This window comes from Carassius carassius, chromosome 5, assembly GCF_963082965.1.
Source record: "Carassius carassius chromosome 5, fCarCar2.1, whole genome shotgun sequence".
NCBI classification, from domain to species: Eukaryota; Metazoa; Chordata; class Actinopteri; order Cypriniformes; family Cyprinidae; genus Carassius; species Carassius carassius.
Window position 1 is genome coordinate 10750883 of NC_081759.1, and position 72089 is coordinate 10822971.

General features: G+C 39.7%; 1 protein-coding gene across 3 annotated transcripts; it reads right to left on the bottom strand.

Moving 5' to 3' along the window:
• Positions 1-35928: 35928 nt before the first annotated feature.
• Positions 35929-59273, bottom strand: ebf2 (EBF transcription factor 2). 3 transcript variants are annotated; one of them, XM_059549749.1, is made up of 17 exons: positions 59202-59254; positions 58674-59077; positions 56958-57114; positions 56229-56292; positions 55871-55926; positions 55699-55772; positions 54155-54223; positions 46079-46160; positions 44040-44181; positions 43696-43826; positions 43426-43552; positions 41487-41575; positions 40135-40200; positions 39359-39536; positions 37374-37559; positions 37069-37236; positions 35929-36268 (listed from the first exon to the last, which is right to left on the bottom strand). In XM_059549749.1, exons 2-17 carry the CDS (start codon positions 58805-58807, stop codon positions 36237-36239), a joined length of 1755 nt encoding a protein of 584 aa, XP_059405732.1. In that variant the 5' UTR covers positions 58808-59077; positions 59202-59254; the 3' UTR covers positions 35929-36236. The 3 variants fall into 3 exon arrangements, with proteins under 3 accessions (XP_059405732.1, XP_059405733.1, XP_059405731.1); XM_059549750.1 differs by having other exon boundaries at positions 56229-56286; positions 58674-59273; XM_059549748.1 differs by having other exon boundaries at positions 58674-59273.
• Positions 59274-72089: the final 12816 nt, after the last annotated feature.

The window sequence follows — 72089 nt, forward strand, 5'->3', positions numbered from 1 at the left end:
AAGACATAACGGAATCCAAATGAGGGTGAGGGAGAGAGAGAGAGAGAGAGAGAGAGAGAGAGAGAGAGAGAATGAGTGAGAGAGGATGAATGAGAGAATAGGCGTGATCACAGAATCACGCGCTCAGTTATGCAAACTCACAGACAGTAACCCTTGAAAGACGAATCAAACGAATCAAATCACCTTGAAAAGGTAATAGACAAACTTTAAGCAGCATTTAAATCTCCATAGAGAATGATACTTGCATGTGGTCTCTTTGTGATTGGGCTTGTTCTCTCATGTCTTCCGGGCTGATGTGTCTCTTTGTCAACCGCCAGACCAGCGTGCGTGTGAGCAGCGTGAGCGTGGTCCTGTAGCTAGGCGTGTCTTCCGGGGCTGCTGCGGAATCGCACGGTATATTTGAAAGGTTCAACAAAGCAATGTTTCAGAAACACGACATTATATTCATATGCAGAATTACACACATTTAAAGATTAACACACAATAAAATTGTAGATACTCCAATTTCTAATTATGGAAAACATCTAATGCACCAAAAAGCAATATTTAATACATTTAGAATACATTGAGAAAAGGTACCAGTGAGCTGGCTTTTTCCTGTCCTGTTTGTTAGGTCATAAAGTATTACGAGCTGCTAAGGGGGTAGGGTTACAACTCATGATTTTATTTGAGAACATTAAAATTAGGAGAAACATTTCCAATTTATAAGTTAGCAAATTATACTCCTCACATAACAAGGATTAACCATTTTATGCAAAGCACAAACCTAATAAAAATACATATTATTAAGGGTTTACATAAAGAGCGTAAAGAAAAGTTTGTGTTTGTGTGTGTGTGTGTTTAGGAATGTGGTCGTTTCTCCTTTGAGGCTGCTCACGTGACTTTGGAATGTCTCGTCCAGTGTCGTAAATAATTTAAATCCAGCCAGGCTGGCGCCAGGCCAGGCGTTTAGCTTATAAAGAGTTGGGTTTATATTCCTGGATTCAAAATCTACAAACTTTGGGTTTGCATTGTTTTAGATTCAACGAACCGTGATTCATTAGCTCAGAACCCATGAACCGATGACCTGCATATCCATTACATCCCCCCTTTCCGTCGGATGAAGTCCCTGTGTGGACATCATCGGACGGCAATCATCAGGATGGGCAGATGACAGGTGAATCATGATGGTCATGTAGCAGGTGGATCATGATGGCAGGTGGTTCCTGGAGCTGAGGATTCAGCTTGATGAGGTTCGCTTTTGTCTTTGACTTGGCACCCCCTTTCCGGGGATTCCATCGGAGACCTCCAGCCACGGCTGTCGTGAGTTTGGTTGTAGAGGTTTGCGTCTTGTTGAGTCTCCTGTATAGGATGAAGGTCACGCCAAGGGTCAGGGTGTGACCAATGACAGTGGAGATGCACCGTGCAGTGTCGACAGCAGTCCAGGCTCGGACCGCAGATGACGGGTTCAGAACGGGCTGTCAAGACAGTGCTTGGAGGGCTGTGTCGACGGGAGTAATGTCAATGTGTTGGGTGACACCTTTCGGTACTTGAATCCACATGCTCTGGTCAAGCAGGTTGACACGGGTGGCAGTGTCATGCTGGTCGTAGGTCAGTGTAGCTGTGCGCACAGGAGTGTTGACGAGCCATCTGTCACCTACAATCTCTGCTTGTGTTTCTGTGACTTGTGTACGAGGCTTGGCTTCGGCAGGGCAGCGTGTGTCGCTGACCAGGGGTTGCAACCCGCAGATTCCTTCAGTGTTATGTCTGAGGAAGGGTTTGCTAAGGCAGAGATAATGAATGTCTTTGGTCAAAGTACACATGTGCAGGTTTGGGGCCAGGTACAGCTGTGTGTCGCTGTCGTGGTAGGCCACCATATCTGGAATGTGTGTCTTGGTGTGGGTGTTGCTTTTCCACAACCTGACACTGACAATGTCTTTAAGTCTGTAGACTTGGCTTGACTCGCTGATGGGTTGATTCAGGAGCACATTCACTTCTCTCTGTTTGGGGTTGACGTGCAGTAGGATGGCGCTATTCAGAGAGTTGGCCAGGTTTATTTTTTAGCAGGTCAGCTGGCGTGGTGATGGCGTAAACCAGCACAGTTAGCACAAGGCTTAAGGGTATCATGTATGGTGGGGTTCTACCCGTGGTTAGGCTGTCATTGGAGGAGCTAACCTCCCACAGCATGTCTGTCGTTAACGCTGTGACCAGCTGAGTCTGGGTAAAGTCATTCTGTAAGACAGTAAACAGCTGTTTCATGGAGTTTACGGTCTGGTTCGCTGCATTGACACTGGACATACCAATGTTAAACGTTCTGGTGGCAGCAGCGGCTCTGAGCAAAGCTCCCGGGAACTGTTTGGAGTGGTGGTGGTGTCCGCCTAACTCCATTTGTGTAACAGTCACTTTCTCATGTTGGCTGAACATGTGTTTGACATCAGCCTCAGTGTGAGTGAGGGAGTCCTCTCTCCGTCGTCGGTGATCAGGAGTCTCAGTGGTTCTCTCGGTGGCAGCTGTCCTCTTTTTGGCTGACAGCACAGCACGGCAAACCACAGCAGCATCCTGGTACAGATAACAGGGAGAGAGAGAGAGAAAGGGGAGGAAGAAACAAGCGAGGACTGTCTTTGGTTGGACAGGGCAGTCTCTTTGCTTCGTGGGCGGCGACTGGGTTTAGCTCGCCCTGGCCCATGTTTTGCCACATCTTGCTGCTGGCATGATGCCTGCTTCAATGTCTTGTCAGTGGCTCTGGTGCTGCATGGTGCAGCACATGATGCGTCATGGAAATATATTGGCATTTTCCCCCTTTTGCTCCGTGGCATTACAAGCCCTGGCATTGTGATGTCAGATGGTGCACAACCCACAATGTTTTTCTGTGCACGCAGCATGTCCTTTGTATCATGCAGTGGTCTGGGGCATTGGTTGTCAGTGACTGTAGACTGGGTGCCAGGGTGGATGGAGGGGTCTGAGAGGTGGTAAAGCAAAGTCATTATGGAGGTTTCAGAACCCCGCATGTCCGCTATGTTGGTCTGTGTAGACAACGGAGGCAGCGTAAGCGTTTCTGAGGTAGGCAGTTTAGCTAGTAAAGTTCTTATGCTGTGTGTAATCACTTTAACCCTGAATGTGGGTGGTTGGGTTGGGAGTGACCACAGCCTGTTGTTTAGTGCGCCAGTTTTGGCAAGGGTGTCAGTTTGATCTTTTAAGTCCTTGTCTAGACCTGGTAGCTTCGAGTTTCCTTTTACCTTCTTCCAGTGCACAGTCAAATTGTGTGTTTTTGTGATGTTATCACATTGTTGGAACAGGTGTTGGTGTTTGACTGGCTTGTTGTTTGCAGTTTTGAAACCATTCTGTTTACAGCACGGAAGATGGCACACGAAACTGAGTCTAGCATAGTTAGAGTCTGTACAGGCTTTGTTCAAACAGATGTTGAATTCAGCTGGTGAGTCGGCATAGTCGAACAGACACCTGTTGAAGGTGAACTGTCGGTTGCCCATTATGAATGCCAGTTTGTGTTGGTTTTCCGGGTGCACCGGAATGGTCCAGAATCCAAAGGCCACATCAAGTGAAGGGAGGATTGTAGCTCCTCTGATTCGGGGCATTTCTTGTTCCAGCTGGGTCTTGTGCCATCGTGACAGCGGCACCTGTTGATTCAGTTTCCTGTAGTCAATGGTGGGTCGCCCCTCGCAGTTAGTTTTGAGGGCGGGCCAGATGAGGGCTGAGTAGGTGCTGTTGCATGGATGGATGACACCTTTCTCCAGCATAGATTCGATGATCTCCTGCACTGGTTTGTGTGAGGCGATGGGAATCTTGTACTGTTTGACAGAAGTGGGAGGAGCATCAGGGTGCGTAGGTATGTGCACCGTGTGTAGGTTGGTAAGACCAGTCTAAAAAGTATTTGGCACAGGATTCTTTGAGCTTATAAAGAACTTGTCTGAGTCTTTGGTGATCTGTATCGCTCTGAAGTGCATGAGCGTCTTGTAGAATTTGCTGCACTTGAGATTGAAAACCTGTGTAAGGCTCCTCCGTCGGTGTGTCATCCGTCAGTTTGGTATTGAGAATTGTAACAGCTTCATCAGTCTCACTGACGTTCTGGTGGGAGACTGTGTACACTGCGAGGTGTTGGTCATCTGTCAGATCCATTCTGCACACCTGGTCTTTGCTCACCGACATGACAGATGTGATGGCAATGAATTTGAAGGGTGCAGTGAACAATGTGTTGTTTGTACTCCCTTCGGGTATCAGTGCAGGTGGAATGGGCTCAATGACAGGTAGTACAAGTTCAAAGTCATTAAAGTCATGGCTCACTAGCCATCCCAGCCGGTAGGCCTTGGGAATGTTGATGTCAGTTGCCGTGCAGTTGTTGCACAGGATGTAGACTATACAAGATGACACTTCAGTGGGGGGTGTGGCTTCAAGTGTGTGTCCGAGTTCCACACAATCAGGTGAGGATTGGAAGAAACCCAGCGTGTGGTTTAAGGTTTGACCACATTGCAGGTTGAGCCGAACAGCGACCCCTTTGGTGTAAGCTGGTACCACCGTACCCTGTTCGTTGACTAACCCCCAATTTCCACCAGATGCGTAACGGCTGCGTTACGGCTCCGTCACGGCGGCGGAGTCAATAGGTTTCCATTAAAGTCAATGAGTGTATTTCCACTGAATGCGTTACAGCTGCGTTCCGACTCCGGCGATCCGCAGCCCTCCGGACCAGATACGCAGAGCTTCTATTTTTGCCGGATGCCGGAGCGCTCCGCAGCACTACAGGGCAGAGTACGCAGGACAGGAAGTCGAGTGACAAAACAGAACAGCCAGAAACAAAATAAAAGATCCGTTTAATTTTCAAAATAAAATACACCGCGCTCCTATTTCCCTACACTACACCTTGAAAACGTCATAATGGGCGGAGACAGGCTTGTTGAAGTTTTAACCCCGTTGACACGATGGATGAAGAAATGAAAAGAGAAAAGAAAAGAGTTCTATCCTATACTCCTTCGGATGGAAAACTGTTCCTGGTTTGGTAGTTATGTTTATAGAAACTACATATCGCGCGATCACACCAGAATTTGGAGATTACATGGGGCATCGTGACGTCAGCTGTCAGTCATGACCGCAGCCGTTACGCAACAAATACGGACCTGGTGGGTATTGACGGACGACGGAACACGGAACTGTCACGCAGCGGAGCCGTAACGCATCTGGTGGAAATTGAGGGTAAGGGGCAGAGGCTTGACCTTGAGCTTGAGCTTTGGTCTGTCGTTAGGGTGGTGTACCCATGGCTGGCTGCTGGGGTTCCCGTGACCTCTGTGACCTGCCTGTCTGGCTCTGACAACCTGTGTGGCTGGAGGGAAAAAGGTTTTTCGCACTTGAGCAAAGTCTTTTAGCTGTTTGAAGTTCAGTAAAGGGTCAAAGGGGTCTAGCAGGTCTTTGCCGATGAGAAATGCATGAGTGTTCATTGGTGAGACATAAATAGGATGTACTAGACTCATTGGACCGGTTGTCAGGTAAATATAAGCAACCTGTTCAAACCGGATGTCATTCTGGCTGTACAACTGTACATTCAGTTCACAAGTTTGAGGTGTAAGAGTTTGATCTTGTCTCTTAGCTTCAAATTGGAGTCTTTTGAAAAGGTGAGATGAGATCACCGTAAGGTTTAATCCTGTGTCGATCAGGTCTTCCATGCTCACTCCTTTTCGGCCCACCCCCTTTTCGACAAGGCTGCCCAGGAATGTTGGCATCAGGGCAGGTGTGACGATCGATGGGTGGTTAGGACCTGTCTTGTGTAGCTCGCTGCGAAAGCAGGTAGTCAAAGCAGCATTTTCTGGTACCTTGTGTTTGTGGTACCTGGTGTGAGGACCTGTGCTGTCTCGTTCAGGGTGTGCAGCTGTCAGCTGTGGAGCTTGGGTGATGCTGTCACCTTGTGATGTGACAGTTAGCTCTGTGGTCTGTGGATGACGAGCAGTGTTCTGGGTGCTTGGCTAATACAGATGGCAGTTAGACAGGGTGTTGATTTCAGTTCTTATGCTTAGACATAAGATGTCTGGTTCATCTTCCTTGTCTTCCTTGCGAGTTTTCATGTAAAGAAGCTCTTTCAGCACCCTCAGGATCTCTGCTGTATCAGACGTGGCTGCCCTGTGTTTTTCTGACGTGGGCTCGGGATTGAGCTTACCAGTGTCATGTCGAGAGTGGTTCCAATGTCGGCTGTCGGGGCTTTGTGTCCTGGACGGTGGGGATCGGCTCTTTTTGGGTCGCCGGTCCCAGAATCTTTCAGAGCGCTCATTCTGGTGCTTTGGCCGAGCACCACCACGATTGTGTTGCCCTCAGCTGGCTTGGAACGGTATTGACTCTCTGTAAAAAGGTCTGTGACTGTGGTGTTGTGGGGCGCCCTCTAGGGTTAACTCCAAGCAGTGCTCAGAGACAGAGATTTTGGGGTTTTTCAAAGTCTTTTCATAACGAGTATTTTGCTTGGTGCAAGTTTGTGGGCTAAGTTCCATAACTCTTGTGTAGTCATGTTACGCGGACACGCCGGGACCCTGAGACGAAAACTCCAACTGGCATGTAGGTTTCGGAGGAACAGAGTTTTTAAGTCGAGATCCTGTTCCATACCTGGTTCGTTGCATGCTCCGAAGTAGGCTTTTCTTAGCTGACTATAGAAAGTCTGTGGGTTTTCAAGTTGGCCCTGTTTGAGGTCCATAGCAATAAGGAGCCCATGGTCTGAGTCTGGATCAGAGAATTTAAGAATCAAAGTTTGTAGCAGTTGCTGGTAGTCCGCTTTGACAGTCTCTGGTTGACTATCCAGAAAACTATGCACATCACGGCTGGACGTGATTTTTAACAGGTACAATGTGTTCACAGCTGTCACGTTGGTGACAGTTTGCAAGTGAAAGTCAATGTCTTGTAAGTAAGCGTGAACGTCATGTCCTCCTGCAGGATCTGGATTGAACGTAGGGATGTTTCTGGCTAGCTTGTCAAGTTCTTGGTGAGCCTTGCAGGGTTTAGCGGCATGCGTTCTCCGGAAGGGTTTTCCCCCCTCCGTTGTTGACAGGTGTTCTTGTAAGCTGGCTGGTGATTTCTTGAGCCGTGATTTCTTGGCTGAAAGGGTTGGAGTGGCGGGTCGGGAGAAACTCTGTGGTGTGCGTTTCTCCGATCCAGCCACTCTGTAATCTGTGACATTGTTTCAGTTCTGTGTGAACAGTGTCAAGTTCATCTTGGAGCTCGTCTCTCTGCAGAGTAAGCTCATTGATTTTAGCTCGGGCCGCTTGCAAGTGTGTTTTGCAGGCCCAGGTTTTATAGTCTCTTTCTTTCAGTTCAGTCTCTGCTCTTTTTAGGAGAGCGTTATCTTGCTGGAGTTTTTAGGGCTTTTCTCTCCAGCTGTTCTCTTTGATCTGTGTCGAGGCGAAGATCTTGCAGGGCATTGTGAAGTCTTTCTACTTCTTTCTGTAGCTCTGGATCTGTGTCGTCCTCTTTCTCGCGCTGGTTTTGGGTCTCGAGGAGGAGCTGATCAAGGCGACTCTTTTTTAGGGAAGTCGTGGCCTAATGGTTAGAGAGTCGGACTCCCAATCGAAAGGTTGTGAGTTCGAGTCCCGGGCCGGCAGGAATTGTGGGTGGGGGGAGTGCTCTCTCCACCTTCAATACCACGACTTAGGTGCCCTTGAGCAAGGCATCGAACCCCCAACTGCTCCCCGGGCGCCGCAGCATAAATGGCTGCCCACTGCTCCGGGTGTGTGCTCACAGTGTGTGTGTGTGTTCACTGCTCTGTGTGTGTGCATTTCGGATGGGTTAAATGCAGAGCACAAATTCTGAGTATGGGTCACCATACTTGGCTGAATGTCACTTCACTTTCACTTTCACTCTGGGTTCGGGCCTGGTCCTTCCAGGCCTCCTCAGCTTGAAACTTAAGCGTTGCTGCTTGCTGTTCAAGGTCGATGTTCCTCCGTTCGCTGAGCCGTGCCTGGGCGACGAGAATGTGAACTAGGCTTCCGAGGATCCTGGCGAGTTCTTTGTAGTAGCCGCTTTGGGTTGGATCGTGTGCCATCAGTTCATCTAGCTCGGTGTCTAGTTGCTCTGGGTGCTGCAGGTTACTGGCATCCTTGGGCAGGAACGAGGTCGTCACTGCTTTCAACCATGTCGAGAGGTGGCCCCCGTGGACTGCTGGACTGGATGATTGGAATATCCTGACTCACTGTCGGTGAGAGAAGCACAGCACACACACAAAAAGACCAATGCAAGTTCGTTCTACGGTTAACGAGCTATATTCATACGGGCTGTGCCGTTTATGAGAATTTTGGGGCTAACTGATGCAAACAGTCAGACAGTTCAGTAGCCAGTTTACTTGGGTCAACAAAGGACCTGAAATGGAGATTTGACTGGCAGTAGCCTAGCGGGTCGTGTGATGACACGGGCTGCTGGTTGTCGCTCTACTATTTAGCTTCTTTGGTGGCTCTCACAGGTTACTGTCTCTATGTGAAATGAAAGAAACAAATCCCAACAAAACAGAGGATAGAAAAAGATCAAAGTGAAACAAAACACTTGAAATTAGATAAAAACAATAGTGACACGATGTGTTAGTGAGAATAAGCAGGCCTAAGCCTACTGCTAGGTTTTAAGATAGGGCCAACAGGTGAGTGTGGCTTTCTGAGTAGGAAACCTAGAAAGATGGTGTGGCTTGAAGAAGCAATGGCTCAAACACTTAAAATATATCCAGGGGAATATCTAATATTCTGTGGCTTATAATAAGTGGATGGGTTTTATCACATTTGGTTCACCTGGGTGAATTGAAGCCATTCAGGTGGAAACCGTTGGCTTGGTCAACCTCTCCGGTGCTTCCCAAACACTCAACCGCAGTGTCCCTAGCCCTCCGTTACTCTGGCCTTGCGCTCTCTCAGACAGCTTGTGACTTTTAACACAACCTGGCAACACCAAGATGTCAACCGCCAGACAGCACTGCAAAATTGGGCTGTTCCCTAGAACCCTTTCTTAAAACAGAGTGGTCCCCGTTTTAGGCCTCGGATTAGGTACTGGTCCCAGAGATTGTGTTGTGTGTGTCGGCTGGACTGATTTACTACCGTTGAAGTGCCAAATTGCTTATGTCTCCACTGCGTGCCGCAATGGACTGAGATAAGAGGAACCGATTTCACTCACAGCCAGTGTCGGTAACGCTGGTCTGCTCCCTTGCTCACTGGAAACCTGAGATGACTGTCCAATCACCAAGGGAGTTCTACAATCAAATACACAAAGGATGAACAAAGGAAACTTAAAGTTAATTAAGGTTTGGTTTGTTTAACATCAATTGAGTAAATATATATGTAGAAATGAGAGGTAACAGCTTTACCTAATAATGATATAAAACAACAAACAAAACATTATGATAATGATGGTAATTATCAAAATAACCTAAGCCAAAAAAAGAAGAAGAAAAAGAAGAAAAATCGAAATAACAAAAGACAGGAATGAAACACTGGAGAAGAAGTCGCTGGTTGTCACCACAAGGGGGCGTACTTCCTCTCTGTGCTTAACCTAGTGAGCAGAAAACTTAATTCAAATTAAAAATTCAAAACTGGTTTAAATCAAAATTTAAAATAAGCATGTAAGAAGAATTAAAAGGAAAATCTGAATACTATCTTATAATAACCAATGATAACAGTAAGGTATCAGTAATAATTATGAAATTAATCAAAAAGGGTAAAAGTAGACATATGCAATTCAAAACAGAATTGAAAAGAGAGCTGAGAGCTGTGAGTCGATTTAACAGGAGACTGCCACTAGATGGCTTACTTCCTTCTAAGTGGGTCAATCAGTGGTTGACCTGAAACATCTAGATTTACACTATTAAACAATTAAATTTTAATTCAAATCATGTTTGAACCAAACTCAAAGTAATTGTAAACAGTCAAATTGTCTAACCTGAAATAATATTCGCACATTATATATACGCAAAGCTGTAAGTGCAAATAATTATTGAGAATTTAGACATCTAATTCAATTCATCACAAGGAAATAGAGATTTAGCAGTGAGCGCATTATTTGAAACGGCCACGAGACGGCGTAATTGCACTCATGCAGGCTGACATCAGAAGGCAGGGCGTAACTTGAAACTTCTAAACAAAAGACCCCCTCTGGTGTTTAGTAAGCGGAATTACAGCCAATTTCAATATGACTTAGAATCTGATCGTTTGTCAGGCTGATTTTCTGCATCTAAATCACAACTAACAAACAGAAAAAGGTCTTATGACCTTTGTGGTGCTATATAAAAAGAGTGGCAGGATTCTTTTCACTGCCAAACACACAACAGGAACAACAGAAATTTTTCATCTGTTGACTCCCATAAACATTTATCAAAATAGCACTTATGATTTAAATGTTTTAGGTTTACAATCGGGTAGCTAAGCCATTTTTAGACCAGGAGTTTTTATTGTTTATTTTTGAATATCACTGTGGTTCACCACGAATTCAATAACGATATTTAATAAACAGGGCCTTTTTAACTTAATCAGAGGAACATCGCTCATGTTCAGATTTACATATTGCAACTAATAAAAGATTTCTTCATCTTTTAATTATTCATATTAAAATGTTCTCACTTCAGAGAGATCTTGGTCTTTCTTAACAGGAGACTTTTAACATTATACTCTAGTTTACTTTCATTAAAATAACAGTGACTATACTGTTAAGTTTCTATAAATACCTAAAACATTAGAAAACATTATCCTATCATTATGAAATTTAGGTTACTAAAAAGTAAAGAGCTTGTAGCTAAAGATCAGACATTTCATTGACTTGTAATGTGAGGCTTAGACAGAGGCAATCATGAATATATATTGGTTTTTAATAATTGAACTAATAAAACATCAAACTACAAATCACACAGGGTAAATATGCGTACAACAATATAGACAGTAAACTTTGTACAAGACATAACGGAATCCAAATGAGGGATGGAGAGAGAGAGAGAGAGAGAGAGAGAGAATGAGTGAGAGAGGATGAATGAGAGAATAGGCGTGATCACAGAATCACGCGCTCAGTTATGCAAACTCAGACAGTAACCCTTGAAAGACAGCAACGAATCAAATCACCTTGAAAAGACAAACAGACAAACTTTAAGCAGCATTTAAATCTCCATAGAGAATGATACTTGCATGTGGTCTCTTTGTGATTGGGCATGTTCTCTCGTGTCTTCCGGGCTGATGTGTCTCTTTGTCAACCGCCAGACCAGCGTGCGTGTGAGCAGCGTGAGCGTGGTCCTGTAGCTAGGCGTGTCTTCCGGGGCTGCTGCGGAATCGCGCTGTATATTTGAAAGGTTCAACAAAGCAATGTTTCAGAATTCGTCTTCCTCGTGTGGAGAGGCGAATAGGTGAATAAACTTAGTAATGAAAAGAAACGAAAACACGGAGATGAAAGCTCCCGAAGGAGCCATGAGAGTAAGAGATCGTAAGAGTCAGAGTAAGAGTCAAGAGAGGGAGGAACTTCCTGGGTCAGTCCTTATAGCTCGACTGGTTCACGCCTCTGTTCGCGTGAACAACCAATGAACGTCCGCGATCTGAAGCGGGAAAAAGTTTCTTTGTCTCTGGGGAAACACCCACTCTAATAAGTTCTGGCTTATAAGATTTCAGCAGTGATATTCTAGCAAGTTCGTAATTCCAGATTAATACATTTTACACACCTTTCATATAGGTGGATAGTTAGGTCACAACATGACAATTCCAAAGATACCAAAAATTACATATATAACTGATAGAAACACGATGTTATATTCATATGCAGAATTACACACATTTAAAGATTAACACACGATAAAATTGTAGATACTCCAATTTTTGATTGTGGAAAACATCTAATGCACCAAAAAGCAATACTTAATACATTTAGAATACATTGAGAAAAGGTACCAGTGAGCTGGCTTTTTCCTGTCCTGTTTGTTAGGTCATAAAGTTTTACAAGCTGCTAAGGGGGTAGGGTTACAACTCATGATTCTATTTGAGAACATTAAAATTAGGAGAAACATTTCCAATTTAGAAGTTAGCAACTTATACTCCTCACATAACGAGGATTAACCATTTTATGCAAAGCACAAACCTAATAAAAATACATATCATTAAGGGCTTACATAAAGAGCGTAAAGAAAAGTTTGTGTGTGTGTGTGTGTGTGTTTAGGAATGTGGTCATTTCTCCTTTGAGGCTGCTCACGTGACTTTGAATGTCTCATCCAGTGTTTAAATTTAAATCCAGCCAGGCTGGCGCCAGGCCAGGCATTTTTTTTTTATTAGTTTATTTATCAGGGACAATGCAGCGCACATTGTTACATACATAATTATCATAGACAAAGCCATAACAAAATGTGTAAATGTGTTGCATAAAAGGTTTCTAGCCAATAGGCTAATTTGCAACCCCAGTCCCTGGTCAGGCCTTTCTAAAAACATATACCAAATATAAACTACGTAGTGTAAACTACACAATCATGCAACAAATACCTTATAAACACTAACATTAACATTTTACACAATCCCGACCACATTACACAACACAACACATCACATCCAGCACAGACAATACATTGCAACAAAAATGAGTCAATGTCCACATATTTGATTTTCTTTCAGCCAGTGTTTCACCTTTCTATTAAATGTTTTCAGGTTGGTTTCTGTTTTTATTTCCGTTGGTAAATCATTCCAAAAATGGGTCCCTATCACTGAAAAACTTGAGTGGCCAAAAGTGGTTTTGCGCCCCTCTGCTATGCAGTTGCCACCCGCTGCTCTCCTTGTGTTTATTTTTGTCACAAAAGGACAGAGTACGGCTGGAGCTTGATTATTTATACATTTAAAAATCAGCTTAAGAAAAGAGAACTTAATAAAACTGTCAAAATTTAAAAGCTTGTATTTCTGTACAATCAAACAGTGATGCCACATAATTGGTTTCTGATCCATTATTTTCAGTGCTTGTTTGTATAATGACATGATGGGTTTGACTGTTGTCTGGGAGGCTTGGCCCCATACAGTAACACAATAAGATAAATGAGAAAGTATCATAGCATGAAAAAACAGCAAAGCTGCTTTGACAGGTGTATGATGCCTAATCATTCTAAAACAGTTTAGGTTTGTCCGGACAGTCTTACAGAGTTTGTTAATGTGTGTATTGAATTTGAGTTGGGGATCCAGAATAATACCTAAAAATTTTAATTCCTCAACTTCCTCTATGGCTTCTTGATCTATTTTAATAGTACATTTAGTTTTTCCTCTAATTGAGAAGCACATAGATACTGTCTTTTTGACGTTAAGCGTCAAATTATTTTCTTTAAGCCACTGGGATATACCCTCCATTTCCTTAGTCAGGGTCTCTGCTACTATAGTTGGTGTCCTAGCTGAAGCATAAATTACTGTATCGTCAGCATACATTTGGCAGTTGGATGACTGACAGCATGTAGGTAAGTCGTTTATATATAGACTAAAGAGCAGAGGCCCCAAAATTGAGCCCTGTGGAATACCCATTGTGGATTGTAATGATGTTGAGAGTTCGGTGTTTATTAAATATGATGCAAACCAGGCGATAGCATGTTCAGAGAAGTTGAAGGAGGTAAGTTTATTCAATAGTATGTTGTGGTTCACGGTGTCAAAGGCCTTTTTTAGGTCTATAAACACAGCTCCCACAACATTACCCTAGTCCAATTTACTCTTAATGTTCTCGGTAAGGTAGCAATTAGCCATTTCTGTAGAATACCCTGCTCTGAATCCAAACTGTTTAGAATTGATAAGTTTGTTACCTTCAAGATGTTCTACTAACTGTTCTGATAATTTTCTCTAAAATTTTGGAGAAAGCCGGCAGTATTGAGATTGGCCTGTAGTTGCTTGCTTGATTCTTTGCGCCAGCCTTGAAAATCGGTGTAATAATGGCTTGTTTCCAACTTTGTGGGAATTTGCCCACTCTGATTGAAAGGTTTACAAGGTGGGTTACAGGTTTAATCAAAGCAGAGCAGTGAGTTGTAATAAAGGCAGTGTCCAACCCAAATACATCCTTTGCCTTAGATTTATTTAATTTATTAATAATTTTATGTACTTTTTCCTGACTAACCTCTTTAATTTGAAAAAGATCTGATTGGTCAGACTTTGTAGTCTGTGATAGGGTTGCTGGTTCAAAAGTCTCAGCAAGCTCCTCAACAGACTGAATAAAGAATTTATTAAGTTCATTTGCAATAGCTGAATTGTTAGTGCTGATAACTCCATTCACTTCCAACTCAGCTATTGTTTTTTGTTGACTAGGCTTAAGTTTAGTAAGGCTATTGAGGTGCTTCCAAAGGGATGCACTATTTCCTTCCGAATCCTCAATTAATTGCATAAAATAGGCTGTCTTTGCTTTACGCAGTTCTCTAACTACTGCATTTCTCAATCCTTTAAAGATGAGAAAATTGGTATTTGTTTTGGAGAGCAGTGCTTTTTTCAATGCATAGTCTCTCTTTTTCATTAGCTGACGAGTGTCATTGTTCAGCCATGGTAAGGAGGCTTTTCGTTGCGTGCCTTTGAATGTCTTACTATATTTCCCTAACAGATTTGTGAGGTTTTTGATCAGAGAGTTACAACAATTTTCTAAACATTCGATTGTGAAACATTATTCCAATCTAAATGTTCTAAATCATTTTTAACTTGTGTCAACTTATTTTTGGGGATACCCAGGTTCCCTTGTTACTTTCGTTCGTAAATTTGGGTAAACGCTGTTTATTGAGTTTCCGTACAACCATGGTCATATTGTGATCAGAGAGCCCTGTTAGTAAATTATAAGTTCTAATGATTCTCTGTGGTCTATTAGTAACTATCAGATCGATCATAGTTTTACTCGCTCGTGTGATCCTTGTTGGACCTTTAATCTTCTGATGAAGACTGTGCTTTGACAACAGTCTCTTAAATTTTTTTCTACTGCTTTTATCTAGCCAGTTAATATTAAAATCACCAAGAAAAACAGATTCGGTGCGAGTATTTACATATTTAAAAATTTTGTCTAAATTCTCATAAAAAGAAACATCATATGATGGTGGGTTATACAGCACTATAATGTTAAAATTCATCTTAGGGGATAATACAACATTTAAAGCCAAACATTCTAATGGTGTATCCAGTTTGATTTCATTACATTTCAGAGTGTCTCTAACATAGAATAGTACTCCCCCCCCCCCCCACCTTTTTTAGATGTTCTATGCTTTCTATGACAAATGTAACCAGGGACATCAATCATACTGGTCTGGATATTACTGTTCAGCCACGTTTCACTCAACGCTAAAAAATCTAAATTAGATTCAGTTAACAGATGTTGGATCTGATCCCGTTTAGGCAATATACTCTGAATATTCAAATGTCCACCTAGAATACCCTTAGGTTATGACATAGGCTCCTATATTACCCGTGCGTGATTTACAGTCTGAAAAAATCAAAATTCTCGTTGCTTCCTTACTGATTGGATACTGTCACCGTATGTAGTTCCTGTTACCTCGGGGAAGACGTCCGTCCGTCCGGAGGTCAGCCGCTGCACGCGCAATCCACCCGCCGGTGCGTCCTCCGGGGAAAGGCCAACAGCAAATGGGCCTGGATTCAATTGTACGTCCCCAGACAGCAAAATCAAAGTCAAGAGAACACCGAAATCACGCCAATTGCATCCTCTCTGGTAATCCCGCTTTCTCAGCGTGCCACGATGGGTGAGTTCAATTTGTTTGATGTTCGAGCAAATGGCAATGTTTTGTTTACTCGGCGAACCGCGACGGGGGTGATCAGATTGTTTGGTGATCGAGTAGATGACAAAGTATCAAAGTAAAGAAGTTTAATCTCGGTAATCCATTCGTATTTACTGACTGATGGTTGTCAGCCTGGGACAACTGTTTGTTTGCGCTTAGGTGTTGTCCAAGTGGCAACAACAGAAGCCAACAGCAAAGCAGAAATACGGAAACATTTCCTTCATCTCTATAATTATTATTTAACCGGTTTCTTTGTTTTGTTCTTAAACCAGTAAATATTGAAAAAAATGAGTTAGTAGAAAGAATTGGAGTGGAGCCTGACAAACCACCCAACACATCTGCCGCCACTTTTTCCTTATTAACATAATGTTAATTTAATTTAAAGAGTTGTTTTTTTTTTATAATTAAGCTTATAAAGAGTTGGGTTTATATGCCTGGATTTAAAATCTACAAACTGTGGGTTTGCATTGTTTTAGATTCAACTAACCGTGATTCATTAGTTCAGAACCAATGAATCGATGACCTGCATATCCATTACAAAAGTTTCTCAAGTGGATTGAGAAACAATGTGACAAAACTAATCAGTATGTGAGAACTCTCCTGCTGGAGGACTCTACTTCTAGTTCCTCTGCCAGAGAAAGTAAGGTGCAAGGAGCAGCTGCATGTTCACAAACATTCTCAGTCCAGACATCCTTTCAGCACCAGATCGTACCAAAACCAGAAATCATTGCAGTACACACACACTTTCTACTGTGATCCATGCTTCTGGTCAACAGGTTGATGAGTTCAATATCAACCGCACTTCTGTTCAACGAGCTTGTCAGCAGTACCATAAGGATCACACTGCAATCCATGAAGCAGTGAAAGATTGGGGTTTGGAAAACTGGATTCAGTCTATTTCAGTCTATTTGCTTCGACACAACTTGAAGCAATTCAGGCAGGGAGAATGGAGCTTGCTTGTTGTTTCAGCGGATGCTGGGATAAGATCTGCTGCACTTGTCTTGCCACTACCACCATATTCACAAGATAACATCAAGATAACTACAAGACCAGATTTGATGACAATGTTGTTGCCAGTGTTTTGCAGAATGTGGCAGACAACAACCTTCAATTGTGCTTCTAGCAAAAGAATGAAGGAGTTCTGTGTCTTTGGGGTAAAGCACTATGTAAAGTCTTAGTTCCGCTCCCTCCTTCCAATTGCTGCACCCAAAAAATGATCTGGACCTCCTTAAGTCGATGGCTGCCACAGATGACAGAGCGGCAAAGGATGCCCTGAAAAAGCCGGTGAACCACCTCTGATATCTCAGTGAGAAATTGGTTGCTCCTGTTTGATCCAGATTTCACGGTGGAGGTAAAAAAGGCAATGGTTGCTGCAATGGAGACTGAAGTGGACAAGGAGAGAAGAGAGTGTATATAGACCTAAGTATTCCAAAAAAAGATTTGAGCAACTTCATCACAAAAAACACTGACAAATTTTATTAACTATTCTTGATCTCCCTCAAGACTTCCTAAATGAAGATCCTGGTACCTGGGCAAACAATGCAACTTATATCACAGCTGAGGAGACTAACAAGAGCATGATGGTGACCAATTAATAAAGTCAAAAAGAGGCGTTGTGCTAATCCAAGAGTACAACAGAGTACTCTCAAAGACTGAAGAACAAACACAGTTCATTAAACAGATTAGCACTTAAGTCAGTTTCCAGATGCCGGCAAGAGTACTATGGTTGAAGGATTTGTTGGATCATCATAAATATCTGGATCAGATCTCAATTTTGTTTTAAGTTCACTTTCTTCACCAGTACAGTAATTTCACATTTTAACATTCTGCTTTTACATCTGCATGACCTTTGTGGCTGAAGAGACATGTCAGACTGTCATCATGATCTAGATCAGATCACAATTTTTCTAAGATCAGTTCTGATCATCAGCATTGTAATTCAACATTTTAAGACTAAATAAGAGTGTTCTTATTTTTAACCTAAATCACTGTTTACTAATGGTTTTGTACAATTATTAATTATGTGCTGCTATGGTCATTAAGACCATATTTTTTATTGAGCAAACCCCAAACGCAGTCCAATCTAAGCGAAATTTGGTTAGTTTCCATTTCCTTATTCCACCCAGAGTACACGGTGATGTTAGGCCCAGTGTGGACTGCAAGCTCATCCGCATCCTCACCAAGGCCATTAAAGAGCTCAGCTTAGATTGGTCAGCCCCAGAAGAGCCCACCTGAGGCTTCCTTGACAAATGGATCCTGCCAGGGCATTGTAAGCTAGCTCCCTGCCAGAGACCTGCACCATTCTATCCAGATGTTCAAGAAGATCTCAAGTCATGGCATTACTCAGCTTGTGTCCACACTTCTGCCTTCACCATCATTCACCTCTATTGATGTCACTGAGCAAACAGGGTAAAAAGCTTCCCCCTCTTGAAGTGGCCATCGTTGCACATCTCTGCCCACTCATGGCCCTGGGATTGGAAAGCCAAGGAAGTTCAACCTTCCAAGCCCTGCAGGAGCCAAGGAATTTCAACCCAAAACGGAAAATCCGCCCGATAACAATTAGAAGACAACTCTCGTTGCCTCAACAAAGCTTCCTGACCCGGGAACTAACTACAGTCCTCAAGGATTTTTGAGGCCCCGTTTGAGCAACTACATTTGTCCTAATTGAGGCCCGTTTCACTTAAGACTGCCCTCCTGCCGGCTTTGTCGTCGATAAAGTGGGACAAAAGACTGCAAATTTTTCCTCAAGCCAAAGCATGGCTACATTCCTAAGGTGCTGGCTACTCCATTCAGAGCACAGGTTATTACACACTCAGCTCTTTGTGCTTCGGATGATTCTGATGAAAATGTCATTCAACACCGACATATATAGGCAGATGGCCCTAACCGATTGGGTGGGCTGAAATGGCATTTGTTTGTGTAGCTACACAAACATTACCAAATCAGGGTTCAGTATTTCAGGGTTCAGAGTTTTAACCTGAGTAATCAAAGTAGGTTGTAACCGGAAAAGCTCAACATCAGATCTTTCATCAGAACTTTCCATCATGGAAAACCAATAAGTCTGATGATTCACAATACTTTTATAATATAGTAAATGTCATTACTATATAGAACAGTGCACAAAATAATTGTCAAACTTTTTTGTCATTTACAGTAGTAAAATGTTGACTGCGTATTCAGAATTAGCAGGAGAAAACCTGGTGGTGATTGCACATGTACTGACTGACATAGTTATGGAGATAATGATCTGGGTGAGAAATTACATACTGCTGTCCAAAATAATGCAGGTTATCAAGCAGAACAATGCCACCTTTGAAACGTTGCATCAGTCAATCAGAAACAATACCTGAGTGAAACAACTACGTGCAGAATTTGTTCAGCAACAGCACTATGTGGTGTAAATGTTTTGAGATATTAATGCTATTTACAGTACTGTTCTACAGTCTAACAACTTGGTAAAAGAACTAACCAAATTGTCTTTTTTAGAAGGTGATGGAGCTGCATGCTGCTGTGACAAGTACATTTTTGTTGATGAGATATTAAGTCTGGAAAAAACCAAGTCATTAATTGAAAGAAGATCATGATGTTGTGTTCTGGTGATTTCGAAAGAATCAGTAGCAAAATGAAAGTGTGGTCAGTTTCGATTTTTGAGTTTTTAAAATGTACAACTTATTTGTGAAATCATATTAAAGCAAATGTAAAAAAAAAAAAAGTATCTGACTACTTTTATTAAACACTGTACACTTTTGTGTTTTTAGATTTGTAAAGTATAAATGATAATAACTATTATTTTTATTATTATTATTTTACATAATACACAGAATTGTGACATATCTTTAATTAAAATTCAGACAATTAAATATGTATGTTTTTATATGCACATAATAATCTTACCTTTTCATTTGACATGATTGTCTTTTTTAATTTAAAAATATATATTTTTACTTGGAAAAAAATTGTAAATTGTAAATGTATTACATTAGTGACACTTCAAATAATTTACATATCTTAACCCAACAGAAATTTAATGACAAGGATTTTAGAATTTTACATGTTAGTACTTTTAACAGTTAGCTTATTACATGCTTCAAATCACCCTTGGTACTGTTACAAATTATACATACTACAGTCTACAGTTGTTACATTAGAAAATGCACTTACATTATGTATTATTATGTATCTGCAGTGTGATCGTCACACACAATCGTCACATTTGCGTTGCTGGAACATCTAGTGGCCAGCAGATGGACCCATATCAAAAGTGATGAGTAGCTTGAGCAAGAATTTATGAGGACTGCTGATCATGTGCTAAAAATATTTTATTCTGTGTTGTGGGCTAAACTCAAGAACACAAGTTAAGATGTGTTCTTTTTCGAAGCTATGGTGCATACCTTGTAAATCAAACATTATTTTATTTTAACTGAATTTATTGATTTATTATATAGCTTTATAGAATGTTATAATAGAATGTTCATATAGAGAAAAATCAGAGATATTGATGGAAGTGAATTTGAACCATATCCTAAAATATCTAAATATAATAATAATAATAATAATTCATTACATTTATGTAGCACTTTTCTGCTTTTCTAATATGGAGGAATTATTGGTTCAGATTATTATGGAGGAATTATTGGGTCAGATTATAAACTAAAAGTCTAAAACTAAAAGTCTTAAACCAAAACTAAAAATCTAAATTTGAAACTTAAAGTCCAAATCGAAAGTTTATTTGGTATTTAGGATTGGGCATTTGGTATTTAGGATAGGGCATTTTGTATTTAGGATTGCGCATTTTCTATTTAGGGTTGGGCATTTGGTCGTTTAGCCATTTAGGATTTAGGGTTGGGCATTTGGGGATTTATGATTGGTAATTTGCTATTTAGGATTGGGCATTTAATCATTTAGCCATTTAGGATTGAGATTTGGGGATTTAGGATTGGGCATTTGAAGATTGAGGATTGGGCATTTGAGGATTGATGATTGAGGAGTGTATGCAAATTAGGAGGCATGGCCCAAATACTGGAGGCTGGGTTTGAAATGGCTGGTGCACAGAGGCACCTAATGGACAGCAGAGGGAGCTCCCAGTGCTAAGGAGCACACTAACTTCAACTTAATGACAGCTTTGTAACATTTGTGGCCTCAAACACAAAGTCACCAGTGAAAGGAGTGCTATCGGTCTGACGACGAGAAAGCAGCAGACAGTGCAGCAGGTAAGATGCTAACATTAGCTACTAGTTATATAAGCTGATATTGCTAACATGCTTTAGGAGGGTATCATTATATTGGGACATGCTGTTTTGTTTTTTAAACTGCGGTTAACCCCTCTGACATTAGTAGATACACTCCTTTCACATTGCCACTAGATGGTCTTGTTTCTGTTTGTTTTGTTTTTTTTTGTGTTTTTTTTGCTATACAGCCTATATATATTTTATAAAGATTGTGAGAGAAAAGAAATTAGGCTTGTTTAACTTGAACCAGCGCTGCACAGTACAAGACTGATCGGTTTATGACATTAAAGTACTGCGAGAGCGATTCAAAAGCATTAGCATACTCTCTTTGATGTCATATGTCGTGTGTGCAGTGGTGGACAGTAACGGAGTAGCTTTACTTCGTTACTGTACTTAAGACCATTTTTCAAGTATCTGTACTTTACTGGAGTAGTTTTATTTTGAGTAACTTTTACTTTTACTTCACTACATTTCAAAGCATAAGATCGTACTTTTAACTTCACTACATTCCATGCAACATATCGTTACTTCCTATAATATATCATGTGCTCCGACACACAGAAGTGGTGTCTGATTCAACATGAACAAAATATCTTTTCAAAATAAACTTTTAAATCGGATTGCAAATAACTCATGCATGTTCACATTCCCCGCTGCCGTAATATTAACAGTTTTATTAAAATGCTACCATGTCCTATGTGACGTCTGTTTTTATATTGTATATCAACAGTAATGTATATTGTTTGGATTAACTAGACGCTTAGACAGACATGAATGTTTATTCATAACCGTACCGAAAATAAGTAAATATTGTTAGCTGATTCTAACTGTCTAGCTAACAAGCTTGTTGGTGCTAACTTGAGGTAATTTTTATAAATAATGTCCAAATATTTTTATTCAACCACCTTATATGAGTGGAAGATGATTTAGCAATTTTAAGCGTGGCATGGTTGTTGGTGCCAGACAGGCCGGTCTGAGTATATACATACACACACGCAGTGGTGGACGAAGTACACAAATCAAGTACTTGAGTAAAAGTACAGATACGTATAATAAAATATTACTCCAGTAAAAGTAAAAGTACTCCTTTTTCAATTTTATTCAAGTGAAAGTACAAAAGTACTCAATTTTTTATGTACTTAAGTAAAAAAGTACTGAAAGATAGATGTTTGCAATTTTATATAGGCTACTTAATTTAATTTTATATTAGCACATTTTTTTTTTTATAATCCTACTGCTCAAAATACCTGGGATTTTTTTCAGAAATAGCCACTATATGGAGTCAAGATATATTTTTGTTGTTGATATGGACTACATTGACGAGAGTAATGTTCACTGTGAAGCTTACACTGTGATGTACCTGAGAGAAAGCAGAGTTGACCATCAGATTTTCACCAGTAAGAAAATATAATTATATTTTCATAATGATTTTTTCCTTCTCAAACCTTGTCTGTGGTGTAAAAACACCCCTGGCCAAACGGGGTGCATCTCTTCCCACTTTGATAATTACTGTAGTTACCATGTTCTGAACATCACATCCTTTCTTTTCTCCCCAGATGTAATATATATATATATATATATATATATATATATATATATATATAAGGTGGTTGAATACAAATATTTGGACATTATTTATAAAAATTACCTCAAGTTAGCACCAGCAAGCTTGTTAGCTAGACAGTTAGAATCAGCTAACAATATTTACTTATTTTCGGTACGGTTATGAATAAACATTCATGTCTGTCTACTCTTCTAGTTAATCCAAACAAAATACATTACTGTTGATATACAATATAAAAACAGACGTCACATAGGACATGGTAGCATTTTAATAAAACTGTTAATATTACGGCAGCGGGGAATGTGAACATGCATGAGTTATTTGCAATCCGATTTAAAAGTTTATTTTGAAAAGATATTTCGTTCATGTTGAATCAGACACCACTTCTGCGTGACGGAGCACATGATATATTATAGGAAGTAACGATATGTTGTATGGAATGTAGTGAAGTTAAAAGTACGATCTTATGCTTTGGAATGTAGTGAAGTAAAAGTAAAAGTTACTCAAAATAAAACTACTCCAGTAAAGTACAGATACTTGAAAAATGGTCTTAAGTACAGTAATGAAGTAAAGCTACTCCGTTACTGTCCACCACTGCACACACGACATATGACATCAAAGAGAGTATGCTTATGCTTTTGAATCGCTCTCGCAGTACTTTAATGTCATAAATCGATCAGTCTTGTAGTGTGCAGCGCCGGTTCAAGTCAAACAAGCCTAATTTCTTTTCTCTCACAATCTTTATAAAATATATATAGGCTATATAGCAAAAAAAAACAAAAAAACAAACAGAAACAAGACCATCTAGTGGCAATGTGAAAGGAGTGTATCTACTAATGTCAGAGGGGTTAACCGCAGTTTAAAAAGCAAAACAGCATGTCCCAATATAATGATACCCTCCTAAAGCATGTTAGCAATATCAGCTTATATAACTAGTAGCTAATGTTAGCATCTTACCTGCTGCACTGTCTGCTGCTTTCTCGTCGTCAGACCGATAGCACTCCTTTCACTGGTGACTTTGTGTTTGAGGCCACAAATGTTACAAAGCTGTCATTAAGTTGAAGTTAGTGTGCTCCTTAGCACAGGGAGCTCCCTCTGCTGTCCATAAGGTGCCTCTGCGCACCAGCCATTTCAAACCCAGCCTCCAGTATTTGGGCCACGCCTCCTAATTTGCATACAGTCCTCAATCCTCAAATGCCCAATCCTCAATCTTCAAATGCCCAATCCTAAATCCCCAAATCCCCAATCCTCAATCCTAAATGGCTAAATGATTAAATGCCCAATCCTAAATAGCAAATTACCAATCTTAAATCCCCAAATGCCCAACCCTAAATCCTAAATGGCTAAATGACCAAATGCCCAACCCTAAATAGAAAATGCGCAATCCTAAATACAAAATGCCCTATCCTAAATACCAAATGCCCAATCCTAAATACCAAATAAACTTTCGATTTGGACTTTAAGTTTCAAATTTAGATTTTTAGTTTTCGTTTAAGACTTTTAGTTTTAGACTTTTAGTTTATAATCTTACCCAATAATTCCTCCATATTCTAAGCACTCAAAGCGCTCTACATTGTGAGGGGGTATCTCCTCGTCCACCATGGATGATGCAAAAGACAGCCATAGTGCGCCAGAACACCCACCAAACACCAGCTTATTGGTGGAGAGCGGGGCGGACCAACATCTGGACGTTCTGGAGAAGTCGTAGGTAACGACTTCTACATAATTCAGCCAATCCGATGACGACTTTGACCCTCCTAAAGTGTTTCCACTTTTGTGTCACATATGCATCAGACGTTTAGCCAATGATCCATGGGCAGAGACTAGGCTTACCCTGGAAACTCCTAGTTCCAAAAGTGAAACCTACTGGCAGAGAATGAATTTGCTTTTTTAATAAGCCCATCTGCTATTTTTGCAACATATTTTTAAACGTGAACCAGTGGATCATCAAAAAGCAAATGCATTGATGCGCACGCGCAGCGGACGGTGATGGCTGCTTAATATCCACCCCTATATGATGGCCGCTCCACCTCAGTGCCTATTTTTCGCCCTTTTTCAATCCCTACTAAGTTTTTGGCCGCATTTCATGTAAATATCTGGATCTAGTGCTATTCTAGATGGCATCTAAAAGAGATCTAATCCAGTCCCCGGCGAAGAAAAAGCAGAAAGATGACGATCGCCTTCATGACGCCATTGCCGAAATGCTCGATAATTAACTGAGCGCCATAAAGCAAAGCATGACGATGATTGTTCGCGAGGAAATATCGACGATAACAGCACGACTGGACTCGCTGGAAAGAGATGTCAAATCGTTCGGCAGTAGATGTGACAAGATGCAGGCAACGGTCCGGGATGTTAAGAGAGACTCGATTGCTAACAAGTCCTGTCTGGAAGAGCTCCAGGAGAAATTACTTCTTTACGAGGATAAATCCAGACAAAATAACCTAAGGTTGGTGGGCCTAAGGGAAGGAGCTGAAGGCGGGAATGCAATTCAGTTTTTGCAGACCCATATTCCCAAGTGGATTCCGGCTCTTAAAACCTCCGGAGCTGTATCTGTCAATATGGGATATGATTGGACCACTCCTCCTCGACTCCATAAATTTCGCCATAGATACTGGTTGTTTCCATAGAGACCAGAATACTGCTCTTATCTCCCTGCTGCTGAAAAGATCAGACAGGTTTCCTTAAGGAACGTTTTGCTGCGGATAACTTGCGACGTCTTTTGAACATTATTGACTCACCCGACCCGGTTAACGAACAACGTGCTATCCTCTCGCTAGATGCTGAGAAAGCCTTTGACCGGGTCGAGTGGACATATTTATGGTCTGTCTTAACCCGTTTTGGCTTTGGCCCGCGCTTTATACATATGATTCAGACCCTTTATGTTAACTCGTCTGCGCGGGTCTCAACGGGTTTGTGCTGTTCGGAGGCATTCCCATTGAACTGGGGAACTAGACAGGGATGTCCGTTATCCCCTTTACTATTCGCAATCTCATTAGAACCCTTAGCGCAGGCAATTCGACAAGACCACATTATTTCCCCGATTACTGTTGGTGACTCTAAGCATTTTATCTCTCTTTTTGCAGACGACATCCTGCTCTATATGTCTAATGTTTCCTCTTCTCTTCCTCAATGTCTTAAAATATTTAATGATTTTAGCATTATAAGTGGTTACAAAATTAATTGGGGAAAATCCGTATTAATGCCCTTGTCAGCGTCGACTATTGCTGCATTAGCGTCCTCCTCGTTCCCAATTAGCTCGATCTCAATCAGCAAGACATTTAAATATCTGGGAATTCAGATTTTTCCTTCACTGCAGACTATTTCTAAAGAAAATTATAGCTCTTTATTTAATTCTATCAGGCAAGATTTACAGAGATGGGATGTTATTTTAACCTCACTGCAAGGCAGAATTTCTATCATCAAAATGAATATCCTCCCTCGACTTTTATTTCTGTTCTCTATGATCCCTTTATCTCCCCATAGAACCTTCTTCAAAGAATTAGATTCCTTGATTACCAAATTCATATGGAACAAGAAGCGACCAAGAATTAAACTTTCAACACTACAGAGAAGATCCAATAAAGGAGGTTTGTCACTTCCAAACTTCCATTTGTACTTTTGTAAGGTTTGGTTAAAGGATGATTCCCAGATCGCCTGGAGGGATGTGGAAGCGTCCGCTGTGCTCCCGCATCGGCTCCAGGATATTTTATTCACGGGTGTATTAAAGAAAGATGTGAAGGTTGGGAACACAATTGTGTGTACTTCTCTGAAAATCCAATAATAATAATAATAATAATTTACAATCAGATAACAGACCTTTTGTTTTTAAGCCATGGTCGGATCAAGGTGTACATACCCTGTGTGATATATTCAATAATCAGGGCTTGAGGTCCTTTCAAGATCTGAAAGAGTGTTACAATCTTCCTGGACATTCCTATTTTTTATATTTAAGGTTGAGAAGTGCTATGCGTGCCTACGGAGTTCCGTGGAACTGTAAATTGGACTCTCGCCCTCTGATGGACTGTGTGAATTATTCACAGGCACGAGGAGCAGTGTCATTTATTTACAACAGACTGCTTAAGCATGGCTGTGGTAGGCTCTCTATTACCACGAGATGGGAAAAGGAATTCGCTCCCTGCAAACTAAATTGGGACTTGATATAGGACACTATTCCAACAATGTCTAAAAATCTTGCCCACCAACTGATACACTTTAAATTGCTTCATAAGGCATATGCTACTCCATATGTTTTGCACAAAATGAAGCGATTACCTACCCCCTTCTGTTCACTTTGTAATGCCAATTCTGTGGGTACCTATATGCATATGTTTTATGAGTGCCAGCATATCAGTAACTTTTGGGATGAAGTGTTTTTAAGTGTATCAGAACTATGTGATAAGGTTATCATCAAGCACCCCGGTCTATGTTTGCTGAATATTGATGAGGATCTTGATCTGACGGTTAGCCAGTGCAGGATTCTACACACTGCTCTAACTGCAGCCAAAAAGATAATTTTTAAGATCTGGCATGAGCCTACGGTCCCAGCAGCCAAACTATGGCTTATAGAAATTAAATATCTTGCACTACTAGAGTTCACTACAGCGAGAATCAACAAAGCTAAACCAAAGACACTTAAGGCCTGGACTGAATTTGTTACAAAAATATCTCGTATATTAACTTGTTAGCTCATATGTACTGAATGTTTCGGAGTGTTGTTAAGGAGCAGTGGAAATCCTAGAGCTGTGCTAACGTTAATTAACCCCCTAACTTATTCATCTATTTTTACTGTTATATTTTTTATTTATTTTTTTTATTTTTTTTTCTTCTCAAAGTAAACCCTGGTCTTGTATATAGTTAATGGTGGTCTCATGTGGACCTTGTTCAATCTTGCAATTAATCAATAAATAAATAATCATAAAAAAAAAAGCAAATGCATTATAAAAATCTAAACTATTAAGACACAAAGATATATTTATTTAATTTAATATAATAATTGACTAGTAATAACCTAACTGTTTAAATTCATATAATAATTGATACTTTTGACTCTTCCCTTTTCTTAAAAATTGTTTAAAGGCTGAAATGTGAAGTTGTCCGGTCTTAAAATGTCTTTAAAGCTCTTAAATTTTATTTTTACAAATCCTGCAGTTACCCAGTTATTTTATGGTACCATTTGGAATAACTATTTATTTATTTATTTATTTTTAATAAGCCCTTTTTAACTGTCCTCTTATGTTGTTTTGAGAATGTTCTGTAATAAAACAAAGGACCTCTGCACATTTGTTTATAGCAAATTTACAGACAATGCAATAGAGATGTTTATTTGTTGGGTTGATATTGCTGTAACGTAACTGACAACAAAGTTTTCCTTCTGACTTCACTTAACTGCACAAGTTTTATGTAAAAGGTGTGTGAACGTGGATTAGTGGATTAGTAATCTGGCCCCTTGGTATAAAAATGATAACCCTCGTCACTATCAAAGTTGCCCATCCCTGCTATAGAGCATCTAACCTATGAGCACTATATTAAAATCCCAAGACATCCCTAGTCCAAAAGTTCACTGCGATTTATTACTTCGCACTGTCTAACATAAATTTTCCATAATTCATTCATAAAGAGACAGCAGTGATTCTACAATGGGTAACATTTGAGAGATAGGCCTACTGAGTTAGAAAATAGAGTAAATGAAATCGCCTATAAGGTGATAAGTCTGATTAACACGACAAACACACACACACACACACACACAGAGAGAGAGAGTGTCACGATTGGTGTTACAGAAAACACAGGAGAGGGAACCAATCGCAGGTAAGTCATTTATTAAAGGGTAATCCAAAAGGGGTAAACAGTCCAGGCAGGGTCAAAACCAGAATATCCAAATCCAAACATAAACAAGACACGAACACAAGGCAAGGACAAGAGCTGACGGACATGAGTTTCAAACATTAAACAAGGACTCCGTAACACAGACTCAGACAGACCGGGTATAAATACACAGAAGGATAATGAGGGAACAGGAGACAGGTGGGGAACAATCAATACTAACAAGGAGGAAGGTGACCAAATAAGGGAACAGGAAGTGATAAGGTGACAGACACCGTGAGAAAGGGGGACATCTAGTGGAAACCCAGGGAAACAACCCAGATACAAAACAGAGACCAGGAGGGAGGCGGACAGGTGGAGGCTCAGGGGGAGGGACGGAGGGCCAGACTCACTGAGGGGAACAGACAGAAACATAACAGAAACCAAGAAACACAAAACAGAAATCCATAAGGACATCATGTGGCACCCCCCAAGGCGGAGCAGAAGACCACCACAGCCGTGTGGTCAGGACGGAAGCCCCCCAGGGCGGAGCAGACTTCCCTACCCTTTTGGTAGGGAAGTCGTGGCCTAAGGGTTAGAGAGTCGGACTCCCAATCGAAAGGTTGTGAGTTCGAGTCCCGGGCCGGCAGGAATTGTGGGTGGGGGGAGTGCATGTACAGTTCTCTCTCCACCCTCAATACCACGACTTAGGTGCCCTTGAGCAAGGCATTGAACCCCCAACTGCTCCCGGGCGCCGCAGCATAAATGGCTGCCCACTGCTCCGGGTGTGTGCTCACAGTGTGTGTGTGTGTTCACTGCTCTGTGTGTGTGCATTTCGGATGGGTTAAATGCAGAGCACAAATTCTGAGTATGGGTCACTATACTTGGCTGAATGTCACTTCACTCACTCAGAAGACCACCACAACCGTGTGGTCAGGACGGAAGCCCCCCAGGGCGGAGCAGAAGACCACCACAACCGTGTGGTCAGGACGGAAGCCCCCCAGGGCGGAGCAGAAGACCACCACGTCCTTGTGGACGAAGCCAGAGTCCTCCAGGGTGGAGCGGAAGACCCCCACAGCCGTGTGGTGAGGGCAGAAGGCCCCCAGGGCAGAGCAGAAGACCACCACAGCCATGTGGTCAGGACCAGAGCCCCCCAAGGCGGAGCAGACCTCCGTGCGGCTGGACCAACGGGACGACGAAACTCTGGTAATTCCCTGGTGTCCTTACTGGACTCCAGAAGATTGGTGCTGGCTTGACACTGCTCATGAAGATCATTGGTGACTTGCCTTTGTTCATGAAGATCAGAGGTGACATGACTCAGTCCTTGAAGATCAGAGGTGACATGACTCAGTCCTTGAAGATCAGAGGTGACATGACTCAGTCCTTGAAGATCAGAGGTGACATGACTCAGTCCTTGAAGATCACCGGTGACTTGACTCAGTCCTTGAAGATCACCGGTGACTTGACTCAGTCCTTGAAGATCACCGGTGACTTGACTCAGTCCTTGAAGATCACCGGTGACTTGACTCAGTCCTTGAAGATCCGACTCAGTCCTTGAAGATCACGGTGACTAGCCCTGACTCTGGAGGATCAGCGGTGACTAGCCCTGACTCTGGAGGATCAGCGGTGACTAGCCCTGACTCTGGAGGATCAGCGGTGACTAGCCCTGACTCTGGAGGATCAGAGTTCACTGGCACCTGACTCTGGAGAGTTCACTGGCACCTGACTCGACTCTGGAGAGTTCACTGGCACCTGACTCGACTCTGGAGAGTTCACTGGCACCTGACTCGACTCTGGAGAGTTCACTGGCACCTGACTCGACTCTGGAGAGTTCACTGGCACCTGACTCGACTCTGGAGAGTTCACTGGCACCTGACTCGACTCGGGAGTGTCAACTGGCACTTGAATCGACTCCGGAGGGTCAGCTGAGACTCTCATCCTGTGCAGCGGCGCTGTGCAAGCAGCCATCTTGAGCCATGACTCTGGACAGGCGGCCATCTTGTACTGTGGTGCTGGGCTGGCGGCCATCTGGGGTTGTGGCGCTGGACTGGCGGCCATCTTGTACTGTGGCGCTGGACTGGTGGCCAATTTGGGCATTGGCGCTGGGTTAGCGGCCATCTTGTGCTGTGGTGCTTCGCTGGTAGCCATTCTGGGCAGTGGTGCTGGACTGGCGGCCATCTTGGGTTGTGGCGCTTGGCTGGTTGCCATCCTGGGCAGTGGTGCTGGGCTGACGACCACCCCGCCGGAAGAGACAGAAGTGGCTGGGGCATCCCACCGAAGCCGATGCTGCAGGTAGCCAACAAATTCCCAGAATTCCAGTGTCTCTAACTGCGCCATCTCCTCCTGAGACACTGGATCATCCAGCCCGCCATTAAAATAGTCCTTGAGGGCCGCATCGTTGTAGCCAACGCCCTCGGCCAGGGACCAGAACACCTGAGCCAGGGCCCCCACTTCATTGCCCTCTTGGCGGAGGGCGATCAACCGAAGGTACTTGGTTCGCCGCTCCGCCATCTTGGCTGGGGAACGGAAAAACGTCATACCACTGGTTCCCTGTGTGACGGAGTCCTTCTGTCTCAAACATTAAACAAGGACTCTGTAACACAGACTCAGACAGACCGGGTATAAATACACAGAAGGATAATGAGGGAACAGGAGACAGGTGGGGAACAATCAATACTAACAAGGAGGAAGGTGACCAAATAAGGGAACAGGAAGTGATAAGGTGACAGACACCGTGAGAAAGGGGGACATCTAGTGGAAACCCAGGGACACAACCCAGACACTGTGACAGAAAGAGAGAGAGAGAGAGATGTGAATACTCAAATTTAAGAATTCTGTTGTTTCGGGTTTCTAGATTCTAGGTTTACGCTTATTATTGTCATATTATACATTTTGCATTCTGAGCTTTTTCTATAGATTTCAATTATTCTATATTAGTTTACACAATAATACATTTATTTCAATCCCCTACTGAAAAAATATAAATAGAAATCACCTAATTTGTATATTGGTTTTAATGGCAACTGTAATAGTGCCTGTTGGTCTGTACTGTTAATTGGTCGCCTTCTGTTGTTGGCTTTTGTTAAAAGCATTAAATCCTAATATAATATGTCCAAAAAACACGCTACATGATACCATTATTTAATGGTTACAAATTGATGGTTTGTAGTGGTATTTGTAGTGGAAATCATTAGAATTTCTGATGTTTTCTATTGTTTTTGTCAGCAGGGTCACCATGGGTTTTGTTATGTTATTTGCCATAAATGATTGCCATAAAACGATGTCACACCTCTACTCTTTTCGAAAGACATCCTGGGATTTTTAATGACCACAGAGAGTTAGGACCTCAGTTTAAAGTTTGCCCCTTGATGGCCTCACTAACACCTCTTCCAGCAATAACCTAGTTTTCCCAGGAGGTCTCCCATCCCTCCCAGACTGACCAAGCTCAACACTGCTAAGCTTCAGTGGGCAACCAGTCTTGGGCTGCAGGGAGATATGGAAAAAAAAATAGGAAAGATTCCATCAGAGGCAAACAAAATAAAGAGGCAATTGATTGACAAGTGTATGTTCAACCAAAGGCATGCTATCACATACACAAACATATGCATACATAAATACATAAACAGAGGCAGCAGGTGCTTCTACTTGGGTTTTAATTACATGATCTCTGATTCATCTAATTGATATGCTAATGAGTGTGTAATTAATGCATGAGAGAGAACATCTGCAACCTCTATTAATTAATGAATAATCATCATCATATATGCCCTTGCATATTTAATCACACATGCATTTATCAGGTTTTTGTTTGTTTGAATTTATTTTTGCAGAAATGTTTAACTTTATGAATCACTGTATTCATGGAGTTTCAGTAATACAATTAAACATGTATTTTTAAAAAGTATAGAAAACATAAGTGACAGATTCCCTGTTTAAGTCTGAGCCTTGAATGTCCAGAAGATATAATAGTAAACCATTAATGCACTTATAGAGATGTTTAGTGCCCACCTAAAACAACAGCAGAATTGTGAGTTACTTATCCCCTTAACTGTCACCCCGTCCCGGATACGGGACGCCTAGGTTTACCTTACTATATTTCAATCAAATCTAATCTAATCTTGACAAACTATATATCGTTGGAAAGGTCTAAGACTCCAAAATATACATTTTTCCAATGTTTTTTGTTAAAAATTATGTAGGAAAAGAAATAGATTAATTTATGACAAGAGTGCACCCTCAAAAATCTAGGGAGTTTTGACCTTTGTTTAAAAAAAAAGACTTCCTCGTTGCCTTTTTCTCTATCACATTTTAGAAATCATCAGAAATTATATATCGATTAAAAAACTTAAAATCTCAAAATTCATCTTTAAAATCCATTTTAAAATCAGACATTGCATTACCATGTAAATGGTACATCAATATCATGTTACAAAATGTTTTCAGTCATGAATTATAAAAATATAGGTTTGTATCATGCACATTCAAGTCAATCTTAAAAAACATGAGTGACTGTTAAGGGGATTTATACTACTATAATTTTCTTCTTGATAAAGTCACCTCCTTTTTCTTATCATTTCATTTCAAATGTGGCAATTGAACCCAATCACCCAAATGTGAGAGCAAGTGTCACTTTCCCTCCTCACACAGTGCTCATCTGTGAATGGTGAATTAAACATATAGGTAATGATATTATATGACTGCAGGCATGCTTTTACATCACTGTCATAGACTGAATGCTTCTTTAGAGCTATGGGTGATTGATGGCCCAACAGTCTCCAAGACAATTAGCTAGTGGATTTTCCCTCTGTTGCTGGGCATTGTGTGGTATCCATCTGCTGCCACTTGGTAAGACTTTAATTTGTTATTCAACCTGCAACCGTCTCAACATAATTAAGACTTCAGTTATGTTAATTCACACAAAATGTTTATTTTTTTATTTTTTTATTTTTTTTTTTATTCTGTCTGTCTTTGCCAATTTTTTTAGCTTGTTTGTATTTTTCTGTGAAGGATAAAAATACAATCCCTCCTTTTCCTGTTTTCCCCATATTCACTACCTACATGGTAAATAACATATAAAATTTAGGTGGATGAAAAAATTTAGATAATTTCTGAGGGAAATTAGCTTCGAATTTTAAATTCTATATCATACTTTTAGAATCCAGACCATTCTCTAATGATATTTATTCATACTGAATGAGTTAAAAAATAAAATATACTGGATGTTAAGCAATTAAAAAATAATGTAAAAATGGTGGCACTTTTATAATAAATGATTGTTCTCTGAGACAGTGGTTTGGAAGCCTTTGAGCATATTCTGTATTCTTACAAAAACAAGCAAAGAAGCACATGCACTACTGATTTATGTGAATGTAGATGTGTGGCCAAAATGTTTTGAATGCATGTGTGTGAGAGAAACATTCTATTTTTGTTTAGAGAAACACACAAGGGACTCTTTCCGTGTTTTCCATCTGCCATTGATGCCCAGGGGACCTAGAGAGGGGGTGTGAATCTGGAAGAGTTATAATGTACCTCAATAAAGGATTCAACAAAAGTGTGGCAAGCGGCCTTTAACTAAAAAAAGAAAGAAAGAAAAAAGCCTTTATCATCCAAATCCATGGTCCAAACCTTTAACCCGATTTAACCCTTTTTGTCAAAACATTCAGCAGCTCAGTAGGTATCTCAGCAGAACTTATTGCATCCAAACATACATTTTACATAAGTATTCATGCAGGTTGTTGGCCATGTCAAAGTACTGTACTGGTCTCAGAGCTAATTACTGAAGTTATACATAGAAGACAGGGCAGAATATAAGGTATGTGTTTATTTAAATTCCTCTGCTAACTTATGTTAATAAAAATGAACAAAAAGCATTGCAGGTATACATTCTTCATTTCAGATCTGGTGACCATTTTCATCAATACTGAGAAACTCTGAATTTGAATTGAATTTACTGATCCTGTTTGTCAATACTATTTCTATATTCTTCAGTGAAAGACATATGGACACTTTTGCTTAACCCTGCTAGTTAAGCTCTCTATCACTCAATACACTTTTTGATGCACTTGATGGCATACATGGTTAAATACAAATAAATAAATAAAATTACAAAAAGTTTACTAAAAAATTTAAATGTACTCACTATCTCGAGAAAAAAAAAATAATAATAATAAAAAGAAAATAAAAAAGATTGAGAAATTAAGTATCACCTGCTCACCAATGGATCCTCTGCAGCAAATGGGTGCCGTCAGAATGAGCATCCAAATAGCAGCTAAAAACATCCCAATAATCCACAAGTAGCTAATCCACATGACTCCAATCCATCAGTTAACATTTTATGAACAAACATTGCATTCATCAAAACATTTTAACCTGTAAACCATCACTTCTGTCCAAAATACCATTTTATAATCCGTTAAAACACTTCCTTTATTGAAAGTCTATCACTTGTTGTCATCTTAAACCAAAATCCACCCACATATATGTTTAGAGCTGTTTTTACTTGTTAACGGTGCTTGATCTGTGTACATTTCCCTCCTGATTCAAGTAATGGTTTTAAAAACACTTTAGTGATAGATTTGTTTATAACAAACAAAGCTTTTCACTTTGTATGAATTACTGGATTACTGTGAATAGTTGTGGATTTTTATCAGCTGTTTGGATTCTAATACTGACAGCACCCATCCCTGCAGAGGATCTATTGGTGAGCAAGTGATAAAATGCTAAATTTCCCCAAATCTGTTCCAATAAAGAAACAAACTTATCTACATCAGGCCTGAGGGGGAAATACATTTTCAACACATTTTAATTTTGGGGTGAACTATTCCTCTAACTATAGCCCTGTCTTTGGTTTGTTTGAAGTAACATTGAAAAAAAAATATTTATCTAATATTTACTGAAATGAATACAAAGATGGCAATTAATGGCCACGTGGAAGAGTAAAAACAACTTTTTGAAGTGCTACTAATATGAGAACATTCATAAATAACAAGGTCAGATCTATTGCTACAAATGCATACTCTGCAAATAGTGTCAGATCTAAGATAATCTGAGAGTGGTGATGATTAACTTTAGTGTTGATTCTTATCTTTAACAGAATATGTAAAACTACTTAATCCTTCATGTTCTTGTCCTCTTGACTTAATGTTGACAAAATATTTACTTTCTAACAAACTGGCCCCAATATATTGCTTGTATATTTAACAACAAAACTCTTTTACATGTAAAAATCTACAATCACTATTTTAATATGAATAACAAAATGACAACATATAAAATGTTTACAGAAAAACAAATACAATTAGATAACAAATAGCAAATACAATTACGGTTCCTTATATTAGTACTTAACCTAAAAATATAACTTATATAGTTTCTGTCATTAAATAAGTCAATATATGAGGTAATCCGTTCAAAAACCTAAACAGACATTTTCTGTTTCTCTAAATGAAAAGCCTGGTGTATGCTTTCAAAAACACAATTTCAGTTTAGGGATGTAGATCTATCAGCATATAGTAAAAAAAAAAAAAGTTTTGACAACTGACATCCCTTTTAATGGCATCTACTGCAGTTAAAGTCTATTGATCAATATGTCTGTTGAGAATATATGGCCAGACATGTGTAACAGTCTCAAGTCTCATGTTTTCTAAAAAAATAAAAAAAATAAAAAAAATAATATTCCTCCTTTGGCTTTTTTTTGGCTGGAAGAAACTTTTAGTAACACCATCCCTTTGGCAACCTTCTTACAATCAGAAGCAACCAGTGTGCATAGAGTTGACATGTTTTAAGAAGGTTCCCAAAATCTTTTGAAGATGTCGTTGTGGTCTCTAATACTCTTGATGGGTCTTCATCAGAAGATTATACAACTGTATCGTTTTCACTCAGTGTGGTTTGAAGGAGACAACATTGATGTCAGTCCAGTTCTAGCAACTAACTGTAGATTTTATGACTGGAAAAGACTCATCCTCTACATTGGGGGAACCACAAGGCCTGTCATTGCTGAAAAAAAAAAAGGTTATACTCGATAACAGTACCTATAGATATATCAAAATAAATAATTCAATAAACAGTTACTACATTATGCTTATATCACCAAATCAAAAAATAATATATGAGTGATGATGAGCAAGTGATGTAATGCTACATTTCTCAAAATCTGTTCTATAAAAAAACTAATTCTGGGGGTCAGTAAATTTTTAAATTTTGAGTTAACAATTCCCTTAATTAGGGTGACCATATGAGCCATTTTCCCAGGATGCGTCCTTATATTGCCTAAAATATCCAGATTTTGGCTGTTTGTGCTGTGCAGATCGATCATTGTATGACATTCATAAGAGCTATAGAGAGCAGAGCAGACGGCTCCTTATGCATTAAAATCACTCTCTTGGTACTTTGGTGTCATACAATGATCGGTGCGCAGTGACGCTTCAAGTTGAATGAACGAACAAACACCTAACATGTATGTGTATTTGCATTGGTTTGATCGTTCTCTGTAGATCTCACCTTCTCACACGCCACGATTGGTTGATAATTGGTTGAACTACTTTGGATGTTTTAGGCAATATAGAAATCCTGGCAAGGACGCGTCCTGGGAAAATGGCTCATATGGTCACCCTACCTTTAATCAGCATATAATCCAGATAGAATGCCTGATCATTTTTGGAAAGTTGAAAACAAATTAGTTATGCTTAGTAAAAAAAAAAAAACTTCATGAAAAAACATTCTTGCCCTACCACTAAGGGTTCATAGAACCTTAAGCGAAAGCATTTTTGGTAAAGTAAAAAGAAGATCTGTAGTACCTCTAAAGCTGGAGCCTCCTGAGGTTTGGCAAACAGGTGATGGCGAACCCTGTGGTCTCAGGACAGGAGCAAAGGCACTTTTTTGTTTGTTTGAGGTTGGGAAAGATGTGAAGGGCAAAAGGGAAGATGAAGAACTGGAGCCAGGTACAGTGGGGCTAGATGGCATGACTGAAAAAATGTTTTGATCATAACAAAATACTTATTTGATTGTCAAAATTAATTCTGTATTTTCAGCAGAAGGATAATTAAAAACTACAGGAATAAAAGTTGCAAAGGATCTAAAACAGAAAGGAACTAAAACTCACTAGCATAAGGAGAGCTGTTTGGTGAGGAACTGTTAAAGCCAGGTGACCCTGAAACACCCAGACTACTCATGGGCACTGCTCCGTAACTCGCACTCATGCCTACATTGGATCCATAACCTGACTGCTGAGGGGTCGATGCTGAAGGGTAGCCCCGAGGTGACAAACTGCTTGGGTTTCGAGTATAACCTTAAAAAAATAGAGAAACTGCAATATTAAGCCAATCAACCAATAAACAAACAAACAATCCAACACCAGCCCTGCAATTTGATGTTATGAACTTTTGTAAATGAATCTTTTTTTTTTACACCAGGACTAAGTTAAAGAAAAATACATATATAGGCAAAAATAAAAAAATTCCCATTCACCAATCAATTTTTAGGTCTCAGACTATTTTTAACCAAACATTCTCAACTATGGCATGAAAGATATAACAGAATGATCTGATATGCTGTTTTACAGTATGCAATATGTGCATCCATATACATTTTATCTAATTTGCATGTTAATGTGTTCTTGGGGCAACATGAAAAAATGAAAGAAAGAAAAAAAGGGCCAATAAAAGAAAAAGAAAAAGAAAAAAGAGAAATTTGGTTTAAAGTCTATGTCTGTTTCTCAGGAGGACACTCACACAAATATTTGGAACACCAAAGCCCATTGACAAATTACAGAATTTGAACAAACACATTGCAATAAAAACATGTTTCCTTAAAGGGGTCATATGAAGTTGCTTGAAATAACATTATTTTGTGTATTTGGTGTAATGAAATGTGTTTATGCGGTTTAAGGTTCAAAAAACACATTATTTTCCACATACTGTACATTATTGTTTCTCCTCTATGCCACGCCTTTCTGAAAAACGTTGATTTTTACAAAGCTCATCGGTCTGAAAAGCAAGGTGTACGCTGATTGGCCAGCTATCCAGTGTGTTGTGATTGGTTGAATGTCTCAAGCTCGTGATGGAAATGTTACGCCCCTTACCATACTGTCATGCAACTTAACAACACTGATTTCTAGTTGTGTCCTCTTTTGGAAGGCCAAAGTAGTCTCACTTTCACAGCGAAAAACACACAGCGTCTCCTCAACATGGTGCCGGTGCAAAATAGTGAGAATAAAAGTTAGGCCTTCTTTCTTTGCATGAACATTTGTGTGCCATTATGCTTCCCACATCGTGACATTTAGAAATTTTAGAACAAGCTTTTTAAGGTGGGGCGTGGTTGACTTTTCAACTTTACAGATCTTCTTTGTGCACCATGAGCTTGTAACACTCCAAAGAGAAAAAGGAAAAATTTAAATCGCAACATATGACCCCTTTAAATAGAACCAGAACATAAATAGTGTAGTCAGTATATAGCTATATAAAGGGAGCAATTTCACTCAAAGTTTACTAAACAGAATAATATTTAAGAATTAAAGGATTTTTTTTAAACGAGGACAGCAAATTATTAATTATTATTCATTAATTATTAGGTTGTTGTTTTTGTTTTGTTTTTAATTGAAGGGATGTAATAGATTAAATTCTGGCTGTAATGTGTTTTCAGATGTATTGGTCCACAGGTTATGGCCAATTGAGTTTAATAATTCAGTAGGTTATAGTGTTTAATGAAGATGTTTGAAATGAATGTGGTTATTTAATAATATTAATTAATTAAAACAATGATTAAATTAAAAACACAACTACATCTGATTCTGTTGTGGAGGTTACGACATAAAAACTTTTCAAATGAAAAAGTACATTCAAAGATTATTATAGCATAGTGGTGATCAGTATTTTTACTTTGTTATTGTACTTATGACAAAAATAAATCATTTAACCCTAAAAACTATTCAAAAGAAATCAGTCTCATAAACACGGATATTAATATGAAAGGTCAAGCATAGCCATTCAATTAATGTGTTGAGATGAGATTTAGTAACATCTTTGGTAATCTGTGACAATGAATAAAACAAAGACTTCTGAAATAGGGCAATTGTCTTAGGGTCCTTACCTTGGCTGCTGGTTTGCACAGGTTCTCCCATACTTACACCCAGCTGGGTGGGATAAGAGCTGAGGCCCATAACGCTTCCATGGACAGGGGAACTTGGCATGGCCTGCAGCTGACTGTGAGGTCGTGGCATGCTGTACAGAGCCTCGGCTATGTCTGCTGCCCGTTTTAGCAACATGTCCTGCACCAACAGAACACCAAAAAAAATGTTGATTCAAGGCAATACCCACACACAAAAAAATAGAAAATATTGGGTGTCAGGACTCATGGATAGTTCACCCAAAAATAAAAGTCATCATCATCATCATCATCATCATTTCCTCAAGTTGATAAACAAAAAAAAATATTTTGAAGAATGTTGATGATAATCATGTAGTTGATGGTAGCCATTGGCTTCCAGGGAATGAAGAGGGAAAAAAACAACAACCATGGAAGACAATGGCTACTGTCAACTGTTTGGTTACACACATTCTTCAAAAATATTTTTGTTTGTAATCAAAATAATAAAACAAACTCATACAGGATTTGGAACAGCTTGAGGGCGGTAGTGAGTAATTGATTACAAAATTTTCATTTTTGGGTGAACTATCCCTTTTGTTTGTTTGAACCAGATGCATTCATTTGTAGCTATGCACTTGCCAATAAGCAAAAGAAATGACCAAATTTCTTCCATTAAAGTACAAATGATGCTCTGTGAAAATTTTTATATTATGTTGAATAATATTAATGTTGAGAAACTGAATACAAATATATTTTATATTCTGCAGTTCAGTAGTTACCTGATTGCTGGTTGTATTTCCATAGAGTGATTCAACAACATCTGCTGCTCTTTTAAGTAACATTTCCTAAAAGAGGGAAAATCAATTCCACAGAGAGATAAAAAAAAAAAAGTTTGTGTACTTTTTACATTTAGGTCCATATATATTTGGACACAGGCAAAATTTTTATTTTAGCTGTTGACCAAAACATATTCAAGTTACAGTTACATAATGGATATGAGCTTTAAAGTGCACACTCTGAGCTGAGGGTATACTCATCAAATTTGGAAGTCGGGAAGTCGTGGCCTAATGGTTAGAGAGTCGGACTTGCAATCGAAGGGTTGTTTGTTCGAGTCTTGGGCCGGCAGGAATTGTAGGTGGGGGGAGTGCATGTACAGTTCTCTCTCCACCTTCAATATCATGACTTAGGTGCCCTTGAGCAAGGCACTGAACCCCCAACTGCTCCCCGGGCGCCGCAGCATAAATGGCTGCCCACTGCTCCGGGTGTGTGTTCACAGTGTGTGTGTGTGTGTGTGTGTGTTCACTGCTCTGTGTGTATGCACTTCAGATGGGTTAAATGTGGAGCACGAATTCTGAGTATGGGTCACCATACTTGGCTGAATGTCATGTCACTTTCACTTATATATATATATACTGCTCCGGGTGTCTGTTCACGTTGTGTGTGTGGAATAAATACAGATGCAGTAACCACACTTGGCCACATGTCATGGCACTTTCACTTATATACTCTCAGCCCAGATTCAGCCAAATGCAGCAAAGCTAATTTGACAGCACTTTATAGTACACTTTATTGGGACAATGACCCAAAAACAATACAGGAGTTTTTGAAGGTAAAAAAAGGGGTAAGTTTTGTAATGGCCAAGTCAATCACCTGATCTCAAACCGATTGAGCATGCATTTCACTTGCTGAAGACAAAACTAAAGGCAGAAAGACCCACAAACAAACAACAACTGAAGTCAACTTCAGTAAAAGCCTGGCAAAGCATCACAAAGGAGGAAATCAAGTCTTTGGTGATGTCTATGAGTTCCAGATTTAAGGCAGGCATTGCCTACAAAGGATTCTCAACAGAAAATTAAAAATGAACATTTTATTTATGATTATATTCATTTGTCCAATTACATTTGAGTCCCTGAAAATAGGGGGACTGCGTATAAAAATTTTAGTAATTCCTAAGAATTTTGTGTTATATTTTTGTTTAAGCTGAACGTATGCACTTCAATTACATCATGATTGTTTCGTTTTAATTCTGTTCTGCTGGCATACAGAACCAAAATGATGAAAATTGTGTCAATCTCCAAATATATACGGACCTAACTGTATATATCATAAGCATATAGCAGTATTTACTAACCTTTGCCAATTTGTCTGGGTCACCAGGATGTCGAGGGATCAGCTTTTGAAGTCTCTGGAAGCCGTAGTCAATAGTTGGCTCATTCAGTGCTAAATATAACCATATTAAGTGAGAATCAATTTGTCCTTAAAACATCCCTCCATATATTCCTCCAACTGCATAATTCCCATAATATGTACTTTATAAAGAAACCAGGTATGCTAATGTATTATTTACTAATAGCTCCAAACATTGCAATTGCAAATAATAATAATTATTATTATTTTCAAACAGTGGCGGCTCTAGACAAATTTTACTAGGGGGGCCAATGAGGGCCCAGAGGGGCACATTAAAAATGGCAACATATTTTATTTAAATGTAATGCAAATAAATACAAAAAAGTAATTCTTGACAAAATCTACGCAGTAATTTTACACAATCTAAACATGTTAATAAAAACTAATTAATATTAGTACTCTTATAAAATTCAATCAGGCAATCATACATTTCACAATTTAATATTTATATATGAATGTCAAGAATTCAGAAGTGTATATATTTATAATGCTTACACTACACTACACAGATATAATATACAATTAAATTATGCTTATTTTAAATGTATTGTGCAGGCTAAAAATATAATAAGCTTTTAATAATCTTTCAGTGCGCAAAACCATGATAATATGAAACGCTTCAAAACTGAGCTCACAAAGTGATTTTAAAAGTTCACGGCTTTTAAAACGTGTGTGATCTACCCATAGACAGTAAAAGAAATGGACATAGTGACCCCATTGGAACTCTATTGAGACAAGCGAAGCCCATTTTTAGCGTTTTTTAGCACTTCCGTTTCTGACGCGCAGACTCAAACTAAGCTTGATGACGTCTGCAACCTGTCTGACAGATGTAAATCTTCTAGTAGCTGTGCGTGAAAACTGCCATCGTTAATCTTGCAGAGACGGCGAGCTTGAGCGGGTAGTTCTTTGGCGTGAGTGAGCAGGAGTAAGTATTCTGATTAATTATTTTCTATAGTATTTTAAAATGTAATGCCAGTACGCCATACTAAGTTAATTGCCTGCGAGCTTCTCCTCCTGTCTGTACGGTAATGCGACAGAGAGTTGAGTGGTTATGACGCAATCGTTAGCCTATTTTTACAAAAACTGTTTCTACGGGGCCATAATGTAACATAGAAGGTAATGGAGCCCTTTATACATTGTCGTGTATCTTTAGAAATAAATAATGGACAAACGGAGTCTTTAAACGCCTCAGATGTAAAGTTATTCGCTGTCAAAGTGACGCCAAAATGAATGGGAGTCAATGGGAATGCTAACGCAAGTGAAGTTCTGCTACAAGATGGCGGCACGCGGCCGACTTCAACTTCCGGTCGACTTCCTTGCCGCCTGGATCTAACAGGCACAAGCGATTCTTTTAAAAACAGCAACAAACATAAAATACAAATACACAAAATAAAGTCATTTTATGCAAATCCACAGCCTTTTTATCTACAGATCAAGCATTATAATGAGTATATAATATTGGAGAGAGTTTTACCATGCATCCTGCTGTAAATGGACGAGGTGCGCGCTTTTTTTCAGCACGGGGTGGCCACAGGGGTGGCCAGGGACATGTCTACAGAGGCACGGGCCTCCCTAGGCCTCCGTGTAGAACTGCCACTGTTTTCAAATAGTTTTTTTCCAAATACTGCAAATGCCCTTTTTCAATACTTCCGCTAAACAGGCAGTTTCATCCAAAACCTCTATTGGATGATTCATCCGATGAAATGTTGGGTCACTCAAATAAACATGGCAATGATTTAGTGTTCTGAAAGTGGCAAAAAGCCACAATGCTGTAACTTTAAGGGAAGCCAAATAATTTGTCTCTGCACTTTAAACATGGATAGGACACTTTATCACAAAATTTGTGATTCTGCATGGGTGCGGATGTCTGGGTGTGTATTTACCTGTATAAATAAAACGCCCTGGAGCTCCTTTACAGAACTGCTTAGATTTGTAAGATAGCGTAACTTCTACAACCCCTGGTATGTGTCGAGGAGGAGTTTGAACTCGGATAGCATGAGGAGTGATTAACTGCATGAACAATGACAAAACAACCTCTTAAATGTAATTGTTTCAGAATGTTGGTGCTCAATCCTTAAGGCAATTTTCAAAATATTACAAAAGCTTTCCATGTTGCAAGTTAAAGCTTTCTTCGATAGTCTACAAATGCATACCTCACTCCACACGAGCATGCTCCCGAAAACCACCTGCAGACCATCAAAGAAGTTTTCCCCAATCACAATTACCATAGCCCCACCTGTAGTCCAACCTTCACTAGGGCTGATGGCTTTGATACAGGGAATAGCTGTAGTAGAGAAATATTAAAAATGAAAATGAAAATTAAGATGTAAAAAACTATTACTTAAGGTCTAAGAAACATCCCTCAGAAAGTTTTACTTGACCACAGAGCTACTCGTTTATACTCTTTCAACAGAGTGAGATAATTTAAAGCTTCCCTTCCAACTTTATGGTTAAAATCAGCCTCTGTGGATACAACTGTGGATTAATGCAATCTCACCATATTCCATGCTAGTCTCCACTGTCTCATTTGGATCCATTCTACGAGAGCGACGTCCATGTTTGGAGTTGTTGTGCACAAACATATTATCAGAAATGGCTAGTACAGGACCATCCACACTGACTGTGGTCGACAAAACCACCTATTAGAATGCAAAGAATGACATATTAATAACACAATAAATTTAAAGGAGATTAGTCTAGTACATTAAAACCTTTAGATGTCATGCCATTAAAACAGCTGATAAAAAACAAAACAGATTTGATATCTCAAAATATGATCGATGATATCCTAGCAATGTCATCTTTAGGAACTTCAGCTGCTGATTTAAAATTTTGAATGATTTGCCACCGAGAGCATTACACAAAATGCAGCCAAAGAGTGTAAGATAACATTGCAATAATTATAGAATACCCCCAAGTATTATTGAAATTGTTTGTTCTCATCCTTCTCTGGCTATCTATTTTACGCTCACTCTTTTTTCCCAACTTTTCACCTGATTTATCCTTTTTCTTTTTCTTTTCTTTATCTAAGAAAAAGAATAATCATATCTCTGTAGCCTAGTATAGACTGATTCGGTCATGTATGACATAGAAATGGGGACAAGCCTATGCACTGGATGAATTTAAACTGACAATTATAAAAATCCGAAATCATTAAAAAAATAATAAAAAAAGTTTAAAATAATTGCTATAGGGCTGGTTTTGCCATTCTTCTCGCACAAAGCAAGTCTTGACCAGATAAGCATCAATGAATAAAACAATTTCTCCCAACTGTAAAAATAAATAAATAAAACAAAACATTGGCAAGCTCATATGACAGCTAAAGTCTTAGTATGTATGCCCATCCAAAAAAAAAAACTACACTCATAATAATAATAATAATAATAATAATAATAATAATAATAATAATAATAATAATAATAATAATTCATTCATTCATTAATTGGGTTTTCAACCACATATCAATAGGGTTTCAGTTGGCTCTTGTATTGAAGTTGAACGAAAGTGAATATGAAAACAATGACAACATAAATTCCCAAGTATACGAAAGATTGCAGAGCTTAAGATGAAAAAACAACAACATGTAGACACATAAAATATATATATATGAAGGATGCAGAAAATGCAGTCTGCTGCAAATAAGAAAAGAAATGTCACACTAAAAACAAATGAAATAAATGCACAAAAATTAATAAGAAAGGAATGCAGGGAAATGAAGAGTGAGGGATGAAATGTCAGATAGTGGCTCCAGTAGTGAAAGACAAGTGGGAGGAAGTAAAGCAGGAGGGTCCCCAGTGAGCACTTCCTGGGTCACAGAGCCTGACCTTCCCCATCTGGAGCCCATCACTCACATCCTGACAACTTCCTGAAGCACCTTGGCTGATTTCCTGATGATCCTTGCCTCTAATCCTTTTCTGCTTTTTCTCTGATCATTCTCTGTCACTTATGAGATTTTGTAGCCAGTCACTTTATATAAATCTCTATCACACTCTCTTTTTATTCAAAACTACATAACATACAATTGGCCCCTGAAGAACTGCTGTATATGTTATCAAAAGTAATAATAAAAAAAAATGTAAAAATTAAAAAACTGCCACTGCAACTATACTTAATATTTAGTATATTTGTGTTGTTTTCCAGTGGAAAAAATTATACAAGATATATGTATATGAGAAGCAAAATTGCATAAAAATATTAAGATTATTTTTCAGAGAATCCATCTTGAATATAACTATGTTTTTTTTTCTTGTTTTCTAAACTTAGTGAGATCTTTACATAAAGCATCTTAATCTTTAAAAGCAAAAGATACATTCTCTGAAAAAACGTAATGTCTAAAACAAATTTTCTTGTAGTGTGTAAAACTAGCTTTAAGGATGTTTGGATAATTTTACTGGAAATAAAGAAGTGTAAAGAAAAGAATAAATTACAAAGTCAGCAAAAGGGATTAAACTCATTGTGAATGGGTTCTACCTTAGAGACAACATAACATTTCTGCTTTTTGCAAAGGCCATTAATTTACAAATAAATGATCGATACCTGAAATCTCCTCATGTCTCGGGGGTTCCCTGCTGTCTTCAGACAATTTTGATTGCACTTTAGGAAAAACTTCAAGAAAAATCTGTGGGAAACACACACACACACAAAGAAAAAGCAAACAAACAAAATGTAAACCACATATGTTATATTCCCATTTACATTTAGTAATTTAGCAGACGCTTTTATCCAAAGTGACTTACAAATGAGGACAATGGAAGCAATCAAAATCAACAAAAAAGCAATAATACACTATCAGAAAAAAAAGGTACAAAAGCTGTCAGTGGGGCGTTACAGGTTTGTACCTTTTATGTACTGTGTTCCTGTAGCTCAATCGGGGGTTCGATTCCCCAGGAACACATGATAGGTAAAAATTGATAGCCTGAATGCACTGTAAGTCGCTTTGGATAAATGCATCTGCTAAATGCTTTAATTTAAATTTAATGTACTAATATGTACACTTTAGGTACTTATATGAATCTTTAAGGTATCAATATGGACTCTTTAGGTACAAAGTTGTGCCTTTTGAAAAGGTACCGCCCCAATCACAGCTTTTGTACCTCTTTTTCTGAGAGTCTATGCAAGTGCTATGACAAGTCTCAGTTAGCCTACATTTACATGTAGTAAGGATTTATATATATTTATTTATATAGCCACATTCTGTATTAATTGTAAAGGTTTGTTAGAAGTGGCTGGAAGACCAGCAAGGAGAGCATTGCACAAGGTGTTGTCAAGCATGCTCCGAAAGAAAGGGCCTAATTCTGGATATTGTTGGTAATATCTAGTTGTTTATTTTAGAGCCATTTTTGTTTAGTTTTCTATGACATGTATTGTACAGCATGTTGGGTCAACTCTCCAAAGTAAATTCTAAGTCCTAAAGCAAAACTAATTCAATCTCTCCATCTACCACTCCACTCATTGTAAACTGTTTGTTTTTGTATTGGCAGAAGAATAATAATTTTCATATAGTTAGATTTGTCAAAAATAATTTTCTAGACAGAAACCACAGGACTAGTCCATCCCATAATCAGGATGAATTGTTTATTGTTTCAATAATGTCTGAGATCGAACTGGCATGCTTGCAAAATTTTGTTAAAATCAGTTCAAGCGCTTGGTGAGAAGTTACCCCATAAACATTGCATCTGAAACATTGTCTGGCAGCCTTCTTACTCGTATCTTACAACACGGCTGTCATGGTTTTCTGTGCTGTTTCATGCCCGACCCATGCTACACATAACATTCTTTTCACTTTTCAACTTTTTAGCCCTTAATGAAATCATAGAGCACAGCTGCAAGCAGGCAAATTAAAGCACATCGAAATGCACACATTAGTCACTCACCCACTCACTTAGCATGCAAATCTCTAAGCCTCACTGCCTTGCATCTTCTGCCATGTATCCATTCATTGCATCATAATTAGAACCATCTTGCATAATTAATTAGGACCCCTGGAAAACCTTGCAACTTCAGCACAACACCCCTCTATGTTTTGTCATAAGGAAAGGTTTAATGATAACAATGCAAGATTTGCACTGTTGTTATGTCTAGATTTCTTGGAGTAAAGTCTTCATAGCGGGCCAAAAATTAAATACAATACACTAAACTACACTACAATACACTAAACTCTGGACAATCCGGACTAAAATGTGTCAGATTCCTTTTTGAAAGTTTGAAAGAATGGCATTTATTTGAAATATAATTTTTTTTAAAACTTTGTAAAGATTTCTACTGCCATTTTTGATCAATTTAAATGCATCCTTGCTGAATAATAGTATTAATTTCTTTTTTTTTTTAATTTCACTAAACTTTTAAATGGTACTGTATAATGGTTTCCACAACAATATTCAACATTCATAATAATATGAAATGTTTTAGATCATCATATTAGAATGATTTCTGAAAGACCATGAAAGATTGTGAATTCTGAAAGATCACACTGAAGACTGGAGTAAATTCAGCTTTGCCTTTACAGACAAATTATATTGTAAAATATAATAAAATAGGAAGCAGTCCTTTTATATTTTAATAATATTTTACAATATTAATATTTCACATATATGTAAAAAATAAAAACTCTAAATAATTCCAAACAACCCAAATAAAATATGGCATAGTTTTGATACTACTACTGTAATTATACAGAAACAATTAATACCTATTAAAGAATGAGTAGGTATTTCCAATCCTTATATTCTGATAATTTTGATTCATGAATCATTTTGCCATTTCTTTGTGGATTAACTCTAATAAAATGATATCTTGATGGCTAAAGTTGGTCACACTTTAGAAGAAAATTGAGTATATGTGATATATTTAACACCTGAATTGCAAGTAATATCCATTAGTGGACAGACTGTTTACTACAGACTAAAACAAAAGCTGAGAGAGACTGCTGATATTCAGAACCATCACTCATCAGCATTTCCCCTGTCCATCTCACATCCCTCCCATTCCGTCTTAGAAAAACAAAACAGTGTCATGATATAGAGTGAGAGGGGGAAGGAAAATTAAGAAACCAGATGTGCAGCATCGAAACACTGACATGCTGAAAAGTTTGAGCAGCAATACATCAACGACTGTATGCCACATGTGTGTGAGAATAGTCACTCGTCTGCACAGAAATTCAGTTTTATGTCACAACAACATATTTAACCCAACACAACATTAAGAATGTAATCTTGAAGACACAAACCATGAAGTATCAGAACTATTTATAGCCATAATGTAACCATAATAACTGATTTCAACATTTTGTATATACACATATTCCCATTCTGTATCTATTGGATTCATCATCAACTAGTCAATCCAAAAAACATAGAACAAAAAGGGGGGTAAAATCTGGTGTTGAATTGTGTGTTGTAGGTGAGGATTGTTGGGGAGCCTCTGAGGGGTTTTGGGTAGCAGAGGTTAGGGCTGGTCATAAATACTTTGGGCTCCCAGAATCCCTAGGCAGACTTTGGGGCCAGACTGGTCGAGGGGTTAACAGGGCACGTTCCCAACCTCTGACCCCACTAACAGGGCACACATAGAGGCTCTAAAAATCAATACCTCCATCACCACATACCACACCAGGACCTTTCACACGTGCTTCCACAACTAAGAAAAATAAAAGCAACCAACCAACACATTGTCTCTGGACTCTTAAAAAAAAAAAAAACAAAAAAAAAAAAAAGATTTAAAAATGTAAGTTATTATCAGTATGACAATTTAAGTGACAAAAAGTGAAAAACTAACAATTTCGTATTCGCTATCATAAACTTGAGTTGGCATGACTTCTATGTGTGCCAATACTGATAATGAATATTTTCACAGTTTTATGTTTCATTTGAAGCAAGGGACTCTGAACTTTTAAAAATAAGAGTTCACATGCATGTTCATGTCACAAATTTGCTCATTTGATTAGTTTGATTAGAAACTACAAAGAATCATAACTATTTTATATTAATTTAACAACATAAGTGTTCTCTGTTTTTAAGTTGTTATGGTCCTAATCTGTGAAAACTCTTGCACTGACCATCTATGACTAACTCAGCACTATAAAAAGTGCCTCAAGAAATACTAGTTAACTAGAGCTTTCCCTTTTGTTAAACATTTTCATTTCTTATTTTCCCCCCTATGTTATGTTTTCATTTTGTTTCTGTGAATGCTAATGCATTTTTTCTGTAAAGCACTTTGTAAACACAGTAGCAAAAGGTGCTATTCATCTTTTTCAGTCACATGATTATTTGGCTCATTTTCCATATTGTATGACCATCGGTGGTCAAAAAAAAAAGACCCTGCCTATATTGTATACATTCTGTATGTGTGTGTGTATATATATATATATATATATATATATATATATATATATATATATATAACAACAACATGTAGCAAATAATAACAAATTAATTTATATAGAAACAAATTATACTTTCAGAGCTTTATAAACAATTAAATAAATAAATAAACAAATGAATTAATTAATTAATTAATTCCTGAATTTCCAGTATGGTCCTGGACATGTTTTTAAAAATATCTGTTATAATGCTCAGTGCTTGCCCAGAGTATGTCTGTGTAAGCGCAGATTTATCTATCTAATGCAGAAAATAAAAAAAAGAAATTTCTGCACAAGCTTTCATCTTTGTGGGGAAACAAAGGCGGGGCAATATGCATGAATACAAGAGTGGCAGATAGGAGAAAAGAAGGAATAGATGTCTGCTTAATTAGCCAGTAATGATGGGATCTGACAAACAACATCTGTTTCCAAATTGGGAGTGTGTTTGTATGTGTGTGTGGGGATTGAATGGAGTATGCCAGCACTCATTTTACTGAACGTCTCAAACATAACAGCTTGATGTGAGTTTAGAGAACAAAAAAGAAGCATGCAGCTTTCAAAGAAAATAAAAAAACGTCACTTTAAGTGCCATAAAATGAATACTTTTGTAATGCACTATATTTTATCACACAGATATTAGAGAAAATGCTTAATTAGCAGCCTTGCCATCCAGTCATCTTGAGATATTTTAACTATAAATGCCAGTCTGATCAAATTTACCCTCTGCATCATATGCTGCCATGGGTAGAGATATAAATGTCAGCCTGTGTGTGTGTGTGTGTGTGTGTGTGTGTGTGTGTGTGTGTGTGTGAAGACACTGGTGTCTTAAATTTCACTAATGAGTTAATGATGCCCCCTGGTGCTAGCCTGGCCCCTCTGTTTGTTTGTGTGTGTGTCTGCTTGCCAACAATCTGTAGGAGATCCAGAATATCTCATCCTTCAAGCTAAAATCTGTATGCCCCATCATCGCACTTTCTCTGTGGAAATATGTTCCTGTTTTTTGTGCATACTGCATGTTTTGGGATATATTCATCAGAACAGATGCCCTGAATTAGTTTACATCATTGACGTATTCTACATCACAATGTAGTCTCATGTGTGTGCATATGTCTATGTGTGTGTGTGATGACTCTGTCCGGACTCAGGTCAGGGTTGATAGGGCCATTGACAGCTTCCCAGCAGGCCTGCTGTGAGCCCTGTCAGTCTCCCTACTATTTTCTTCGTCCCATTCTCCTTCAACACAGTTCCTCCCTCTCGCTCCCCCCTTACTCCTGTCTCCTTGTGTACACATTTGCTATGGATTAGCCATGGACATTATATTTTAACACCATAGGCAGCACTAGACCCATCTGCATGTTCCTCACAGCAGTTACAGAAATCCAAATAAAATCCAAATCTACTGAATTTAAAGCAGATGGACTGCAACCAAGGTTTAGAAACATTAACACTTTAAAATATGATCCAGAAAAATGGATGCAACCAGTGCTAAATTTTAAGTGTCAAAGCTATTTTTTATTCTGCCTTCCCCTTGACTTGTTCTATAGCAGCTACCATTTGTTGGGTTTTGTCTCTGCTGCCGTACAAAAATTTCCCTTCAGGAACAGTTAATTGTCTTTCTATTGATCCAGTTGTTTTGCACTCCCCTGGGCTTGATTAGCAAACCAAGAGGGGACAGATGGTACCATTCCTATTACTTTTACCCCCCCCCCCCCCCCCCCACCAAAATCAAAGTATTCATTGCAGAGAGAACTATACATGCAAATGAAATGTTATGCCAGAACAGTCTTTGAAACAACAGCCAACAAAAGTGTGTTAAAGATTTTTTTTGAGGCAACATCCTCATTGTACTACTGTCGCTCTTAAATTTGAGAGCCACAGTAGCGGTTTTTGTTTTTATTGTTGTTACTTATTGCCTTTTTTTTTTAATTTATCAATTCTGAAATCAGGATTTCATTATTTCAAAGGTAATGTTAGTACAATATACACATTAGTAGTCAGCATTAAAATAGAGGACTGGTATTTGTAACTATATCCAAATTCTGTGGATATATTGCAGATTACTAAATTATTAGCAACTTCTTTTCAGCATTCTTTAGAACAAAATTTGGAAACAGTTGTGACAAAATAAAACAAACAAACAAATAAGCATACCAATCCATCAGCCTTAATTATTCTATTGGCAAGATTATACCATATTGATAATTTAAGTTTGTTTCCACAAAACCCACTGTGGGATTGATATCCTTTCAACCCTCTTTCTTTTCAACAGCTCTTTTTCAACCCCCACTGGTCATACACATTCATTTATTGAACCTGTGTGGAACTGACTTGCTAAACCTCAAGCTGTTAGCCATACAGCTGAACTTTTACCACAAAGGTTGGATACCGAAGCTTCAGAAACATTTATTATCTTTATTAATGCTTCTTCTTTATTTACTAATTAGTGCTTTTGCTTTGACAAAAGTTTCCTAATCAAAAATTTAGACATCCAATTTTCTTAAGACTAAAACAACTGAAAATAAATGGACATTTTACAAACTTAAACTCATCCCTTAAGCCTTTTTTTTTACATTTAAAAAATAAATATAAATTTTCATATAGTTTTTACAAATGATGGTTATGGTTTGGTTCCTGATTGGTTTAGCCAGCATACTAATTAATATACACCAACCAAAATGTTCATTATCATCCTTATTGCCAACTTGCCTGAGAAATTTTACAAATAGCAGCTTTCATCTACAGTATCAAAGTATGTGGTCAAAGCACACTGGTGGTATTGATCAGTCATGGACTGTTGGATAGACTAAGTTGGTCTCTAAATCAATTTAATTCTAACATAGGCACAATCACATGATAAGACATAATTACAAACCAACTAGCATAAGTAAAGGTTTCAAATGTGCCCAAATTAGTATGAAATATAACATATGGACAGGTAATGATACAAAGCTAGGCTGTAAACTCTGGCAGCAAGAAGAACCAAGAGGAGATGTGGGGCTTAATGTGACAAAAGCCTCCTTCAGGATCAGCTGAGAGCCATTCTCTCCCTTTCTGCTAATAACTGGATTAGTTGCGGAGGCAGAAAGGGGGTGGAGAGACAGACAGACAGAGCAGCAGGTCCAAACAAAACGGACACAGATTAAAAAAGGAGGGGGGTGTAGGTGCTTTGGGATCACAATTCCCACATGCATTGGGGAGGTATCCTGATGAGGCTGACTAATTATATCAATATTAGGGAAAAAGGTTGTAGGTGGCAAAAGAAAATGAGAGAGTGAAGGTTAAATCATGTAGAATTTAGCACAATATCCATTTTTCCATATTCATGATTTTCAAAATGGTGCACAATACATTTGTTTACTTCTGCCAAAACTGAGAAGTACAGTATCATAATGCACTAATGATGTAATGTATAAGCTACAGGGAGAGAGAAAAAAAGTGTGTATCATCACTGAGCATGGCTGTCTAAAACCACTGTTTTAGTGAAACTCTGGGTAAATCTGGCCATGTTTGGAGAATAAATAAAAAAAAACAGTACAGAGAGAGATAGAGAGAGAGGAGAGAAGAACCAGAGAGAAAATTATAAAAACAGCTGTGGTGCTAAGGAATTCTGGGAAAATCTAAGACAACAGTCCATTTTTTCCATTCTTGACTTGAGAAAGACAGCGCAGATCCTCAGAGATGCTTTATAAACAATGTTAGCTTGAACAGGATATCACGCAAGATCTGAACATAAAGGCAACTATATTATCCATATCTTTTAACGATAGCTTGTGGTAGCCAGGTTGTGGAAGAATGAGTTTATGGGGCATTTAAGAGTTGCTTTATGTATAGGAAAAGGAGAAAATGAGCAAGAAACTGACCCTTTCTAAACAAAGAGGGAAAAAAATAAATAATAAAGACAATTTTTTTCACTCTCAAAACCCAAATCACTATCTAAAAGTGAAATATTACTGATATTCCTTACATGCAGACTAAACTGGTTTTGTCCCTAAGAGAATTCATTGGGCCTAGTTTTAATATGCTAGTCTTAGGATGCTAAACCATGGGCCATTATTTTTCTCTTATCAGAATTCATTGAGAACTGGGATCTCAAAACTCACAGCTCCATTGAGTTCACTCAAAATGATTATATCTCAGGTTTTTCTTCCCTTTAATAAAATGAAATAGAAGTAAAATAGACTGTGGACTCTGTGCACAAATAAATCATTCAAACATGTTCCTGTTTGAGTAAAAAAGAAAAGGTTTGTTACCAGACTTACCTGTCAATGATGACAGGGTCAGATGGTGTCTCATTACGATTGCCGCAGCTTTTTTTCTCACAGCAGCGACTTTGCATGAAAAAGAGAAGATAATGAATTATTAAAACTTGCTCCATAAGACCACTACAATTAAGACAGTCAAGCAATATGTCACAATGATTGTGAATGATCAAGCTCAATCGGCACTTCTAAACCTACACACACAAACATGACCCTATACAGAGCAGACAACCCACACACACACACACCATCGGAGGACCTCCTGTCTGTTCATGGGCACGTCCCCACTCCTATCCACCCCCCCACCCCTCATGCACCACGCCACCAGCATAACAAAAGTGCCCCCCACCCCTGGCCATCTGCCTATATGCTTTCTCCTTTCCCCCACCCTCAGCCCCCCGTCAGACAGAGTCACTCCCCAGCTGTGTAGCCTGCCCTCTGCACCCCCTTCCCCATCAGCTCTGTTATTAACCAGCTGTGAGCGCCCACTCTGGCATCTGCTGGCTACACAATGGGGGCAGAGCCAATTCTGACTCCCCCTCTGCCCTCCCTAATTCTGTCCTCAAGCCTGAGGTCACTGCACACCGCCGTCTCTTCTGTCTCCTGTGACACTTGCTGTTCCTCTTTTTCTTAGCCCAGCTACCATGTACTCTTTATAGACATTAACTTGTGCTTATTCTGTATAGAAAATGTGTATTATTAATAATTTTGTTCATGATTAGCATTTAGCATCGTCTGTGAACAGCAGGCTTGCAGTTTGCTTTTATCAATGCTAAGTGAAATTTTTGTTAAAAAATTCAATCATTTCAAAAGGTAACCACAAAAATTCCCCAATGCAGATTTTGTTTGTGGTTGGTCATGAATTTGCCACATTAACCAACAGAAAGCCGCTTGGTTTAAAAGTGACCTAATTTCCATAACGTGAATGCGCCTTTAGAGTGAAACTGACTCTAGAAATTCATTTTTGGTTGGTTGAACATACAGCATATTTTCCTGAAGTATTGCTTTTAAGCGTCTAGGGATTCAAACACAGAAGCCATTACTGCTATTATGAACGTGTTACCCAAGACAAGAAAGCATGTACATTTTACTGGATTAATATGGGGATGTTCTGAGCAAATGTTTTCTGCAAGGGCTGAAATCAATCCTAAATCAATGCAACTCAATACATCTAACATTTCCAATATGTGTGTACCTTCCCTTAATAATGAGAGTTTGTGGTCTTGTCCCATGATAGCTAATCATATTAACATTACTTATGCTAAAAGAGCAAGAACCTTTCAGTGAACATTTTCTAAAATAACTTTTTTTTTTCTCAGTATGATGAACGGTTTAATAATGTGAACAACTTTTCCCACTATAAAGAACCTTTTGCACATTGGTTCCAACCATTGATGCCAATAAAGAACCTTTATTATTAAGAATGTAGGTAGACTGATGTAAAGTATGGGTCGGATTTGCTGCAAGTTCAAAAAAGCTCAAAAAAGTTATCCCCCTTAAATGGCACCTTACAGATCGATAGATTAGATTTTGTTTTTTCTCACCTGCACATGACCTCATGAGTAAGCAGAACACGGCACATTTCTGGATTCTTGTTCTGTCCCTCATATGATATAGGCTGAACCATGTAAAGCACAATTAAAAAGAGGTTATCAACACATTACAGAGCAAAACTAAGAAAGTGTTTCTTGCGGCTAAAAGAAGAAGATGCTTTACCTGTTTAGTGACAGAATCAATGAGACGTGCATAAAGATCTTGTTCTGTGCGAACACCTGTGAACAAGAACAACAAACAAACCTTGTTGATGCCGTATTCTTAACAGATGTTGATACAGAAACAACTTAAATTTGGAACCACATTGCCATTGGATCAAACAGTATGAAAGAGTAGAATATGTTCTTTCTTTGATAAGAAAACAAAAATAAAAATGTTAAATGTCCATTTAACATGTAATATGATCACATAATTATTGCTTTTTGCTCTGCCAAAATTCAATGTTGAATGCTATATGTCCCAACAGAATGAATATATTTTTGGACAAGAAGATACATGTGATGAGAAATGTTGAGCATACCATTACTATAGAGGAGCTGGAGTTTGTAGTGAGTTCCATTATTGGTCTTTTCCCCCGTCTGCTCCTTAGAAGAACAACAAGGACAGATATGGAAAGAACAACGAATTTTGATCACACAAAATTAGCATTTAATCAAGCATACAGGAGTTCATGATTGATTCATGTCTACAAATCACATCTATACTACTGCAGTATACAGTTTTAATGAGTTTGGTGCATTTACCACTCATAAGTGAATTGCATTACTGCCAAACATTTCATTTGCATCTCTTCTCTTTCAGTTTAACCATCGGGGATGAAGGTAACTGTTGTACTGTAATGTAAAATGCAACTACATGCATTTTTTATTACAGTATGTGATGTGATACTGTAAACTGAGGCCTTACCATGAAGACTCCCAAATTACTGTAAGTGTGATTTTGTAATTTTCGATAACACACTGAAGAGATTATAAACATCAAATTCACCACTTACTTGTGAAAATAGCACTGAAGTGAATAGAAAAACTATTAAAAAATATCAAACTTTACTTTTAGGCATCTGATGTGTAAGAGTGCAAGAATGGCTTCTCTCATTTTCCTGCAATTCAAATATTCCTTATATTCTGTTCGTTTTATAAAATTTTGTTTTCTCTCGCCAAGCTCAAGCTTTAAATCTATGTTAAACTGTAGGAAACATCATCAGAAATCCAAAAATATTCAATCAGGTGAATCATGTTATAGAGTATACCTTATCCTGCTCCACAAAGTCAACAAATGCTGTCCTCTCCACTTCCACAGGCTGTCCATTGCGGTCATAAAGTGCCAGAACAAAATGGAAGAAGTTGGACTTTCTGAGATTGGAGGGAGGCTGCTTTTCAAAGTGAGCACGGGATAAAGCCAATCCACTATGGATGTAGGGTTTGCAGAATAAAAACAGATGATTTATTTATTCATATTTTTCAATAAAACTGACCATGGTATAATACAATCCACTAAATTCAACATACAATTCTTAATGCATGTCGCCGACAAGATATAAAAATGAAAAACATCTCTATTGGAGCCACATTTCCACTGATTATAGTAATAAAAATGTTTGCTTGTGTCTGAATCTGTAAAACCTTGTCTTGTTGAAGACAGTACTTATTTAAGCCTAAAAAAAGTTTATTTTGAGCACATAGTCATGATTAAAATATTAGAAATAGCCTATATAATTAAGCAATTGTCTTTTTCTTTTTTTTACTAGTTGCTTTCACCAAATTCTATTACAGGTTCTAAAAATTTTTAAAAATTAAAGAAAAAATAAAAATAAAAAAAATAAAACATTTGCAGCAATGAGATATATCACACGTTTTGTCATAAGGACACACTTGAACCACCCAAATGTAGCCATCAAATCAGGTTTTCAATGTCGTAATTGTTCGAATACTATATAGCATTAAAATATAACATATAACTAACATTTGATGAAATAACTCATGACATCTCAAAAAATCGTAAAAAACTGACAGCTAATTAAGAATTCATTCCTATAGATTTATATGAAACAACTAAATTTTCCAAAGGCACCAATGGTCTCTGTAATCTGGGCCGTTAACATCGATTCATTTATATAATTATGAAATCGAAAAAAAAAATGAAATAGTACATTCGTGTGTTTTCGGTAGCCTAATACTAAGAACGATTATTAGTAGTGTAATTATCACCACTATAGTCTACTTTTAATTATTTGATTTTGAATTCTTCAAAATAAAACTATTCACTTGTGTTTAGCCTAAATTATTTGATACTAGATTAAATTTATGCTTAAAGATAATTATGTTACACTTCAAGTGAGCAAGTAATGAAAAGGAAAGAAGAACGACAAACAATCGCCGTTCAAGTGACGTGCTCAAGCGTTTTAAGTAATATCATCATGACACAAAACGGGTTTCATTGTATTGTCTTGTTTGCCTCTTTCACTCGACTCGTGACTCTGTCACCTCAAGCTATTGACAAGAGCACTGAAGGCTGAGATCCGAAGCTATAATCTCCGGTGTCATTTTACGTTCACCGCCACAGAAGAGCCTGACCTGTTGCTAGATATTTTTGCAACGTTATAGAAAACAAAACACTCTTAAAGTTAATGATTCTAAATATAAAAATAAACCATACACGTGCTTGTTACATTTGGTAGATACATATTCTGATAGCCTAACTCGTTCAGGCTAATACTTATTTTATTTTTAATTCATGTTCTGTTCTTTTGGATGGTAAATAAATATTTTAACATTTGTGTTGTGTTATTTCTGCTAAGGATGCAGTTCAATTCAATTCAATTCAAGTTTATTTGTAGTATAGCGCTTTTTTTACAATACAAATCGTTACAAAGCAGTTTATAAAGAAATATTTTCAGACTTTAGGTGGTGTTTTTACATGTAAAGATTTTTTTTTAGTGTAGCTACACCAGTGCATGATACCCTACCTCTGTGCCGCTATGTTTGCATCAATAACTCCGACATTCCGCACCCAGGAACGAACAGGATCCATTTCTTCTTCAAAAGTTCCAACTTTCAAACCGCGGATGTTTCTTGTCGGGTGATCTTGACTCGCAAACATTTAAAACAAAATTGCAATGACAGGGCAGCTTCTTGTGCAAAAGCACTAGCCGTAACAAAGTCGAAATATTCTGGAAATACTGCTTATCACTCAGTATGTTTAATGATTTTCTCAGTTTTATTCCGCACTAGACTACCGGCATTCTCTGAAATAGTCCATGAAATACTCCGTGCTTCTTTTAGGAAATTTTTTGGAAACTTGCTTTCTTGGCGTAGATTTGTCCTTCTTCAAGACCCATTCAAACTATATGTGCGTAGTCCGCTCGTTCACCTGTACAGGAGCAACATTCACTTCCCAAACAAAGTCGGCAGATATGCTTCTACAAATAAACCCACTAAGGAAAGTTAAAACATCAACAAATTGCTCTGAAGATGTTGTCTGCTCTGCCGATTACCTTGTAATTGCTGAGGAAGCGTATCGTACCCGTTCAAAACCATGAGAACGTGATGATGCTGGGAGAGTCTACTGGGACCCATACTATCTGCCAGAGCTCCAAAAAGAGGAGGGGCGAATCCGTATTTGGAATCCTGAAAAGTCCCCCCTTTTTGACGTTCTTGCAGTACTGTTTGTTGGAATATTCAAAGGACATCGCAAATGAATGTTTCATTTATTTATTCATTTATTTATTTATTTATTTTTGACCTATTTCAGTTACATTTTCATTAAATGTCAATTTGTTGGACTAGCCTATTCAAAGCACAGCACTAAATTACTACAAATAGAACACATCTTTGAAAACGAAATTATAAATGAGAGTAAAAATTTTAAGGGATTTACAAGAATTAGGCCACAAAATCTTATAAATAGCTGTAGGATTTTAAAACAATATATATATATATATATATATATATATATATATATATATATATATATATATATATATTGTTGGGGTTAGGATTTTTTCAGAATTATTTTGTGTAAGTAAATTCATCTATTACAAAGAAAAACGAATATTAAATGAGTCTGAACGGCTGACATCTGCGGGTAGAAAGCAGCAGACGGCCAAAACAATGAGATTTTTCTGAACTTTTTTAAGACCATTTCCTCTCTGTAAGAAGAAGCTTTTCCATCTTTTTTCTACTGGATAGGGTTATTGTCTGTTCGTGGGGCTCAAATAACTAAACAATGAATGTGAGCCCCCCCACCAAACACCACCACCCGGCTTATACCAACCATCTGCCAGCACGCCTCGGAGTCAGCTGTTCACCCTATTATGTGACCTGTTGCGGAATCCATGCACACTCTGCAACGTAGCCTACTCACGGTTTCACTAGCCACACCACTACTAGGCCTACATTTGTATTTCATATGAAATAATAATAATAATAATAATAATAATAATAATAATAATAATGTTGTTTTGTAATAATAATAATAATAATAATAATAATGTTGTTTTGTAATCGATAATAAATATTTCTTAACTTTGATTTTTCGAAAATGTGGCACACCGGGGATCTGATATTTTACCCATTATTTTGAAAACTTTAAAATTGTAGCCTTCTATTTGCTTAATAGAATATAGGTTAAATATAAGGCTCCACCCATAACCACACCAAACCTACCCCGTGGGGCAAGCAAATTAAACTTTTAGCTGATTTATGTGAATACGCGCGCACCATACAATTGTCAATATTTTTCAAACTCCATTTATTTACTTGGTTTACATTAAAACACATTAGATAAAAGAGCCTAGAGCATTTTATTCGAGCTATATTTCCTTGATTTGAAAGACGTGACTTATAAATATTGTTAGTTGCTTATTAGCCTACTTTATCATTATAAAGCTGGTATGCTATGGGCTAGGCTACCTATTCAGATGGTATTTCCAGAGATAGTATATAATGTTTTGCCAGCAAGTATTGAGTTACATATGCTACATGCATTTGAAGAGCTCCATGTAGCTGGGTCTAGAAAATGTGTCATTTAGCAAATTGAAACTTGTTTTAAGACCAATAAGTGCTTTAATAACTGATATGCTGTCTTTGTAATATGGCGTCATTTTCTGTGAGGAATGATCGAGAAACGTTCAGCCCATGCCCCTGTCCTAAGTGAAGAATGGAGCACAAGCAAATCTTAGTGAGATTAATTAAAACATTAAAACAAACGTGTCTCTACTGTAATAATATATTAATGTTTTGTATGTTTATGTTTTCCAAGCACGTAAATAGGCTACCCAATAAGGCTGTCAAATTTCCTAAGAGAATTTTTGTGCAATTACATGTATGCATGGTAGACGCTGTTTCTTGGGAAATGAACCCACAACCTTTTTCGCTACTAACGCAGTGCTCTAGCACTGAGCTACAGGAACACATATCATGTCTTGAGAGCAACAAGAGCCATACTCTAAGCAAAAGTATGCTAGTTAATATAATGTTAATATAAATAAAGTATAATATCAGGAAACAGGCAGCAAAGTTAGCTAAGATTATCCACCCATTCAGAAATGATTTTCATAATTCATAAGGCACTGCAAGCAAAAGTGATTCATTTGGTTGAGTTTTTATTCCAGTGACCTAACTTAGCAGCAAATTATCTTATGTTCCAAAACAGGTACAGATCTGTAACTTCACAATTTAAAGATAGCCTATTGCTTGACAATTTAATTTCTTCATTAGCATCAATGGGGAATTTTATCTTTAAAAGAATGCTCATTTACACGCACATTTTCTTAGACTAAAACTCTCCAAAGCGTTAAACAACATCATGCACTCATTTCCCCTTAATAACTGGGTAGTTTTTCCCGCTCTTATGCATTTTTCAACTCGTTTGTTTGTGTAGCGCTATTTAAGATACACACTACACACTGTTTGAATGTAGTTTCACAGAAATACACAATGTTAATGTTTTGTTAATATATACATAACACAGTTTACAGAATAGCGACAGATCAGTTTACATTTGGAAACGACATAAACGATCAAACAGTTGAGACTTGATATATCGCTCTATGTGAGGGTTTTTTTTCGTTCCTCGGTCGACATAAAGGGTTCATTAAACGTAGGACCTAACAAAATACTATTTGAACCATAAATTGTAGCCTATTTCGACAGAGAACTAGTATAAAGTCCTTATGTCCACAATTTGTACTTAGGTTCTATTGAAGTATTAAACTCGGAAGATACAGTGTTTTGTACAGTGCTAGAACTGTCACTGGTGTCCCTTAAAAAATGACGCCCTGCAGAACTGCCCTTGTTAAACAGCCACGTGCTCAGCACCCTCCTACCTCCACTGTCTACAGCTCCTCCAGAAGCCTGCGATCGGTGATTGAGCGGCGCCTCGTGGTACCACCGCAGAGAGGCACACACTCAGAGCCGAATCCCTGACACTTTTCGAGAAACTACTGAAACTTACTTATATATTAACTTGTACTTGAAACTTGTACTTATATATTATGTTATGTAAAAAATGTTAGCCTCAATGCACTGTAAGTCGATAAAAGCGTCTGCTAAATGCATACATGTATTTAAATGTATTTATTTATATAAAGTAGGCTATATAGAGAGAGAGTGAGACTTATTTCCTGGTCCAATACATAGCTGGTTTTTGTGCACTTCAGCAACTCATTGACATAACCCCCCCCCCCCCCACTCCCCATTCCTTGAAGCATTTCCTACATTACTTCTTTTATTTATTTATTTATTTTTCTAAATTTTCCTGCCCTTTTTAATTAATTTATAAATTAATAAAAAAAGAAAAGAAAAACGAGTTATAAAGTGTACAATACAGCACAATTAAATCCTTATATTATAATCACATTGCACTTGAATCAAGTTAAAGGTAATCTGCCGATTGTCCTGCAGGTGACTGCATCTTCTTACGATGCACTTAGGGCTTTGCGAATACTCCAGAGCACTCGTAGATCTACGATGATTTTCAAGTGCTACTTAACTTACGATGCTTTTGGGAAACAAACCGTAATATTAAGATCAGTCGTACGATCGTTTTTACGTTTACGAAGCTTTTGGGAAACTTAGCCCTGGGCCTGGTTTCCCGATAACGATTGATTTTACAGCTTAAGAGCGTTTTCTACGAGTAATTTTACGATCGTTCGTTATTGTTTCACGTGCGTTTCCCAAAAATGCACGTAAAGCAATCGCACGTAGCTGTACTGGAAGTGCTACTTAGGAGTCGCTATCCGTTTGTCAAGTGCTGAAATGTCGCCTTAAAGAATGGCTCTTAATTGTAGTAAACGATCGCTGGGTTCAAACAGACAACTTGGATATAATAACTATAATACAATACAATATTATACTATAGTCTATAATATTATACTTTATATAATATAATACTTTATATGCTTATATATTATGTTAGGTACAACATGTTAGCCTGAGTTCACTAAAGTCGCTTTAGATAAAAGTGTCTACTAAATGCATATATTTATTTAAATTTATTTATTTATGTATAGAGAGAGAGAGAGAGAGAGAGAGAGAGAGAGAGAGAGAGAGAGACGTTATTTCCGGATCCTCACTTCAGCAAGTCATTGACAAATCCCCCACCCCACCCCCCAGTCTTTGAAGCATTTCATACACTACTTCTTTTATTCCTTTTTTTATTCTTTTTATTTCAGTCATTTAAATGTGTATTTCAATTTTTTCCTGCATGCCCTTTTTAATTAATTAATTTATGAATGGTTTTAAAAAGTAGTCTCAAAACAAATTTGTGCAGGGCTTTTCTTTGATTTTTTTTTCTTTTTTTATTATTGTTGTATTTTTGTTTTAACATAAACTGGTTATTGTAGCTACTTTGTTTTACTATAGCTCTTTTTGGTTTGTATTTAGCTTTGTATGCAGTTTTTGCCATTTCCATGCCTCGCACGTCTGTTAAGACAGTTTTTATGGTCTATGTTGATGGGGGGCTGAAACCCATCTAAAAAGAGTTTAGTGTGAGTAATTATACTGAAAAATAAATATATAACCAGTTTACATGATTCAATGTGATGGCTAAGCGTGTTTCTGAGATAACAACATGACAATCCGTGGTTGGATTTTCGACAAGGCTAACTGTTAATCATCTTACATGTTAATAAGAGTGACTGATATTCCAGCCAACTCTGCTCTACCTGTCGACTAGCAGTGGGAGCCAGATCTCCCACTAGTGGATGGCTAAAGATTTGCTAACTCATATTCTTAAATCCTCAAGGGAATGTCTGAATTAACTGATGCTTGCTCCACCCTTGACAGGTGCTGGCGCTCCCCCGGCGCCTCGTCGTTCCATCCGTTTTTTGCTGCTATTGTCCGAAACTCTATGGCGAAATCTAATAAAGGCAATAATGTAAGCAATCTTAGAGCGATCAGTGGAAAAACTTGAGGGTTGGAGCTCGAAGATGAGAGAGCACTGGGTGAGGAAACCCTGCCAGGAACTGGGACCTCCAGCAAAGAGCTTAGGAGGAGGTAGTCAGGGCTCCACCTGACGCCACTCGGATGTGATACAGAGGAAGGTGAAGAACCCAGGAAGTGTTCAAAGAGCTGGCGGATGGAACTCATCACATCAGCCAGGAGTTGAGAGTGTTTGGCCATTAGCTCTTTTTGTCAGCTGAGAATTGCTTCATGGCACTGTAAAGGCACCTCATGTAGAGCAATCACTGCCAACAGGTCCTTGGAAGTGTTTCTGGGTCAATGAGTGACTTGGTTTCTCCTGTCACAAGCTGGGCTAGAACTTGGGTTTCTGGTGTGGTGGTTGAGAGATCTGCCACTAGGCCAGAGGTTGTATTGTTTGAACCAAATGAAACACTCAAGGCAGAACTCCAGGCAATGTTGGTTTATTTATAAAAAGCCTTTGCAAGCCAAAGATCAAAAAAAAAAAAATTCTCAGACAGAGGAATTGATAACATGAGAGATAAATGAGAAAAAAAAAACACATGGGAAAATAAAAACTCCATGAAGGGAGAAAACAAAACCTTGAGCACAAAAACAATCAAATAACTAAGAACAACTTACTTGAGGTAGCTTGGAAGGACTTGGAAAAACAAAGCAGGTAGCATGCAGACAAGACTCAAAAATCAGTGAATTAAGGCATAAGGAAACACAGGGGTCCTCTAGAGTCATGGAGACAAATTACAGGAGGTAGAATGCTGACAGAATCTTACTGTTTTATTTTTGTTGTGCATTTTAATGAAAAATAACAATCTTTTTTTTTGAGTCTTAAAAGGTGAAGGGTGTATGCACAGATGTAAGCTAAACAGACGATTATCCTTTATTGTAAAATCTGACAAGAAATTCAAAGTGAAAGCATCAGAAGCTGGGTTTATAACAAAAAAGGAACTCCATTCGCAAAATTCAAATCACAAATAATACTACTGATGAAAAAAAAACCCCGGGTTAACCACTTTCGTTTCCATTTAACTTTAAACTATGATAAAGTTCATCAGCATACATTGATTGCATGTTGTAGCAAAAAAAATTAAACATGCTCTTGCAACCAACTCAAAGTTAGACCATGCAGTGGGAATGAGCCTGGAACCTTGAATTGTCCAGTTCCCCTTCAGTGATCTAGCACCCCCTCAGCGATCTAGCACCCCCTCAGCACCTGCCTTAAAACATTTCTGGATCCACCCCTGGTACATTGATGTATTTTTGAAAAGCGAAAATTAAAGGGGTAGTGCACCCAAAAATGAAAATTATGTCATTAATAACTTACCCTCATGTCGTTCCAAACCAGTAAGACCTCCATTTATCTTCGGAACACAGTTTAAGATATTTTAGATTTAGTCTGAGAGCTCTCAGTCCCTCCATTGAAGCTGTGTGTACGGTATACTGTCCATGTCCAGAAAGGTAAGAAAAACATCATCAAAGTAGTCAATGTGACATCAGAGGGTCAGTTAGAATTTTTTGAAACATCGAAAATACATTTTGGTCCAAAAATAGCAAAAACTATGACTTTATTCAGCATTGTCTTCTCTTCCGTGTCTGTTGTAAGACAGTTCAAAACAAAGATTTGATTGGTTCCACTGTCTTTATCTTTAAGTCGCTTTGGATAAAAGCGTCTGCTAAATGAATAAATGTAAATGTAAATGTAAATGTAATGTAAATAAAGCAGTTTGTCATATCTGGTTCGCGAACGAATCATTCGCTGTAACCGGATCTTTTTGAACCAATTCACCAAATCAAACTGAATCGTTTTAAACGGTTCGCATCTCCAATACACATTAGTCCACAAATGACTTAAGCTGTTAACTTGTTTAATGTGACACTCCCTCTGAGTTAAAACAAACCAATATCCCGGAGTAATTAATGTACTCAAACAGTACACTGACTGAACTACTGTGAAGAGAGAGATGAACACCGAGCCGAGCCAGATAATGACTCGTTCACGAGTCAAGAACCGGTAGCATCAGTAGTTCTTTCTGACAGTTCGATTCAATAAACCGGTTGAAGAACCGGTTCACTGGTTCTTTTGCGCTCGACATAATGGCGTCATTGGCGATGACTGCAAGCCTTCGGTTTACCTGGGCTCATAACATTACCACAGAATCAGTTCAGAATCAATCACCAAAAGAATCAGTTCGGTTCAGACGCTCTTGTGTGTCGAGATGTCACAAGGTGACGATCTTTAGGGGCGGAACCAAAATTCGGGAAGTTTGGTTCCGCCCGGAAGTGTTTCCGCCCGGACCGGAAAAACAGAACACCGGAACTTCCGGTAGCGCCGTAAGAAGGAAAATCAGGGAATTCGATGCACCTGTGCCTAGTTAGGGACAGCGGTTGGTGATTGGAGGATACGCTGGACAAGGCAGTACTTAAGGCCAAGTTATTTTACAGTCTGGGAAGCTCTCTTTGGTGTGTGTGAAGCACTGGGTTGTGCCCGTCTTGGTACGCTGCTGGTAGCTGTCTAACTCTCTCTCTCCCTCAGGCTGGAATTGTATGATTGTGAAGACATCGCGAACCTTAAAGGTTGAGAAGTGAACAGATTATACGGCGAACTGAGACGACGTGAAAAAGGGGATTGGAAGTGGCATTGATGTGAGTACTAAGAGCCAGTCGAAAGTGCCCTGTATATTGACCTGGCGTTGTGTAGATCTCTCCAGGAGGAGGAGGGTGGCCCTACCCCTAATATAGTGTGGTGGGAGAGCCGAAGGAATACTTATTGAAGTAGTCGCAACGACGACATCACTAGCTAGGCCGCATATTCCATCGCCAGATCCGAACCAAGCGAAGTGAAGGAAGACGGGTGTCCTTTCCGTACACTGAGTGTGGTGGGTGAGTCTTCGTGCTGTGAAAACCTATAATTTTGACGTGGTGTTGTATATTGCTGTGGGCTGCTGTGTATTGCCGTGTGTCCTGTCAGATAAACCCCCGCCTTCACGCACTTCGGCGTGGGAGGACAAGGAGATTGCTGGTCCTGGCCTAGTTCAGTACAGTATATGTTGTGAGCGTGCTTCAGATCTCCGGAGATAGCACGGTACGCTGTGTCCAGCCCAGAGGTGAAAGCCATCCAAAGCAGAGTAACTGTGTTTTGTGTCTAAGTTGATACCTGTGGAGAGGAAAGGAAAGAGAGTGAGTAACACAAGGAGAAACAGAGGAAACCTGTACTTACAGTGCGCTGTGTTCAGCCCAGAGGTGAGAGCCATTCAAAGCAAACTAACGGTGCTATTGTGCCCAAGTTGATATCTGTGGAGAGAAAAGGAGAGAGAGGGAATAACACGAGGAGGAATAGAGCGAACCCTGTACTTACAGTACGCTGTGTCCAGCCCAGAGGTGAGAGCCATTCAAAGCAAACTAACTGTGCTATTGTGCCCAAGTTGATACCTGTGGAGAGAAAAGGAGAGAGAGTGAATAACACGAGGAGGAATAGAGCGAACCCTGTACTTACAGTACGCTGTGTCCAGCCCAGAGGTGAGAGCCATTCAAAGCAAACTAACTGTGCTATTGTGCCCAAGTTGATACCTGTGGAGAGGAAAGGAGAGAGAGAGTGAATAACACGAGGAGGAATAGAGCGAACCCTGTACTTACAGTACGCTGTGTCCAGCCCAGAGGTGAGAGCCATTCAAAGCAAACTAACTGTGCTATTGTGCCCAAGTTGATACCTGTGGAGAGAAAAGGAGAGAGAGTGGGTAACACGAGGAGAGACTGAGGGAACCTGTACTTACGCCGCTGCCTGTGGAGAAAGAGAAAGCGAGTGAGCACCCAAGGAACGAACTGTGTGAACCAGTACTTACTGTGAGCTGTAATCAGCGAAGAGGTGAGAGCAAAACCAAGCTGAACTAACTGTGCCTGTGTGTCCCAGCCGCTGCCTGTGGAGAAAGAGAAAGCGAGTGAGCACCCAAGGAACGAACTGTGTGAACCAGTACTTACTGTGAGCTGTAATCAGCGAAGAGGTGAGAGCAAAACCAAGCTGAACTAACTGTGCCTGTGTGTCCCAGCCGTTGCCTGTGGAGAAAGAGAAAGAGCGTGAGCACCCAAGGAACGAACTGGGTGAATCAGTACTTACTGTGAGCTGTAATCAGCGAAGAGCTGTTGCCTGTGGAGGAAGAGAAAGAGAGTGGGCACCTCGAGAACGAACTGAGTGAACCAGTACTTACCGTGAGCTGTATTCAGCGAAGAGGAGGAAGAAGGAGGGCGCTACGGATACCTAAGACTCAGGCCGGGGCCCGAGCCCCACGCCCCGGATCCCCGTGGCCCCCTTGCTCCCTGACCTCTTCCCGGCCATAGCCCATCTGGAGGGCCGAGTCAGAGTTTAGTTTTAATTGCCCTTTCCCTATTCCCTAAGCTATTTTTAAATATTTAAATAAAGATTGTTTTATCACTTACTTGTTCTCGTGTTGCTTGGCCATTGGGTCGGGTTTGGGGACCTCCTCGAGGTGGAAGTTGAGAAGGGGTGTGGCTTAGTTAAAGCATAGCCAGCCCCTGGGTGTGACAGATTTGGCGTAGTCGGCAGGATTTCCACCTCGAGTTGAGTAACCAAGGTCGTCCAATGACCGACAACGCGGGGCTTTCAGCCCAACCCCGTGCCATGCCCGTTTTTATGGGGAGCCCCTGGATTCAAAAATATGGGGGGACAGAATCCGAGGTACGATTGTCTGAATGGAAGGCTCAACTAGAGTACTTGGCCGACCTACAGGGCCTTAGTGCAGCCCAGCGGCTTCAATTTGTGTTAAACTCCCTGGATGGAGAAGCGCGGCGAGAGGTGCATGCCGCCCCCGAAGCCGTTAGAGCCAACGCCCAAACCGTGTTCCAGTTCCTCACTGAACAGTATGGTGACCACACCCCCGTAGCTGTCCTTCGCTCCCAGTTCTTCAATTGTAAGCAGGGCCCCCGCCAACCGATTAGAGCTTTCGCCCTGAGGTTGCGAGAGCAATTCGCCCGACTACAGACCCGTCGGGACCACGGGTTGGGAGATGGAGAGACTCTATTGCGGGACCAGTTTCTTCTGGGGTTGAAGGAGGGTCCGGTGAGACAGAGCCTACGTATCCAGTTTCGAAGGGACCCGGGTCTTACGTTCGAAGATCTGAAGAAAGAGGCACTGGCCCTGGAAGGTGATGAGACTGAGGTGAGTGGTTCCCCAGTGTGTGCGGTTGTCAGTGAAGTAGCACCAGCACAACCCGGAGGCCCTGACTGGAAGCAAGCACTGAAGGCTGAACTTTTGAAAGATGTCCGCGATCAGATGTCTGAACTGTCTAAAGCCCTCGTAGGAGAATTGCGCCAAGGACGGGCGCGGGAGGAACCACGGCCGGCGCCCCGAGACCGAGTGTACTCAGAGGGAGGCCGAGAGCCGTTCAGGCGCCCGAACCACTTTAACCGGCCCCGTTTCGAATGGGACGAGCAAGGGCGACCCATCTGCAACCGCTGTGGCAAACCAGGTCACTATAGCCGCCAGTGTGGGCCCCGCAGGGCGTCAGAAGGGGGTTTTTAGGTCGGCCGGCCACTGTGGGTCGTGTGGCCGGGACCCCTCGAGAAGACCCTGGAAGAGGATATGGCTCTAGGAGCCAGATGATTGGGCGTAGCCCCGTGGCGAAGGTGAGAGTGTGCGGCAAGGAGATTCAATGCCTGGTAGACACAGGCTCCCAAGTGACGTTGTTTGCTGAGAGTTTATCCGAAGAAGTGTTTGGGAAACAAGGGGCACCAGGGGCGGAGGCCCCCTGGCTTACTCTGAAGGGCGCAAACGGCCTCGACATCCCATATATTGGCTACCGATTGACGGACCTAGAGGTTCACGGAGTGATGGTCCCCCAGAAAGGTGTGATTATCGTGCAAGACCATTGTCTGGGTGCACATCGAGCCCTGTTGGGCATGAATGTCCTCGCTGATTGCTGGGAAGAGCTATTTCGGGCTAGGCCCGTATCGAAGATACCACCTGCAGAGAGGCCCAAGTGGGAGTGTGTGGTAGCTGACTGTCGAAGGGTGCAAATGAGCCAAGTCCGCAGGGAACAGGAAGAGGTAGGAAGAGTGATGTGTCGTTTTGCTTTGTCTGTCCCCGCAAAAAGTGAGGCTGTTGTGTGGGCGCGAGTACCGCCCCGAAGAGCGGGCCCAGAAGAGTGGGTGCTGGTGGAGCCCCATGTGGATTGTCCACAAGTGGAAGTGGCACGAGGACTATCGACGGTCCGGCGGGGGAGAGTCCCCGTGAGGATACGGAATGTACATCCATACGCGGTGCAACTACATCGGCACCAACGATTAGCCCGTCTGACAACGGTTACATCCCACCAAGTAAGGGAAGAGAGGGATATTAGTTTTCGTCAGGTGTGCCCCACTGTCATCGAGGTGGCCCTGACACAAGTAGACACCCCATGGGGTGGTATGGAGAGGAGTGTGCCGAGCCACCTGGCGGGTGAGTCGTTACAAGGGGAGGATTTAGAGCAGGCACAGACACAGAAGTTACAGGCCCTCCTTCGGAGATGGCAGCATGTGTTCGCCACCCACGATGAAGACTACGGATGCACCCAGGTGGTACAACATCATATACCTACCGGGGATGCAGGGCCCAGCCGGGAGAGGTATCGCCCAATTCCGCCCACTTTGTATACCGAGGTACGTACACTCCTGCAAGGCATGCTGAAGCAAGGAGTTGTTAGGGAAAGCAGCAGCCCGTGGGCGGCCCCCATAGTGCTGGTGCAAAAGAAGACGGGGGCTTGGAGATTCTGCGTGGACTACCGTAAGCTGAACCTCGTGACTAAGAAAGACGCTTTCCCTTTGCCACGGATCGAAGATTCGCTTGCCAGCCTCACGCAGTCGGCATGGTACTCTACCCTAGATTTGGCCAGTGGCTACTGGCAGGTGCAGGTGGCCGAAGCAGACCGGGAGAAGACTGCCTTTACAACCCCGTTTGGACTATTTGAATGGGACCGGATGCCTTTCGGGCTCTGTAACGCTCCGGCCACCTTCCAGCGGCTGATGCAGCGGTGCTTGGGAGGTCAGTTAATGGAGTCAGTATTAGTTTACCTGGATGATGTGATTGTCTACTCCCCAGATTTTGATTCACACCTGAGGCACCTCGAGGAAGTCTTTCGGGCCATGGAGAAGTACGGATTGAAACTACAGCCCAATAAGTGTCACTTACTACGGAGAGAAGTCAACTTTCTGGGCCACGTGGTCAGTGCGGCTGGAGTGTCCGTAGATCCTGGAAAGGTATCGGCCGTGAAGGACTGGAAGGCCCCGAGGACAGTGAGGCAAGTGCGATCCTTTTTAGGATTTGTGGGATACTATAGGCGTTTCATAAAGGACTTTTCAAAAATTGCTAAACCCCTTAATCAGTTGCTGGTTGGCACAGGTCGTAACCGGGGCCGGGGGTCGCCCAACGTAGACTGGGATGCAAATTGTGAGTCGGCGTTCCAGACATTGAAGCAGGAGCTGCTACAGGCCCCTATCTTGGCATACGCAGATTTCACAAAACCATTCCTTTTGTATACAGATGCCAGCAATCTCGGGCTGGGAGCGGTGTTGGCTCAACGGCAGGACGGAGTTGAGAGGGTCATCGCGTACGCCAGCCGGAGCCTCCACCCAGCCGAGAGGAACGATGCGAACTATAGTTCTTTCAAATTGGAGCTGCTGGCGTTGAAGTGGGCCCTAAGTGAGAAATTTAAAGACTACCTCTGGGGTGCCAAGGTGACGATCATTACAGACAATAACCCCTTAGTACACTTACAGACGGCGAAGCTGGGAGCCGTGGAGCAGCGGTGGGTGGCCCAACTGGCCAACTTTGACTATGAACTACAGTACCGACCAGGGCGTGAACACATGAACGCGGACGTCCTCTCAAGGCTGCCCGAAGCGGAAAGCCCCGGAGGGGCCAGCCCGGAGGAGGGCTATATGGTAGGAGCAGTAGAGGCACCAGGCAGCAGACAAGA

Coding starts and splice junctions, on each gene's coding strand:
- ebf2 (XM_059549748.1), bottom strand. CDS start 58,807: ATGTTTGCGAGTCAAGATCACCCGACAAGAAACATCCGCGGTTTGAAA. Junction 54,224..55,698: donor ACTCATGAGGTCATGTGCAG/GTGAGAAAAAAC, acceptor TTTCATGCAAAG/TCGCTGCTGTGAGAAAAAAA. Junction 37,560..39,358: donor TGTGCAAACCAGCAGCCAAG/GTAAGGACCCTA, acceptor TATTTTTTTAAG/GTTATACTCGAAACCCAAGC.